General features: G+C 39.5%; 1 long non-coding RNA gene across 2 annotated transcripts; it reads right to left on the bottom strand.

Moving 5' to 3' along the window:
- Positions 1 to 48,001: 48,001 nt before the first annotated feature.
- LOC110779272 (uncharacterized) lies at positions 48,002 to 52,404 on the bottom strand. Of its 2 annotated transcripts, XR_008926306.1 has the most exons (5): positions 52,066 to 52,400; positions 50,595 to 50,765; positions 49,085 to 49,395; positions 48,688 to 48,766; positions 48,002 to 48,366 (listed from the first exon to the last, which is right to left on the bottom strand). It is a non-coding gene; the product is annotated as an uncharacterized lncRNA (long non-coding RNA). The 2 variants fall into 2 exon arrangements; XR_008926316.1 differs by having other exon boundaries at positions 49,085 to 50,765; positions 52,066 to 52,404.
- Positions 52,405 to 72,089: the final 19,685 nt, after the last annotated feature.

Below are 72,089 nucleotides of genomic sequence, written 5' to 3'. Positions count from 1 at the left end.
TGAGCGGGGAGCTTCCCCTTTTGTACATGTTGATCCCACCAGGTATTCGTTTGGAGGTGCAGGCAGTTCACGACCCTTTGTTTCTTCCCCTGGGGTGCAGATTCCTGGGCTTACTATGCAGAGATGGAGAGGATGCGCCAGGCTCAGATGTTTGGGTCGTACCAGTATATGCCGATGCCGCCGCCGTATCAGTATTCCTCTCCTCAGCAAGGAGTTTATCCCTCCACTGGCACACTTCGTATCTCGGAGCAGGATCCTAGTACCCCTGGGACGGAGCTGGATCCGGAGCTGGAGCAACTCAGGAGGCGGAACAGGGACAAGGCACATGTGGTTGGTATCACTGCTGGTGACGACTCGGACTGACCCTACATGGTAGCGAGTTCCAGCTTGCCTTGGTTGATTTTGTATAGGCTGTATTGTATTTGTATGGATTGAAACTTGAATTTTTGTATGGTTGTATGGTTTTTGAACTTTGAATTGGTTTGCAAAATTTGAAGATTGGTTTCTTGTATACTTGAATGTTTGGAATTGTATGCATTGTGTGTGCCTTGAAATTTGTGGCTAAATGCATGCATGAGAATTTTGCCGAAAAATTTTGAAAAAAATTTGTCCCATTTTTTCGGGTGTATATATCCACTATAAGCCCGCACTGTGACTGAGGTTTTTTGGTTAGGAAAAGCGCAAGTCAAAGTATATTCAACTCTTGCTATGCATATGCAGACTCGACTTAGGACGCCGATCTAGGACTAGGATGCTTGAATTTTGAAATGACCCGAAATCTGCCCGAAGCGTTGATCCGGACTGCTTGAAGTTGCGTGGTTTGTGGCTTTGAAATCTTGAATAATGGAGGTTGTACTCTGCTCTCCGAAACAATAAAGAGTGTGTACTCGGAGTCATAAGAGAGGACGGTGGCCTCGTCCTTAGATAGAAAGGCTTATGGAGAGGCTCATGTTGGTGGCATCACCGGAGAACATGGCGAGCTATAATAGAAAGGGATTCACTGTGCGACCCACGTTGTATGGCCGGCTTTCATTGGATGAGTGGCGGTGCGCACTCTTTGGGATTGAATCTTGTATAAGGTGGGTGGTTCCTTGGTGGGGAATTGCTGCTATGAGACATGCCCCTAGTTCTACTGCTTTGAGGGTGCCAAGCCTCACAATGCTGGTCTTCTACTCGCCTGCTCGAGTGATGAGATAATATGGCTTGAAACAGGAGATCTCGGACTGTACTGAAGAGAACCCGAAACCTGTTGTGCTGAATGCGAGTCAACTTGAAGTTTGGAGGCGGTATTGGGTTGCCAAACCATTCTTGAGTATCCAGTTCCCACCTGAGTCAGTTACTCCGTCTGCGGGGTATATTGTATGGATGAGAGGCCTAAGTCAGAGGGACATTTCTTTCTCCGGACCAGCTAGAGTCCGGGGTTTTAGAGCTAGACGTCCTGCATCAACTGACTATAAGGAAGGTGACGGGAGTGTGGCCCATCCGGTGCTTGACCGTTCGGAATCCAAAGGAGGTTCGTCGTCCTCCCATCTTGGAAGGCTTGCAAGTTCCTTCACCTGCCGCTTGGGCAAGGGGAAGATTGATGATTGATTGCGGGAGGAGTCAGGGGATAGTACTCAAGGTGCCAAGACTCGAGAGCATAGTCGCCCGACCCTAGATCTTTGTAGGCTAAATGTGTTTGAAATGAATTGTCTTTGGAATGTGTTTGGAAGATGTATTTAGGAAGTGTAAAGGCTTTTGAACTTTGCTTCACTTGATCCTGACTTTGTATTTGAATTAGCTTTGAAGGCCTTAAGGCCAAATAAAGAGTTATTGTGTTAAATTCCGCTTGAACATGCTTTGCTTTGAATTGGCACATCTGGAACAACAACAATTTGAACTTTGAATTTTGATTTGATTTGATTTTTAGGATGCCCTTAATTGAGGAAATTTTGAATTTTTTTGTATTAAAGTGGCTGGGCCTCGAAATGAGGTTGCCTATGTGTCCCATTAGGGAATCCGGCCGGACGTAGTTCTGACTACCTTACAGGACTTGAATTTGGATTCTTGAATTTGAACATGGAACTTAGACATAGAACTTCTTGAGTTGATCGAGGTTGGTCAGAGATCTGAATTCTGTTCCGTCGATGTCTGTTAGTTCGACTACTCCCCCGGATAGGATTTTCTTGACAATGTATGGGCCTGCCCAGTTGGGTTTGAATTTTCCCCTTGGGTCCATGGTGCTTTCGTGAAGGGCTTTCAGGACAAGCTCGCCTTCCTTGATGTTTCGGGTTCTGACCCTTTTGTTGAAATGTCTGGCCACTCGGTGCTGATAGACTTGTACATGGTGAGCGGCTTGAAGCCGTCGCTCATCGAGCATGACTAGTTCGTCATATCTGGCTTGTACCCATGCAGCTTCTGGGATTTTGCTTTCGAGGACTATCCTTAGAGAAGGTATCTCTAGCTCGATAGGTTGTACGGCTTCCATTCCATAGACCAATGAGAACGGAGTTGCACCAGTTGAAGTGCGAATTGAAGTTCGATATCCCCACAATGCGAGCTTTTGGGGCCAGTCCTTGTAATTGGTAGTCATTTTCATGATGATGGTCTTGACATTCTTGTTGGCTGCTTCGACTGCCCCATTGGTTTGTGGGCGATAAGGTGAAGAGCGGTGATGTTGAATCTTGTACTCGGTGAATAGATCTTCACACTCTCCTTGAAAATGGGTTCCCTGATCACTGATGAACTCGTGAGGAACACCGTATCTGCATATGATGTTTTCTTGTATGAACTGGGCCACTTGTTTGGAACCCAATACTTTGAATGACCTGGCCTCGACCCATTTGGTGAAATAGTCGATGGCAACCAGTATGAACTCATGACCCCCGGTGCTTGTTGGAGTGACTTTGCCGATGACGTCGATACCCCAGGCTGAGAACGGCCACGGTGATGATTGAGAGTATAGTAGTGATGGAGGAATGTGCTTTAGATTCGCACACTTTTGACATGTAGGACATTTCTTGACAAAGAAGTAGCAGTCCCGTTCGAGGGTAGTCCAGTAGTATCGTGCCCTGGCGATCTTGAGGGCTAGCATTTTCCCATTCATGTGGGTGCCACAGACTCCAGTATGTATGTCGTCCATGACTCTCTGAGCTTCGTGCTTGTCAACACATCGGAGGTTAGGACCGCCAAGGGACCTTTTGTATAGAATGCCGCCTTCTATGACGAAGTTGGCTGATTGTAATCGTAGAGCCCTTTGATTTTTGCTTGAAAAGTGTGGGGGATACTCTGAATTTTGTAGATACCTTTGAATGTCTGTAAACTAAGGTTCATCCCCGTCTTGCTCGACTTTGTCAATAGCATAGACATATGCTGCTTCTTGACGTGTTTCAATTGTAAGTGGCATTTCAGCCATGCCATTTGGGATGTTGATCATTGAGGCCAGCTTTGCCAGTGCATCGGCGAATTGATTCTCCTCTCTCGGGAGGTATGTATAGCGAAGCCCTTCTATTTGTTCAGACAGCTGTTCGAGATAGGACTGGTATGGAGCTAAGTTCTCGCTTCTTACTTTCCATTTGCCGGAAATTTGATTGATGATTAGGGAGGAATCCCCGTACACTCGAAGTTTCTGGACGCCCAGTGCTGAGGCGGCTTCCAGGCCCATGATGCATGCTTCATATTCTGCCGCATTATTTGTGACGTTGAATTGTAGTTTTGTTGATATCGGAATGTGCGCGCCGTCTGGAGCTACTAGGATTACTCCAACACCACATCCGTTCTGGTTGGAAGCACCGTCAAAATGCATTGACCAACTGTCATCACTGGTCATTAAGATTTGCTCGTCGGGTAAGTCGTAATCTTCCTCTTCTGCCTCGACAGGACAGTCGGCTAGGAAATCTGAGATTGCTGAACCCTTGATAGACTTCTGTGGAATGTATTTGAGGTCGAATTCTGCTAGCATGACCAACCATCTGGACAACCGCCCGTTGAGTGCTGGTTTTGCAAATAGATACTTGAGAGGATCCGCTTTGCTGATCACATGTATTGTATGGGAGAGCATGTAGTGCCTAGTTTCTTTGTGGCCCAAACCAAGGCGATGCTGAGCTTCTCGAGCTGAGTGTATTTGGTCTCGTACTCGATCAGCTTTTTGCTTATGTTGTATACGGCGTTCTCCTTGCCTTCAATTTCCTGGGCAAGCATAGCCCCTACTGCTGAATCGATTGTTATGTGGTAGAGCCTGAGGGGAATCCCTGGCATGACTGGCTTTAGTACTGGTGGGTTGGAAAGGTAGCTCTTGATTGTTTCGAATGCATGCTGACAATCGTCATCCCACACTCTGGGCTCGCTTTTTCAGAGCTTTCGAAATACTGGTTCACAGATAATTGTGAGTCTTGAAATAAACCTGGTGATATATTGTAGTCTGCCGAGAAAACCTCGAATTTCCTTTTCATTCGTTGGTGGTTGCATCTCGAGAATTGCTTTGATTTTTGAAGGATCAACCTCTATGCCTCGAGAGCTGATAACATATCCGAGTAACTTGCCTGACGTTACCCCGGATGCGCACTTTTGAGGATTGAGCCTCATGTTGTATTGTCTGAGCCTGTTGAAAAACTTTCGAAGTACGAGGTATGCTCGTACCGTTCTTTGGATTTGAAAATCATGTCGTCGACATATACCTCAATTTCCCTGTGAATCATGTCGCTCATGATGGTTGTGGCTGTTCTATGATAAGTTGCTCCTGCGTTCTTTAGCCCGAACGGCATAAATGTATATTAATATGTACCCCACTGAGTGATGAAGGTTGTCTTCTCCATGTCTTCCTCTGCCATGGGAATCTGATTGTAGCCTGCATACCCGTCCATAAAAGTCGACCAAGATGTCGATGTGAGGCAATGGAAAACCGTCTTTAGGGCTGGCCCTGTTAAGATCCCTATAGTCCACACACATTCATACTTTGCCATCTTTCTTTGGAAATGGGACGACATTTGCGATCCATTCCGGATATTTTGCTTCTCGGATAAACCCGGCCTCTAGCTGCTTGGAGACCTCTTCTTGAATTTTGAGGGAAACATCCGGTTTCATGCGACGGAGTTTCTGCTTGATGGGTTTTGAACCTGGAATAAGGGGAATTGTATGTTTGTCGATGCTTGGATCAACCCCTGGCATATCATGATAAGACCATGCGAAGACGTCTACATACTCTGAAAATAGCTTGATAAGATCGTCCCGCTCTGCTTGAGAAAGAGTTAAACCAATCTGAACTAGTTTTGAGTCACCCTTGTTAGAAAGGTTGATTTTTTTCTGTTTCCTCAATTTTGGGCGTCCTGTTTTCATGATTTTCGATAGCTTTTAGAAATTCAAAGTCAGTTTCTTGTAAAGCAAAGTTGTTTGGATTAGGATTGTGTTTTGAATTAGGACTCGAAGGGTAAGTAGAAATTGAAGTGTTATTGAAATCAGCAATCATTACATCGACTGTTTTGACTTGAAGCTCGGCCTTTAGAGGCTCTTGATTGATGGAAGACTCTAGTTCTAGACACTTAGGCTCATTGCTAGACTCGGAAATTGAAAGACAGACTCTGGACCTGGACAAAGACATTAATCGTAAAGATAGTTCTCAGGGTATTCCCAGACATCTGCGCCATAATCGTCATAATCATCGAAGATGTGGCTGCATGCACAAACTTTCAGGACTTGGTCCCAGACTTGATTCCATGTGCTGTAAGGAAATGCGGCGAAGCTACCCTTGCATGAAGTGTTGAGCCCTAAGAGGAACATTCTCATCATTTTGCCCTCTGGCAGCTCGGGCTGAATTGTACGAGCGGAGATTGCCCATCTGTACGTGGTAGTATTCTTGAATGCACTCATCCTTTTCCTGGCGTACAACCGACTTTTGCTTGATGAGAGTGTCTCGGAAGCTTGAACCTTTGAGGGTGAGGCAGGCAGGGCCATCTAGTATTTCCTCGAACAAAGGCTCTCCGAATAGTAGGTCGAAGTTAGTAGGCACATCGTTTACCAGGAACTCAGCACTATCCTAATAGGTGTCAAAGGAGAAAACCAGCTCAAGGACTCCCAAGACTTTGTATGTGACACCTCGGAGTTTGACAGTTTGTTGGGCACTCAGCATGAGATCGTACTCGGAGAACCCTAAAGCCTTCAAGGTGGCGAGTGGACAAATGCTCTCTTGGATGTCAGTGGTTACCCTAGGTTCGGGGATCACCCAATTTTGAGCACTCGGAAGTAGATGCCAACAGCTTGGAACCATCAGCTCGTAGCCTGGCTTGTATATTGTGGAGATCAGATTGCATGGAAACTCCTCTTCTTCATCTTTGCAGTCATAGGAGATGGCTTGTACAGAGGGGGTTTGCTTAGCCCCGGGTGGTAAGGGTAAAGTCTTGTTGTCGACCATGTTCTGGATCAAGTGCTTGAGCTTGTAGCAGTCCTCGATGTCATGACCCTTCCCTTGATGGTATTTGCAATGAGATGCCGGATCCCAACTCTTAGATCTTTTGTCGACTGGAGGATCGGGTGTGGGACCGATTGGTGCTATGACTTGTTTTTCGACCAGCCGATCGAATGCCTCACTGTAAGACATCCCGAGGTTTGTAAAGACTCTTTGTGGCCTGCCTTGATAGTTGCGCTGATTAGCAGTTCTTTTGAAGTTTTTTGACTTTGGACCTTGAGGATCCTCTAGGACGTTAACCTCATGAACTTTGTGTGTTGTCTCAGGTCTCTTTCCCTTCCACTTGTCAGTTTGTGGAGCTGGGGCTGCGGGTGCTTTCATCAGGTCATCCTCTATGTCGACCCCGATGTCGTAGGTTCTCTTGAAGCTTTCCACGCCTAGGTACTTCATGTGAGCATTGTACTTTGGAAGAAGACCGGCAATGAAAATCTTGACTAATTCTCTCTCGGAGGGCCGGGTCACCATTTGGGATGCCATTTCTCTCCACCGGTTGAGGTAAGTAGTGAAGCCTTCCTGAGTGTTGTCCCTATGTTTTGGTTGATGACACACACATATTGCAAACTTCCTGATTATGGTTGCCAATGACTTTGGACAGGTAAATGCCCAAGTTTCTATTAGGATAGGAACTTGAATCAAATGGTGAAGTTCCTGGTATACACTTGGGACAGTCACTAGAGTTCCAGAGCTGGAAGTTGTACCTGTTCCAGTTTGAAGTCACAAGAGGAGCAACACAGTTTCATATCAAGAGTTCCTAATACTCACAAGAACTATTGCAGACTCATGGCCACGAGTTCCTATTTAAACATTAGAGAAACTCATTAATGTTCCTGTGCTGGAACAAGTGAAGCTTCAGAGTTGAATGCCTCACCAAAGGAAAGACATATACGTCTAGGTAGTTTATCTTGCTTAGTTTATATGTAATATATTAATATGTTAAGTGGTATATAAGGAACTAGAGGAACTTGGATTACTCGTGTGTTTTTGTCAAAATATCAAGCAACACAGTTTTAAGGAAAATACTTTAAATATAATATCTTTTCATATTTAATAAAAATTAGATTTTTATCACAATTAAATAAAAACAGTTTTTATCTTCCTAAAACTTCTCCTAAATATTTTGACAAAATAAAGAAACATTCTTTTCAAAACAAACAGTGACTGACATAGTCTTAGACACGTCCAGCAGTTGAGGAAGTTGTGTGGGAAGTGGTCTCCCCTTGTTCCTCAAGTCTAGGGACGTGACAATCAAAGTGTCAGTTGTTGGCAGTTGAGTTTTCGAAGGAAACAAACCCTAAGGACAAAATTCTATATAAGGCAAAGAAGTTTTCTGAAACAAAACACACAAACTTTCTAAGAGTTCTTGCTTTCTTAAAAACGCATTGTCAAAGATTTTCTAAAAAACAGTTTGTGTCCTAGTTAATCCTAAGTTCCTAAGTGCCATATATACACCAAAGCATCATTAATATCTAGAGTTATCCAAATACGAATTGTATTTTGTATTAGTAAGGATAGAGTTATCTTGTTGAGACTTAGAGTTTAAGTCTGAGAGAGAGAAGTGAAAGAGCTGTAATCAGAGTAGATTACTGCGAGGAACACAAGTTTGAGAGGAACTTGTGTTGGAGAGATTATTGTAATCGAGGCATTACTATAATAAAAGGAATTCTCTTCTTGATTAGTGTCAAGAAGTTTTCACAATTATTGTTATTGTCTTCTCTATTCTCTGTTCCTTGATTGTTTCTTAGTTCCGAAAGAAACTTTACCAAAGTTCCAATTACAATTCACCCCCCCCCCCCTCTTGTGCGTGTTCCTACTGGAATAACAGTTGGTATCAGAGCCAGTACTCATTAAAACACAGGAAACCCTGTTTGAGTCAAGTTCCTGAAAGTATGAACTCACAAGAGAAACTGGAAGAAGGTTACTCGACACAAAGGCCACCTATGTTCAATGGCAAGTTCTACTCATACTGGAAGAATAGAATGGAGATATTCATCAAAGCTGAAAATTACCAAGTTTGGCGTGTAATTGAAGTTGGAGACTTCGAGGTAACAAAGACCAATGCTGAAAACGAGGTAGTTCCTAAACCAATGTTTGAATTTTCTAAAGAAGACTTTGATAAATATGAGATGAATGCCATGGCTGTCAAAATCTTGCATTGTGGGCTTGGACCTCATGAACACAACAGAGTCATGGGGTGCAAGAACGCAAAACAGATTTGGGAACTACTTCAAGTAACCCACGAAGGAACTAATGAAGTTAAGCGTTCCAAAATTGACCTTTTGATGTCTAAATATGAAAGATTTGAAATTCTTCCAAAAGAAACTATTCAAGAAATGTTCACTAGATTTACTAACATAACCAATGAATTAGTTTCTCTTGGTAGAATCATTCCCACAGATGAACAGGTAAGAAAAATACTAAGAAGCATGCCACAAGATGATCGTTGGAGAACAAAGGTCACTGCACTGTTTGAGACCAAGGACTTTACCAAGTTCAACATTGAACAACTTGCTGGTTCCTTGATGACACACGAATTGCATCTTGGAGCTGCTGTTCCTGAGAGCTCTAGAAATCGAGGACTTGCTCTAAAGGCTGAGGAACTCGATGAATCTGAACCAGATGAAGAAGAGGCTGCCATGCTGGTTAGAAGAATGAGAAAGCTCTATAGGAACTTCAAACCAGGAAACCAGAAAGGAAGGAACTTTGCTAAGAAAATCACTAGTTCCAAAACTGAGCAAGGTTGCTTCAAATGTGGAGAAACTGATCATCAAATTCGTGAATGCCCTCTGTGGGAGAACGACAAGACCAGAGGAAAAGGGAAGGAACAGGTCAAAGATCGCTTTAACAAGTCTACCTTCAACAGGCCAAACTTCAAGAAGGCCATGATAGCTGCATGGGGCGAAGCAACAGACTCAAAAGACGATGAGGAACAACCAAATGAAGAAACTGCAAATCTCTGCCTTATGGCTAGAACAGAAGGAACTGATCAAGTTCCATCAGAAGAAGTAAGTTCCTCCACTCTTCAGTGTCTCTCAAAGTCAAAACTAATTGAACTGTTGCTAGAAACTCTAGATGATTACAAAAAGCTAAGTATATTAAAAGCACAAAGTGATAGAGCCTTGGAACTCAGTAAAGACCATATAAATTATCTGAACAATATTAGATCTGATGTTCAAGGCAGGTTCTTTGAATTACTAGATAGAAATACCTCTATTAATGAGTCATTCGAAAAAATTAGAAATGAAAACATCCTTCTACAAGTACAACTCAGTCAATATAAGATGTTTAATCTAAGTTTAGATCCTACAAAATCCTTGGAGATCAACATGGGAGTTTTTAACATCGACTTAGAAAATTTAAACAAAGATCTGATCACCACAAAGGAACAAAAAGAGAAACTAGAAAGGGAACTATCCATGGCCAGGGCACAGAGACAACCACCTAAAGTTCCTCCCAAATGGATTGAGAATGCTCAATCTAAGAAAACAGAAGGATTGGGCTTTAACCATAAAACTAGTCATAAGAAAAAGTATGTGGATCTTCCTAGTGTAAAAGTCTGTTTCTCATGTGGAAGTGGAAGTCATATAAGTACTGAGTGTTCCAAGATGAAGGAACAGGATCAAAGAAACATAAATTATGTAAAGCAAAAATGGGTCAAGAAGTCTGAAGTTATAGTTGAAAAGGAACTCGAGGAAACCCGAGTTCCTGTAACTAACCTTTGATCTCTTTACAGATTCTAGTGAAGGGGAACAGCTCGTGGTATCTCGATAGCGGGTGTTCCAAACACATGACAGGAGACAAATCTAAATTCCTCTCACTAGAAGCCTACAATGGAGGAACTGTGACCTTTGGAGACAACATGAAAGGAGAAATTGTTGGAATTGGAAAAGTTGGAAGGTCAAGTTCCTATGCCATTGAAAATGTATTTTTAGTCGAGGGTTTGATGCACAGTCTACTAAGCATCTCTCAATTCTGTGACAAAGGAAACTCTGTAAGTTTTACTTCTGAAAATTGTCAAATCATAAACAATAACACTGGGAAGGTTATTTTGGAAGGAACTCGTAAAGGGAACACATATTCTGTGGATCTCAATACAGTTCCCAGGAACAATCTAACCTGCCTCAGTGCCTTTGAAGAAAATTCCCTACTATGGCACAGGAGGTTTGGACATGCTAGTTTCTCTCTGCTTGACAAACTAAGATCAAAGGAACTGGTTCGAGGACTCCCCACAATCAAGTTCCTAACTGATAAAGTGTGTGATGCATGTGCAAAAGGCAAGCATGTCCGAAGTTCCTTTAAATCTAAGAAATTGGTAAGCACCACAAAACCATTGGAACTCATCCATATGGACTTATGTGGCCCAATGAGAATTCAAAGCAGAAGTGGGAAAAAATATGTATTAGTTATTGTTGATGATTACTCTCGCTTTACTTGGGTCATATTTCTAACAAGCAAGGATGAAAAATTTGATGAGTTTGTTACATTTTCAAAGAAAATTCAGAAAACCACAGGTCATCAACTGATCCATCTAAGATCAGATCATGGAACAGAATTTGAAAATTACAAATTCGATGAATACTGCAAGGAACAAGGTATGGACCACAATTTCTCAGCTCCCAGAACTCCACAACAAAATGGAGTTGTTGAGAGGAAAAATAGAACCTTAGAGGACATGGCAAGAACCATGTTAATAGCCAGTTCCCTGCCTAGGAACTTCTGGGCTGAAGCAGTCAATACTGCTTGTTATATTATAAATAGAGTTATGATTCGAGCAATCCTAAACAAAACCCCCTATGAGCTACTAAAAGGTATAAAACCCAACATCTCTTACTTTAGAGCCTTTGGTAGCAAATGTTTTGTCCACAACAATGGAAAAAGGAACTTGGGGAAGTTTGATGAAAGAAGCGATGAGGCAGTGTTCCTAGGATATGCCTTAAATAGCAAGGCTTACAGAGTTTATAACAAAAGATCTATGTGTGTTGAGGAAAGTGTACATATAATATTTGATGAATCTAACAAAACTGATATAGTACAGGAACAAGAATTTTTCGAGATTGGTTTATCTCGTGCTGCAGAAAATGATGAGGAGTTCCAACCAAGCAAACACACAGCCAGAGGAACTGCTCAACAAAATCAAGAAGTTCCCGTACTAGAGGAACAAGCAGAAGATCCAGAAACAACACCAGAGGAACCCCACAATGACCAACAGGGAACTCAGGTCATAGAAGGAACTGACGAAAATGCCACAACACCAGTAGCTCAATTTCAACCTAAACCTTGGAAGCATCAAAAGTCCCACCCAATGGAACTCATTGTGAGTGACATCAGAAAAGGAACTCAGACAAGGTCACAACTAAGGAACTTTTGCGCATTCCACGCGTTCCTCTCCATATTTGAGCCAAGAAATCACACTGAGGCTCTGGAGGACGCTGACTGGATCATAGCCATGCAAGAAGAATTAAATGAATTCAAAAGAAACAAAGTATGGCACTTGGAACCTAAACCAAAGCACCAGAAGGTGATAGGGCTGAAATGGGTGTTCCGGAACAAGAAAGATGAACATGCAACAATCATAAGGAACAAAGCAAGGTTAGTGGTCAAAGGTTATAACCAACAGGAAGGTATTGACTTTGAAGAAACATTTGCACCTGTTGCTAGATTAGAAGCCATTAGAATCTTAATTGCTTTTGCTGCTTTCATGGGTTTTAAACTTTATCAAATGGATGTTAAATGTACTTTCTTAAACGGTTTCTTAGAGGAAGATGTTTATGTGGAACAGCCCCCTGGATTTGAAAATCCCGAATTTCCAAATCATATTTACAAATTAGATAAGGCTCTCTATGGACTAAAACAAGCCCCTAGATCTTGGTACGAGAGATTATCAAAGTTCCTCCTTCAAAATGATTTTAAAAGAGGTAGAATGGACAAAACCTTATTCTTAAAATCTAGAGGAACTGACTTGTTAGTAGTTCAAATTTATGTTGATGATATATTATTTGGAGCAACTAATGAAAATTTGTGCAAGGATTTTGCAAGCTTGATGAGCAGTGAATTTGAAATGAGCATGATGGGGGAACTCAATTTCTTCCTTGGTTTACAAATCAAGCAAACCGAGGAAGGAATCATGATACACCAACAAAAGTATGTGAAGGAACTCCTAAAGAAATATGAGCTAGAATCAGCCAAAGTAAATCACACTCCCATGGGAACTGCTACCAGATTAGACACTGATCCAAATGGGAAAAGTGTGAATCAAACGAAATACAGAGGTATGATTGGATCACTATTATATTTAACAGCCAGTAGACCCGACATTTCTTTTAGTGTAGGACTATGTGCAAGATTTCAATCAAATCCAAAGGAGTCCCATCTAACTGCGGTGAAAAGAATACTAAGATATCTCAAAGGAACTGATGACCTATGCCTATACTATCCAAGAAGTGGATCTTTCGAGCTAAGAGGATATGCGGATGCTGATTATGCAGGTGACTTAGTGAATAGAAAAAGCACATCAGGTATGGTACAGTTCCTAGGTCCATGCATGGTTTCTTGGGGTTCCAAGAAACAGAACACTGTTGCTCTATCCACAGCTGAAGCTGAGTATGTAGCTGCTGCAGCTTGTTGCTCACAAATTCTATGGATAAAACAACAGCTAAGAGATTTTGGTATTATCTATGATTGTGTTCCTATCTATTGTGATAACACTAGTGCTATTTGTATTTCAAAAGATCCGGTTCATCATTCCCGGGTCAAACACATCCACATTAGACATCATTTCCTTAAAGATAATGTTGAGAAAGGTTTGATGAAATTAGACTTTTGCCAAACTGATCACCAAATTGCTGATATTTTAACTAAGCCCTTGAACAGAGAGAAACATGAGAAAATGAGGATGGAACTCGGAATGATCAAGCTAAGGTAATTGCTAAATTGAAGTTCCTCTAAGGCAAAAGCAAAAATCTTGGTACATATAGACTATTACAAACACAAAATCTTGTGTGCAAACATAGTTGAAGCTTACCATCGTGGCAAATACACTCACGCTCCAAATGAGCAAGGTAAGCAGTTCCCTTCAAACTAGTTAAGTCAGAGATACGAAATTGAGCAAGTCAAAGTCAAACACAGTTTAAATTTAATTTATTTCTACATTCTCCTTTTGTTTTTATTTATTTATTTATTTTTAAACCGAATACCCATATTCAAAGAATGTTTAGAACGGTTCAATTGGCAATAAATAGGAGAAACTCTTCCCTTTCCACATTCAATCCATGCAACCCCCTTTCTCTCTCTCCCACACGCCTTCTCCACTGACACCACCTCTCCTTTCACCTATAAAAACCTTCACCATGGTTCTCACAAGCAACAACACTGATCTCACTTCCCTCAAACGAAAGAGAAATCCTTCATCTCCAGTTCCCATGGATACCTCACCCATTCAATCGCCAATTCCTCTTCGATCCCACAATCCAATACTCGCAATCACTCAGGGGGAACCAACCGACACTGACATCGAAATGAAATCCCCAATTTCAAACCCTAGATCCTCCACAAGAAAATCCAAAAAACGACGAGTGGAAGCTTCTAGTGAAAACATCGAGGAAACAGAGGAGAATGCTCAAACTCAGGGGGAAGCAAAAGGGTCCAAGAAACTCACTGCAAAGGAAAACAACCTGGTCGAGGGGTTTGCAATCAACTCAACATGGTGTGAAGCCACGAAATTTAAAGAGTTGATGGAAATCCTTGAACAACAAAAATGGGTAAGTCTGTTGAGTACCTATGCCAAATCACCCTTAATTCCTGAAGCTATGAAAGAATTCTGCAAGAACTTTGCATGTGTTGATAATGTATGTTCAAGTAAAGTGAATGGAACTCGCATCGAATTTGATGCCTCTTATCTGGAACAGCTGTTTGGTACACCCAATAGGGGTTTTGATATGTGGCTCAAAGGTCAAATCACAGTGACCATCGATAATGTAGATGAGAAAGATATAGTTGGTTCCATTGGAGGAGATTATAAAGTATCCACCTCCACCTCACACAACTGCTTTTCACCTCTTCAAAAATTACTGTTTAATATTGCGTGGAGAGGTGTAGTTCCTCGAACTCAGAAAAGGAACATAGCAAGTCTGTTTGATGCATGTCTCATGTATTGTCTTGAAAGGAAAATTCCCATAAACTTTCCTGCAATCATGATCAAACACTTATCCACCTGTATCCCCAAATTCAAAATTCCATACTCCTCCCTTCTCACAGAAATCTTCAAAAGCTTCTCAGTTGACCTTAGCCCATACTTTGTGATTCCCTTAAAATCAACCCAAATCCTTCAACTTGAAATGCTCCATCTATTAAATCTTAAAGTGGTTCAGGGTAAAGTCATTAGGGCTGGAAAGGAAGAGAAACAAGATGAGGAAGATCAGGAGGGAACTGTAGTTAAAGAAGAAGTGGAGGAGGAGGAGGAACTCGAACAAATAGAGGTCCCTTTATCTCGAGGGAACAGGAAGAGTGTAGGATCCCAAGGAAAAAGAAAGAGCTTGAGGGTGGCAATGAAGGAGAACAAGAAAAGAGGGCCTGTCTTCATGGAAATAAATGAGGAAGGGGATGTCAAGGAGATGCCCATAGAGGAGGATGCTGTTCCACTGAATCAAGAGGAACTGCCTGAAACTGTTGGGCCAAGGAAAAGGACACCCAGATCCTCCAAAAAGTCCAAAGCTCGTCGTGTTCCATCTGAACAGGAACATGTTCAAGATCATGGGGGTGCCTGGAACACAAAGGATGATCAGATATTGGAGCTGAAGGCAACAGTTGCTCGTCTGGTGGAACTGCAGGAGGGAACATATCACAGGATCAGCTTAATGCAGGCCCACATAGGTGCATTGGTTACCAGTTTCAAGACTCTCCAAACCACTCTTCACCACTACTCAGAACAAGCCAATGCAACTCGTACCACAATCCTCACCAAGATCAACAATCTGGAATCTTTTGAGGAGACTGTGATAGAAGAAACTGCTGGTTCTGGTTCCCCATCCCAAGCCTAATCACCCTATCCCATGTTTCTTTTATCTTTTGCCATGGAACAATCTTTTTAATTTGCTTTTGGTCTGTATAATTTTCAAACTTGGGTATTTGTTCCATCTTATTTTGACTTGCTTGGTTACACCTATCTGTGCTTTCTAGTTTTGATCATTACTGCTTACTTTCAATTTATTGTGTGAGTTGGTTTAATACTTTGAGGCTAGCTTAACTTGCCAAACGTTGATCGTGGGGCACTGTGTTTGGAATGGCTATATTTCGTGCTATGCTTTTTGTTGATGTCAACAGGGGGAAGTCAAGGGTGCAAACTTCCAAGGTACACTCAATCCCAGTTCCTGCATCAATCTCTCTGTATCTCTCTGTAAGTTTATTTTTTTTCTTGTTTCTTTCTCTTTTGTTTTTCAATTTTTGTGTTCTGTTTTACAGTAGTCGGCATAAGTTCCTGTTTGTGCTTCCTCTCATTTGTAAAAAGTTTGCAAGTGTTGTCATCACCAAAAAGGGGGAATATTGTTGTCCCTATGTTTTGGTTGATGACACACACATATTGCAAACTTCCTGATTATGGTTGCCAATGACTTTGGACAGGTAAATGCCCAAGTTTCTATTAGGATAGGAACTTGAATCAAATGGTGAAGTTCCTGGTATACACTTGGGACAGTCACTAGAGTTCCAGAGCTGGAAGTTGTACCTGTTCCAGTTTGAAGTCACAAGAGGAGCAACACAGTTGCATATCAAGAGTTCCTAATACTCACAAGAACTATTGCAGACTCATGGCCACGAGTTCCTATTTAAACATTAGAGAAACTCATTAATGTTCCTGTGCTGGAACAAGTGAAGCTTCAGAGTTGAATGCCTCACCAAAGGAAAGACATATACGTCTAGGTAGTTTATCTTGCTTAGTTTATATGTAATATATTAATATGTTAAGTGGTATATAAGGAACTAGAGGAACTTGGATTACTCGTGTGTTTTTGTCAAAATATCAAGCAACACAGTTTTAAGGAAAATACTTTAAATATAATATCTTTTCATATTTAATAAAAATTAGATTTTTATCACAATTAAATAAAAACAGTTTTTATCTTCCTAAAACTTCTCCTAAATATTTTGACAAAATAAAGAAACATTCTTTTCAAAACAAACAGTGACTGACATAGTCTTAGACACGTCCAGCAGTTGAGGAAGTTGTGTGGGAAGTGGTCTCCCCTTGTTCCTCAAGTCTAGGGACGTGACAATCAAAGTGTCAGTTGTTGGCAGTTGAGTTTTCGAAGGAAACAAACCCTAAGGACAAAATTCTATATAAGGCAAAGAAGTTTTCTGAAACAAAACACACAAACTTTCTAAGAGTTCTTGCTTTCCTAAAAACGCATTGTCAAAGATTTTCTAAAAAACAGTTTGTGTCCTAGTTAATCCTAAGTTCCTAAGTGCCATATATACACCAAAGCATCATTAATATCTAGAGTTATCCAAATACGAATTGTATTTTGTATTAGTAAGGATAGAGTTATCTTGTTGAGACTTGGAGTTTAAGTCTGAGAGAGAGAAGTGAAAGAGCTGTAATCAGAGTAGATTACTGCGAGGAACACAAGTTTGAGAGGAACTTGTGTTGGAGAGATTATTGTAATCGAGGCATTACTATAATAAAAGGAATTCTCTTCTTGATTAGTGTCAAGAAGTTTTCACAATTATTGTTATTGTCTTCTCTATTCTCTGTTCCTTGATTGTTTCTTAGTTCCGAAAGAAACTTTACCAAAGTTCCAATTACAATTCACCCCCCCCCCCTCTTGTGCGTGTTCCTACTGGAATAACAGTTGGTATCAGAGCCAGTACTCATTAAAACACAGGAAACCCTGTTTGAGTCAAGTTCCTGAAAGTATGAACTCACAAGAGAAACTGGAAGAAGGTTACTCGACACAAAGGCCACCTATGTTCAATGGCAAGTTCTACTCATACTGGAAGAATAGAATGGAGATATTCATCAAAGCTGAAAATTACCAAGTTTGGCGTGTAATTGAAGTTGGAGACTTCGAGGTAACAAAGACCAATGCTGAAAACGAGGTAGTTCCTAAACCAATGTCTGAATTTTCTAAAGAAGACTTTGATAAATATGAGATGAATGCCATGGCTGTCAAAATCTTGCATTGTGGGCTTGGACCTCATGAACACAACAGAGTCATGGGGTGCAAGAACGCAAAACAGATTTGGGAACTACTTCAAGTAACCCACGAAGGAACTAATGAAGTTAAGCGTTCCAAAATTGACCTTTTGATGTCTAAATATGAAAGATTTGAAATGCTTCCAAAAGAAACTATTCAAGAAATGTTCACTAGATTTACTAACATAACCAATGAATTAGTTTCTCTTGGTAGAATCATTCCCACAGATGAACAGGTAAGAAAAATACTAAGAAGCATGCCACAAGATGATCGTTGGAGAACAAAGGTCACTGCACTGTTTGAGACCAAGGACTTTACCAAGTTCAACATTGAACAACTTTCTGGTTCCTTGATGACACACGAATTGCATCTTGGAGCTGCTGTTCCTGAGAGCTCTAGAAATCGAGGACTTGCTCTAAAGGCTGAGGAACTCGATGAATCTGAACCAGATGAAGAAGAGGCTGCCATGCTGGTTAGAAGAATGAGAAAGCTCTATAGGAACTTCAAACCAGGAAACCAGAAAGGAAGGAACTTTGCTAAGAAAATCACTAGTTCCAAAACTGAGCAAGGTTGCTTCAAATGTGGAGAAACTGATCATCAAATTCGTGAATGCCCTCTGTGGGAGAACGACAAGACCAGAGGAAAAGGGAAGGAACAGGTCAAAGATCGCTTTAACAAGTCTACCTTCAACAGGCCAAACTTCAAGAAGGCCATGATAGCTGCATGGGGCGAAGCAACAGACTCAAAAGACGATGAGGAACAACCAAATGAAGAAACTGCAAATCTCTGCCTTATGGCTAGAACAGAAGGAACTGATCAAGTTCCATCAGAAGAAGTAAGTTCCTCCACTCTTCAGTGTCTCTCAAAGTCAAAACTAATTGAACTGTTGCTAGAAACTCTAGATGATTACAAAAAGCTAAGTATATTAAAAGCACAAAGTGATAGAGCCTTGGAACTCAGTAAAGACCATATAAATTATCTGAACAATATTAGATCTGATGTTCAAGGCAGGTTCTTTGAATTACTAGATAGAAATACCTCTATTAATGAGTCATTCGAAAAAATTAGAAATGAAAACATCCTTCTACAAGTACAACTCAGTCAATATAAGATGTTTAATCTAAGTTTAGATCCTACAAAATCCTTGGAGATCAACATGGGAGTTTTTAACATCGACTTAGAAAATTTAAACAAAGATCTGATCACCACAAAGGAACAAAAAGAGAAACTAGAAAGGGAACTATCCATGGCCAGGGCACAGAGACAACCACCTAAAGTTCCTCCCAAATGGATTGAGAATGCTCAATCTAAGAAAACAGAAGGATTGGGCTTTAACCATAAAACTAGTCATAAGAAAAAGTATGTGGATCTTCCTAGTGTAAAAGTCTGTTTCTCATGTGGAAGTGGAAGTCATATAAGTACTGAGTGTTCCAAGATGAAGGAACAGGATCAAAGAAACATAAATTATGTAAAGCAAAAATGGGTCAAGAAGTCTGAAGTTATAGTTGAAAAGGAACTCGAGGAAACCCGAGTTCCTGTAACTAACCTTTGATCTCTTTACAGATTCTAGTGTCAGTTGTTGGCAGTTGAGTTTTCGAAGGAAACAAACCCTAAGGACAAAATTCTATATAAGGCAAAGAAGTTTTCTGAAACAAAACACACAAACTTTCTAAGAGTTCTTGCTTTCCTAAAAACGCATTGTCAAAGATTTTCTAAAAAACAGTTTGTGTCCTAGTTAATCCTAAGTTCCTAAGTGCCATATATACACCAAAGCATCATTAATATCTAGAGTTATCCAAATACGAATTGTATTTTGTATTAGTAAGGATAATGTTGAGAAAGGTTTGATCAAATTAGACTTTTGCCAAACTGATCACCAAATTGCTGATATTTTAACTAAGCCCTTGAACAGAGAGAAACATGAGAAAATGAGGATGGAACTCGGAATGATCAAGCTAAGGTAATTGCTAAATTGAAGTTCCTCTAAGGCAAAAGCAAAAATCTTGGTACATATAGACTATTACAAACACAAAATCTTGTGTGCAAACATAGTTGAAGCTTACCATCGTGGCAAATACACTCACGCTCCAAATGACCAAGGTAAGCAGTTCCCTTCAAACTAGTTAAGTCAGAGATACGAAATTGAGCAAGTCAAAGTCAAACACAGTTTAAATTTAATTTATTTCTACATTCTCCTTTTGTTTTTATTTATTTATTTATTTTTAAACCGAATACCCATATTCAAAGAATGTTTAGAACGGTTCAATTGGCAATAAATAGGAGAAACTCTTCCCTTTCCACATTCAATCCATGCAACCCCCTTTCTCTCTCTCCCACACGCCTTCTCCACTGACACCACCTCTCCTTTCACCTATAAAAACCTTCACCATGGTTCTCACAAGCAACAACACTGATCTCACTTCCCTCAAACGAAAGAGAAATCCTTCATCTCCAGTTCCCATGGATACCTCACCCATTCAATCGCCAATTCCTCTTCGATCCCACAATCCAATACTCGCAATCACTCAGGGGGAACCAACCGACACTGACATCGAAATGAAATCCCCAATTTCAAACCCTAGATCCTCCACAAGAAAATCCAAAAAACGACGAGTGGAAGCTTCTAGTGAAAACATCGAGGAAACAGAGGAGAATGCTCAAACTCAGGGGGAAGCAAAAGGGTCCAAGAAACTCACTGCAAAGGAAAACAACCTGGTCGAGGGGTTTGCAATCAACTCAACATGGTGTGAAGCCACGAAATTTAAAGAGTTGATGGAAATCCTTGAACAACAAAAATGGGTAAGTCTGTTGAGTACCTATGCCAAATCACCCTTAATTCCTGAAGCTATGAAAGAATTCTGCAAGAACTTTGCATGTGTTGATAATGTATGTTCAAGTAAAGTGAATGGAACTCGCATCGAATTTGATGCCTCTTATCTGGAACAGCTGTTTGGTACACCCAATAGGGGTTTTGATATGTGGCTCAAAGGTCAAATCACAGTGACCATCGATAATGTAGATGAGAAAGATATAGTTGGTTCCATTGGAGGAGATTATAAAGTATCCACCTCCACCTCACACAACTGCTTTTCACCTCTTCAAAAATTACTGTTTAATATTGCGTGGAGAGGTGTAGTTCCTCGAACTCAGAAAAGGAACATAGCAAGTCTGTTTGATGCATGTCTCATGTATTGTCTTGAAAGGAAAATTCCCATAAACTTTCCTGCAATCATGATCAAACACTTATCCACCTGTATCCCCAAATTCAAAATTCCATACTCCTCCCTTCTCACAGAAATCTTCAAAAGCTTCTCAGTTGACCTTAGCCCATACTTTGTGATTCCCTTAAAATCAACCCAAATCCTTCAACTTGAAATGCTCCATCTATTAAATCTTAAAGTGGTTCAGGGTAAAGTCATTAGGGCTGGAAAGGAAGAGAAACAAGATGAGGAAGATCAGGAGGGAACTGTAGTTAAAGAAGAAGTGGAGGAGGAGGAGGAACTCGAACAAATAGAGGTCCCTTTATCTCGAGGGAACAGGAAGAGTGTAGGATCCCAAGGAAAAAGAAAGAGCTTGAGGGTGGCAATGAAGGAGAACAAGAAAAGAGGGCCTGTCTTCATGGAAATAAATGAGGAAGGGGATGTCAAGGAGATGCCCATAGAGGAGGATGCTGTTCCACTGAATCAAGAGGAACTGCCTGAAACTGTTGGGCCAAGGAAAAGGACACCCAGATCCTCCAAAAAGTCCAAAGCTCGTCGTGTTCCATCTGAACAGGAACATGTTCAAGATCATGGGGGTGCCTGGAACACAAAGGATGATCAGATATTGGAGCTGAAGGCAACAGTTGCTCGTCTGGTGGAACTGCAGGAGGGAACATATCACAGGATCAGCTTAATGCAGGCCCACATAGGTGCATTGGTTACCAGTTTCAAGACTCTCCAAACCACTCTTCACCACTACTCAGAACAAGCCAATGCAACTCGTACCACAATCCTCACCAAGATCAACAATCTGGAATCTTTTGAGGAGACTGTGATAGAAGAAACTGCTGGTTCTGGTTCCCCATCCCAAGCCTAATCACCCTATCCCATGTTTCTTTTATCTTTTGCCATGGAACAATCTTTTTAATTTGCTTTTGGTCTGTATAATTTTCAAACTTGGGTATTTGTTCCATCTTATTTTGACTTGCTTGGTTACACCTATCTGTGCTTTCTAGTTTTGATCATTACTGCTTACTTTCAATTTATTGTGTGAGTTGGTTTAATACTTTGAGGCTAGCTTAACTTGCCAAACGTTGATCGTGGGGCACTGTGTTTGGAATGGCTATATTTCGTGCTATGCTTTTTGTTGATGTCAACAGGGGGAAGTCAAGGGTGCAAACTTCCAAGGTACACTCAATCCCAGTTCCTGCATCAATCTCTCTGTATCTCTCTGTAAGTTTATTTTTTTTCTTGTTTCTTTCTCTTTTGTTTTTCAATTTTTGTGTTCTGTTTTACAGTAGTCGGCATAAGTTCCTGTTTGTGCTTCCTCTCATTTGTAAAAAGTTTGCAAGTGTTGTCATCACCAAAAAGGGGGAATATTGTTGTCCCTATGTTTTGGTTGATGACACACACATATTGCAAACTTCCTGATTATGGTTGCCAATGACTTTGGACAGGTAAATGCCCAAGTTTCTATTAGGATAGGAACTTGAATCAAATGGTGAAGTTCCTGGTATACACTTGGGACAGTCACTAGAGTTCCAGAGCTGGAAGTTGTACCTGTTCCAGTTTGAAGTCACAAGAGGAGCAACACAGTTGCATATCAAGAGTTCCTAATACTCACAAGAACTATTGCAGACTCATGGCCACGAGTTCCTATTTAAACATTAGAGAAACTCATTAATGTTCCTGTGCTGGAACAAGTGAAGCTTCAGAGTTGAATGCCTCACCAAAGGAAAGACATATACGTCTAGGTAGTTTATCTTGCTTAGTTTATATGTAATATATTAATATGTTAAGTGGTATATAAGGAACTAGAGGAACTTGGATTACTCGTGTGTTTTTGTCAAAATATCAAGCAACACAGTTTTAAGGAAAATACTTTAAATATAATATCTTTTCATATTTAATAAAAATTAGATTTTTATCACAATTAAATAAAAACAGTTTTTATCTTCCTAAAACTTCTCCTAAATATTTTGACAAAATAAAGAAACATTCTTTTCAAAACAAACAGTGACTGACATAGTCTTAGACACGTCCAGCAGTTGAGGAAGTTGTGTGGGAAGTGGTCTCCCCTTGTTCCTCAAGTCTAGGGACGTGACAATCAAAGTGTCAGTTGTTGGCAGTTGAGTTTTCGAAGGAAACAAACCCTAAGGACAAAATTCTATATAAGGCAAAGAAGTTTTCTGAAACAAAACACACAAACTTTCTAAGAGTTCTTGCTTTCCTAAAAACGCATTGTCAAAGATTTTCTAAAAAACAGTTTGTGTCCTAGTTAATCCTAAGTTCCTAAGTGCCATATATACACCAAAGCATCATTAATATCTAGAGTTATCCAAATACGAATTGTATTTTGTATTAGTAAGGATAGAGTTATCTTGTTGAGACTTAGAGTTTAAGTCTGAGAGAGAGAAGTGAAAGAGCTGTAATCAGAGTAGATTACTGCGAGGAACACAAGTTTGAGAGGAACTTGTGTTGGAGAGATTATTGTAATCGAGGCATTACTATAATAAAAGGAATTCTCTTCTTGATTAGTGTCAAGAAGTTTTCACAATTATTGTTATTGTCTTCTCTATTCTCTGTTCCTTGATTGTTTCTTAGTTCCGAAAGAAACTTTACCAAAGTTCCAATTACAATTCACCCCCCCCCTCTTGTGCGTGTTCCTACTGGAATAACAGTTGGTATCAGAGCCAGTACTCATTAAAACACAGGAAACCCTGTTTGAGTCAAGTTCCTGAAAGTATGAACTCACAAGAGAAACTGGAAGAAGGTTACTCGACACAAAGGCCACCTATGTTCAATGGCAAGTTCTACTCATACTGGAAGAATAGAATGGAGATATTCATCAAAGCTGAAAATTACCAAGTTTGGCGTGTAATTGAAGTTGGAGACTTCGAGGTAACAAAGACCAATGCTGAAAACGAGGTAGTTCCTAAACCAATGTCTGAATTTTCTAAAGAAGACTTTGATAAATATGAGATGAATGCCATGGCTGTCAAAATCTTGCATTGTGGGCTTGGACCTCATGAACACAACAGAGTCATGGGGTGCAAGAACGCAAAACAGATTTGGGAACTACTTCAAGTAACCCACGAAGGAACTAATGAAGTTAAGCGTTCCAAAATTGACCTTTTGATGTCTAAATATGAAAGATTTGAAATGCTTCCAAAAGAAACTATTCAAGAAATGTTCACTAGATTTACTAACATAACCAATGAATTAGTTTCTCTTGGTAGAATCATTCCCACAGATGAACAGGTAAGAAAAATACTAAGAAGCATGCCACAAGATGATCGTTGGAGAACAAAGGTCACTGCACTGTTTGAGACCAAGGACTTTACCAAGTTCAACATTGAACAACTTTCTGGTTCCTTGATGACACACGAATTGCATCTTGGAGCTGCTGTTCCTGAGAGCTCTAGAAATCGAGGACTTGCTCTAAAGGCTGAGGAACTCGATGAATCTGAACCAGATGAAGAAGAGGCTGCCATGCTGGTTAGAAGAATGAGAAAGCTCTATAGGAACTTCAAACCAGGAAACCAGAAAGGAAGGAACTTTGCTAAGAAAATCACTAGTTCCAAAACTGAGCAAGGTTGCTTCAAATGTGGAGAAACTGATCATCAAATTCGTGAATGCCCTCTGTGGGAGAACGACAAGACCAGAGGAAAAGGGAAGGAACAGGTCAAAGATCGCTTTAACAAGTCTACCTTCAACAGGCCAAACTTCAAGAAGGCCATGATAGCTGCATGGGGCGAAGCAACAGACTCAAAAGACGATGAGGAACAACCAAATGAAGAAACTGCAAATCTCTGCCTTATGGCTAGAACAGAAGGAACTGATCAAGTTCCATCAGAAGAAGTAAGTTCCTCCACTCTTCAGTGTCTCTCAAAGTCAAAACTAATTGAACTGTTGCTAGAAACTCTAGATGATTACAAAAAGCTAAGTATATTAAAAGCACAAAGTGATAGAGCCTTGGAACTCAGTAAAGACCATATAAATTATCTGAACAATATTAGATCTGATGTTCAAGGCAGGTTCTTTGAATTACTAGATAGAAATACCTCTATTAATGAGTCATTCGAAAAAATTAGAAATGAAAACATCCTTCTACAAGTACAACTCAGTCAATATAAGATGTTTAATCTAAGTTTAGATCCTACAAAATCCTTGGAGATCAACATGGGAGTTTTTAACATCGACTTAGAAAATTTAAACAAAGATCTGATCACCACAAAGGAACAAAAAGAGAAACTAGAAAGGGAACTATCCATGGCCAGGGCACAGAGACAACCACCTAAAGTTCCTCCCAAATGGATTGAGAATGCTCAATCTAAGAAAACAGAAGGATTGGGCTTTAACCATAAAACTAGTCATAAGAAAAAGTATGTGGATCTTCCTAGTGTAAAAGTCTGTTTCTCATGTGGAAGTGGAAGTCATATAAGTACTGAGTGTTCCAAGATGAAGGAACAGGATCAAAGAAACATAAATTATGTAAAGCAAAAATGGGTCAAGAAGTCTGAAGTTATAGTTGAAAAGGAACTCGAGGAAACCCGAGTTCCTGTAACTAACCTTTGATCTCTTTACAGATTCTAGTGTCAGTTGTTGGCAGTTGAGTTTTCGAAGGAAACAAACCCTAAGGACAAAATTCTATATAAGGCAAAGAAGTTTTCTGAAACAAAACACACAAACTTTCTAAGAGTTCTTGCTTTCCTAAAAACGCATTGTCAAAGATTTTCTAAAAAACAGTTTGTGTCCTAGTTAATCCTAAGTTCCTAAGTGCCATATATACACCAAAGCATCATTAATATCTAGAGTTATCCAAATACGAATTGTATTTTGTATTAGTAAGGATAATGTTGAGAAAGGTTTGATGAAATTAGACTTTTGCCAAACTGATCACCAAATTGCTGATATTTTAACTAAGCCCTTGAACAGAGAGAAACATGAGAAAATGAGGATGGAACTCGGAATGATCAAGCTAAGGTAATTGCTAAATTGAAGTTCCTCTAAGGCAAAAGCAAAAATCTTGGTACATATAGACTATTACAAACACAAAATCTTGTGTGCAAACATAGTTGAAGCTTACCATCGTGGCAAATACACTCACGCTCCAAATGAGCAAGGTAAGCAGTTCCCTTCAAACTAGTTAAGTCAGAGATACGAAATTGAGCAAGTCAAAGTCAAACACAGTTTAAATTTAATTTATTTCTACATTCTCCTTTTGTTTTTATTTATTTATTTATTTTTAAACCGAATACCCATATTCAAAGAATGTTTAGAACGGTTCAATTGGCAATAAATAGGAGAAACTCTTCCCTTTCCACATTCAATCCATGCAACCCCCTTTCTCTCTCTCCCACACGCCTTCTCCACTGACACCACCTCTCCTTTCACCTATAAAAACCTTCACCATGGTTCTCACAAGCAACAACACTGATCTCACTTCCCTCAAACGAAAGAGAAATCCTTCATCTCCAGTTCCCATGGATACCTCACCCATTCAATCGCCAATTCCTCTTCGATCCCACAATCCAATACTCGCAATCACTCAGGGGGAACCAACCGACACTGACATCGAAATGAAATCCCCAATTTCAAACCCTAGATCCTCCACAAGAAAATCCAAAAAACGACGAGTGGAAGCTTCTAGTGAAAACATCGAGGAAACAGAGGAGAATGCTCAAACTCAGGGGGAAGCAAAAGGGTCCAAGAAACTCACTGCAAAGGAAAACAACCTGGTCGAGGGGTTTGCAATCAACTCAACATGGTGTGAAGCCACGAAATTTAAAGAGTTGATGGAAATCCTTGAACAACAAAAATGGGTAAGTCTGTTGAGTACCTATGCCAAATCACCCTTAATTCCTGAAGCTATGAAAGAATTCTGCAAGAACTTTGCATGTGTTGATAATGTATGTTCAAGTAAAGTGAATGGAACTCGCATCGAATTTGATGCCTCTTATCTGGAACAGCTGTTTGGTACACCCAATAGGGGTTTTGATATGTGGCTCAAAGGTCAAATCACAGTGACCATCGATAATGTAGATGAGAAAGATATAGTTGGTTCCATTGGAGGAGATTATAAAGTATCCACCTCCACCTCACACAACTGCTTTTCACCTCTTCAAAAATTACTGTTTAATATTGCGTGGAGAGGTGTAGTTCCTCGAACTCAGAAAAGGAACATAGCAAGTCTGTTTGATGCATGTCTCATGTATTGTCTTGAAAGGAAAATTCCCATAAACTTTCCTGCAATCATGATCAAACACTTATCCACCTGTATCCCCAAATTCAAAATTCCATACTCCTCCCTTCTCACAGAAATCTTCAAAAGCTTCTCAGTTGACCTTAGCCCATACTTTGTGATTCCCTTAAAATCAACCCAAATCCTTCAACTTGAAATGCTCCATCTATTAAATCTTAAAGTGGTTCAGGGTAAAGTCATTAGGGCTGGAAAGGAAGAGAAACAAGATGAGGAAGATCAGGAGGGAACTGTAGTTAAAGAAGAAGTGGAGGAGGAGGAGGAACTCGAACAAATAGAGGTCCCTTTATCTCGAGGGAACAGGAAGAGTGTAGGATCCCAAGGAAAAAGAAAGAGCTTGAGGGTGGCAATGAAGGAGAACAAGAAAAGAGGGCCTGTCTTCATGGAAATAAATGAGGAAGGGGATGTCAAGGAGATGCCCATAGAGGAGGATGCTGTTCCACTGAATCAAGAGGAACTGCCTGAAACTGTTGGGCCAAGGAAAAGGACACCCAGATCCTCCAAAAAGTCCAAAGCTCGTCGTGTTCCATCTGAACAGGAACATGTTCAAGATCATGGGGGTGCCTGGAACACAAAGGATGATCAGATATTGGAGCTGAAGGCAACAGTTGCTCGTCTGGTGGAACTGCAGGAGGGAACATATCACAGGATCAGCTTAATGCAGGCCCACATAGGTGCATTGGTTACCAGTTTCAAGACTCTCCAAACCACTCTTCACCACTACTCAGAACAAGCCAATGCAACTCGTACCACAATCCTCACCAAGATCAACAATCTGGAATCTTTTGAGGAGACTGTGATAGAAGAAACTGCTGGTTCTGGTTCCCCATCCCAAGCCTAATCACCCTATCCCATGTTTCTTTTATCTTTTGCCATGGAACAATCTTTTTAATTTGCTTTTGGTCTGTATAATTTTCAAACTTGGGTATTTGTTCCATCTTATTTTGACTTGCTTGGTTACACCTATCTGTGCTTTCTAGTTTTGATCATTACTGCTTACTTTCAATTTATTGTGTGAGTTGGTTTAATACTTTGAGGCTAGCTTAACTTGCCAAACGTTGATCGTGGGGCACTGTGTTTGGAATGGCTATATTTCGTGCTATGCTTTTTGTTGATGTCAACAGGGGGAAGTCAAGGGTGCAAACTTCCAAGGTACACTCAATCCCAGTTCCTGCATCAATCTCTCTGTATCTCTCTGTAAGTTTATTTTTTTTCTTGTTTCTTTCTCTTTTGTTTTTCAATTTTTGTGTTCTGTTTTACAGTAGTCGGCATAAGTTCCTGTTTGTGCTTCCTCTCATTTGTAAAAAGTTTGCAAGTGTTGTCATCACCAAAAAGGGGGAATATTGTTGTCCCTATGTTTTGGTTGATGACACACACATATTGCAAACTTCCTGATTATGGTTGCCAATGACTTTGGACAGGTAAATGCCCAAGTTTCTATTAGGATAGGAACTTGAATCAAATGGTGAAGTTCCTGGTATACACTTGGGACAGTCACTAGAGTTCCAGAGCTGGAAGTTGTACCTGTTCCAGTTTGAAGTCACAAGAGGAGCAACACAGTTGCATATCAAGAGTTCCTAATACTCACAAGAACTATTGCAGACTCATGGCCACGAGTTCCTATTTAAACATTAGAGAAACTCATTAATGTTCCTGTGCTGGAACAAGTGAAGCTTCAGAGTTGAATGCCTCACCAAAGGAAAGACATATACGTCTAGGTAGTTTATCTTGCTTAGTTTATATGTAATATATTAATATGTTAAGTGGTATATAAGGAACTAGAGGAACTTGGATTACTCGTGTGTTTTTGTCAAAATATCAAGCAACACAGTTTTAAGGAAAATACTTTAAATATAATATCTTTTCATATTTAATAAAAATTAGATTTTTATCACAATTAAATAAAAACAGTTTTTATCTTCCTAAAACTTCTCCTAAATATTTTGACAAAATAAAGAAACATTCTTTTCAAAACAAACAGTGACTGACATAGTCTTAGACACGTCCAGCAGTTGAGGAAGTTGTGTGGGAAGTGGTCTCCCCTTGTTCCTCAAGTCTAGGGACGTGACAATCAAAGTGTCAGTTGTTGGCAGTTGAGTTTTCGAAGGAAACAAACCCTAAGGACAAAATTCTATATAAGGCAAAGAAGTTTTCTGAAACAAAACACACAAACTTTCTAAGAGTTCTTGCTTTCCTAAAAACGCATTGTCAAAGATTTTCTAAAAAACAGTTTGTGTCCTAGTTAATCCTAAGTTCCTAAGTGCCATATATACACCAAAGCATCATTAATATCTAGAGTTATCCAAATACGAATTGTATTTTGTATTAGTAAGGATAGAGTTATCTTGTTGAGACTTAGAGTTTAAGTCTGAGAGAGAGAAGTGAAAGAGCTGTAATCAGAGTAGATTACTGCGAGGAACACAAGTTTGAGAGGAACTTGTGTTGGAGAGATTATTGTAATCGAGGCATTACTATAATAAAAGGAATTCTCTTCTTGATTAGTGTCAAGAAGTTTTCACAATTATTGTTATTGTCTTCTCTATTCTCTGTTCCTTGATTGTTTCTTAGTTCCGAAAGAAACTTTACCAAAGTTCCAATTACAATTCACCCCCCCCCTCTTGTGCGTGTTCCTACTGGAATAACAGTTGGTATCAGAGCCAGTACTCATTAAAACACAGGAAACCCTGTTTGAGTCAAGTTCCTGAAAGTATGAACTCACAAGAGAAACTGGAAGAAGGTTACTCGACACAAAGGCCACCTATGTTCAATGGCAAGTTCTACTCATACTGGAAGAATAGAATGGAGATATTCATCAAAGCTGAAAATTACCAAGTTTGGCGTGTAATTGAAGTTGGAGACTTCGAGGTAACAAAGACCAATGCTGAAAACGAGGTAGTTCCTAAACCAATGTCTGAATTTTCTAAAGAAGACTTTGATAAATATGAGATGAATGCCATGGCTGTCAAAATCTTGCATTGTGGGCTTGGACCTCATGAACACAACAGAGTCATGGGGTGCAAGAACGCAAAACAGATTTGGGAACTACTTCAAGTAACCCACGAAGGAACTAATGAAGTTAAGCGTTCCAAAATTGACCTTTTGATGTCTAAATATGAAAGATTTGAAATGCTTCCAAAAGAAACTATTCAAGAAATGTTCACTAGATTTACTAACATAACCAATGAATTAGTTTCTCTTGGTAGAATCATTCCCACAGATGAACAGGTAAGAAAAATACTAAGAAGCATGCCACAAGATGATCGTTGGAGAACAAAGGTCACTGCACTGTTTGAGACCAAGGACTTTACCAAGTTCAACATTGAACAACTTTCTGGTTCCTTGATGACACACGAATTGCATCTTGGAGCTGCTGTTCCTGAGAGCTCTAGAAATCGAGGACTTGCTCTAAAGGCTGAGGAACTCGATGAATCTGAACCAGATGAAGAAGAGGCTGCCATGCTGGTTAGAAGAATGAGAAAGCTCTATAGGAACTTCAAACCAGGAAACCAGAAAGGAAGGAACTTTGCTAAGAAAATCACTAGTTCCAAAACTGAGCAAGGTTGCTTCAAATGTGGAGAAACTGATCATCAAATTCGTGAATGCCCTCTGTGGGAGAACGACAAGACCAGAGGAAAAGGGAAGGAACAGGTCAAAGATCGCTTTAACAAGTCTACCTTCAACAGGCCAAACTTCAAGAAGGCCATGATAGCTGCATGGGGCGAAGCAACAGACTCAAAAGACGATGAGGAACAACCAAATGAAGAAACTGCAAATCTCTGCCTTATGGCTAGAACAGAAGGAACTGATCAAGTTCCATCAGAAGAAGTAAGTTCCTCCACTCTTCAGTGTCTCTCAAAGTCAAAACTAATTGAACTGTTGCTAGAAACTCTAGATGATTACAAAAAGCTAAGTATATTAAAAGCACAAAGTGATAGAGCCTTGGAACTCAGTAAAGACCATATAAATTATCTGAACAATATTAGATCTGATGTTCAAGGCAGGTTCTTTGAATTACTAGATAGAAATACCTCTATTAATGAGTCATTCGAAAAAATTAGAAATGAAAACATCCTTCTACAAGTACAACTCAGTCAATATAAGATGTTTAATCTAAGTTTAGATCCTACAAAATCCTTGGAGATCAACATGGGAGTTTTTAACATCGACTTAGAAAATTTAAACAAAGATCTGATCACCACAAAGGAACAAAAAGAGAAACTAGAAAGGGAACTATCCATGGCCAGGGCACAGAGACAACCACCTAAAGTTCCTCCCAAATGGATTGAGAATGCTCAATCTAAGAAAACAGAAGGATTGGGCTTTAACCATAAAACTAGTCATAAGAAAAAGTATGTGGATCTTCCTAGTGTAAAAGTCTGTTTCTCATGTGGAAGTGGAAGTCATATAAGTACTGAGTGTTCCAAGATGAAGGAACAGGATCAAAGAAACATAAATTATGTAAAGCAAAAATGGGTCAAGAAGTCTGAAGTTATAGTTGAAAAGGAACTCGAGGAAACCCGAGTTCCTGTAACTAACCTTTGATCTCTTTACAGATTCTAGTGTCAGTTGTTGGCAGTTGAGTTTTCGAAGGAAACAAACCCTAAGGACAAAATTCTATATAAGGCAAAGAAGTTTTCTGAAACAAAACACACAAACTTTCTAAGAGTTCTTGCTTTCCTAAAAACGCATTGTCAAAGATTTTCTAAAAAACAGTTTGTGTCCTAGTTAATCCTAAGTTCCTAAGTGCCATATATACACCAAAGCATCATTAATATCTAGAGTTATCCAAATACGAATTGTATTTTGTATTAGTAAGGATAGAGTTATCTTGTTGAGACTTAGAGTTTAAGTCTGAGAGAGAGAAGTGAAAGAGCTGTAATCAGAGTAGATTACTGCGAGGAACACAAGTTTGAGAGGAACTTGTGTTGGAGAGATTATTGTAATCGAGGCATTACTATAATAAAAGGAATTCTCTTCTTGATTAGTGTCAAGAAGTTTTCACAATTATTGTTATTGTCTTCTCTATTCTCTGTTCCTTGATTGTTTCTTAGTTCCGAAAGAAACTTTACCAAAGTTCCAATTACAATTCACCCCCCCCCCTCTTGTGCGTGTTCCTACTGGAATAACACTGAGGCCCTTGCCTGAGAACTTCCAGTTCCCTTAGAGTGGTTTGAAGTTGAATGTTGGGTTGATATTGCTTCATGAATGCTCGAGAAACCGCCTCCCATATATTTGTTTGATGTTCCTTGAGTGAATATATAGTACCACTTCTGGCAGACAGGTTCAAGAGACATAGGGAATACCACTGGGTATAGCTCGAGTTCGACCCCCTTGATGGACATTGTAGCTCTGAAATTCTTGAGATGGTACTTGGGATTGTCAGTTGATTTGAACTTTGGAATGTCATTGGCGGAGAATTTGTCTGGCAGATTCGCCCTCCCCTTGAGGTTGTCCTCCATTGCGGTGTCAAAGTAGTTCTCTTGATTGGTCACCTTACTGACAAGACTCTCGATCTTCTTGGTTAAGTCATCAGTGGGCGCGCCCTGTTCCACGGCACCCAATCGGTTGCTTATGCTCTCCACATTGGCACTGAGGCTGGCGAAAGCCGTTAGGAGCTGAGCGGGTTGATCAGAGGCAGACATTTGGATTGTTTCTTGAATGGGACTGGGAGTTTGATTTGTAGGAGATGAACTGGCTGCTCGTTCGATACCGGCTATGAGGGAAGCTAGGGCTGATGGATTTCTTTTCAACCTCTCTCCTCTTCGGCGAACCCACAGGATCTTTGGACTCCTAGTTAGAACGTACCAGACGATTTTAGAACTTGGACTTCCCGACACATGATATGATATTCATGCAATGAATGAGACCTAGACTTGACCCTAAGTGCCACTCCGAAGATTCGGGATATTGGGTTTTGTACTTGTATTCGGGATTTGCAACCCGTTGGAAATGTTTGAGAGGAGCGTTCAATCTTTTGTGAAAGTTGACTCTTTGTACTAGAACTTGGAATGTCGAAAAAGAATATTTCGACCTATTGGAAATTGGACTTATTTGAAGGGAATTTCAACCCGCTCAAGAATTTGGAAATTGGACTGTACTAGAAAATTGAATTTTGTATTATTTCAAGGGAATTGCAACCCGTCAATATTTTAGGGGGATTTCAACCCATTGGACTTGGAGTTATTTGAAGGGAGTTTCAACCCGATTGAAAAAGGGAATTGACTTTGTATTATTTCAAGGGAATTTCAACCCGTGAATATTTTAGGGGAGTTTCAACCCATTGGATCTGGAGTATTTGAAGGGAATTTCAACCCGCGGGAGAATTGGAATTTGTATTATTTCAGGGGATTTTCAACTCGTTGGAAGATTGGACTTGTATTATTTTAGGGGAGTTTCAACCCGTTGGAAAATTGGACTTGTATTATTTTAGGGGAGTTTCAACCCGTGGATGAAATCTTGAACTTTTATTATTTCTGGGGAGTTTCAATCCGTTGGAAATGTTTTGAATTTTGTATTGGGGAGCAATGGAAAGCAAGATTTCTTTGTAGCTTGAAGATGAATTTGGAATTTGAATTTGGCTTGAAGTTTGAACTTTGAAATGGAAAGGACGCACTTTTGTATGTAGAACATGAGGCTTTGTATTTGGAAAATCCGGCATTATGCCACCGTGGATTTGAAACATTGAATTTAGGAACTTGAAAGTCCGGCATTATGCCGCTGTGGACTTGGAATCTTGAAGTGTAGGACTTGAGGTTTGAAATATAGAATAGAAAAGTCGGCATTACGACGACATGAATTTGGAATTTGATCCTTGAAGCTTGAAATTTGGAAGGTCGAGTTGGAATGTTGGCATTATGTCGGTATGGGCTCGGATATTTGAACTTGAGACTTTGAGATTGGAGTTGGAAACTTGAGTTTGAGGTTTGAAGACTTGAATGTTTGAAATAGGAGATCCGGCATGACGCCGTTGGATTTGGGTTTTGAACTTGCAACTTCAAACTCGAAATTTGAACTAGAAAACCCGGCATTATGGCGCCGTTGGATTTGAGGTTTGACTTTGGAAATGGAAATTTTGACTAGAAGATCCGGCATTATGGTGCCGTTGGATTGAGTCTTGACTTGAAACTTGAAACTCGAAATTTGAATTAGAAAGTCCGGCATTATGGCGTCGTTGGATTTGGATTTGAAAATTGAGGTTTTGGACTAGAAAATTCCGATTTGAATTTGAAACTCGAAATTTGGACTAGAAATTCCGGCATTATGACGCCGTTGGATTTGAACTTTGACTTGGAAACTTGAGGTTTGGACTTGAAAATTTGGATTGAATTTGAAACTCGAAATTTGGACTAGAAAATCCGGCATTATGACGTCGTTGGATTTGAATTTTGAATTTGGAAACTTGAGGTTTGGACTTGAAAATCCGGCATTATGACGCCGTTGGATTTGAACTTTGAACTTGGAACTTGGAATTTGGACTTGAAAATCCAGCATTATGACGCCGTTGGATTGAATTTTGAATTTGGCATTTGGAATTTGGACTTGAAAAATCCGGCATTATGACGTCGTTGGATTGAATTTTGAATTTGGAACTTGGAATCCGGACTCGAAAATCCGGCATTATGACGCCGTTGGATTGAATTTTGAATTTGGCATTTGGAATTTGGACTTGAAAATTCGGCATTATGACGTCGTTGGATTGAGTTTTGAATTTGGCATTTGTGCGTGAGGCGTGTTTAAGGGTTTTGAATCAAAAGGAGTGACACTCCTAAAGACCTTAAAATCGGCGATTTAGATGCATGAGGTTTGAATGATGCTCCTAGGGGTTTGGTTTCCTAGTTGGAGGCTAATTGGTTTTGGCAAGCTAGAACTCGAGGTTAGCCATTCACGCGTGCAAAGACGCCCACACAATGCACAAGTAGCACGTTGTCACACTAGTCATGAACATGAATGCGACATGCAAAGTTCTCAACCTAAGGTCGGTCTAAGTTTTGTATGATGCAAGTGGTCGACTTTGGGTGTCAAAAGGTACTCGGCTAAGAGACGGATCCGGCGACAAGCTTTCACATTCGCCTAAGGGAAGTGTTTGTCGGCATACGGCCTCCATACTTGACATCGGGAATTTCAAGTAAATGCCAAGTTTCGGTAGGCGTGGAAATCGTCACACACTTTGGTCGGGAACCGTATGGAGAGTGACCATTTCGTTGCCCCCGGGGCTAGCCTGAATGTAGAACACATCCGTTTGGGCAAAGGTAGAAATTCATTTTGCACAATATGGTTTTCGAAAAATGCATGAAATGCCTAGAAATTGAAATTGAAATCGTACTTGAATTTGTATGTGTAAAGCTCGTTTTTCGGCACTTATTCACGAGGTTTGGGAGCGTCCTTCCAGATTCAAAAATAGACTAACTCCCAACACGAAAAGTTGAGCAAAAGTGGGAGACGAGCCACTGTGAGCCACTGTCCTGGACGCAGGCAGTGGCGTTGGGTGTGAGGGGGTCGAAAAAGCACGAGGCTAATGCGTGACCTCGTCCCTCGTGGGTGTGACGCTTCTTTTTGTCAAATCAAGTGTAATTGGATTTCCTGTGAGTTTACACCCAATTGACTAGTAATATAGGAGTCGCCATTCAGTTTTTAACGACAATGAGAAAAACTGACAAAACCAGGTTATCGTGACATAAAGGGAGTGCAATTATGTTTGACCACGACGACCGTAGGTTCCCTTGTGATCCCTGGTGGTGGGGATCGCTCAACGTACACCCGCAGGGTAGAGATTGAGGGTTCGGGGGACTGTAACTACCGAGAGGATTACTCGCTCTTCGATAACTCCAGAGGCAGGATATCCTTACTAGCTCAGCATAAATAATTGAAGGGACATGCGTTAACTATTAAATTAATCTGAGTTGATTTTAATAATATGCAACATATAGTACTAGATCGAGCGCGATTATCTGATTTAGATTGTTTTAAGGGACCTAGCATGATAATCCAATTTCCCAAAAATATCATATTTATTAAGCGTGATCGAACAATCAGATTTTAGTTAGTTTAACAGTTCATAAAAGGGCGAGGAAAGCAATTAAACCATGGAAAAGGGACACATTACGACGCACCCTTGAGAGGTGCGTCACGGTTCTCAGAAAACTAACCACTTTGACTTTGCTATTTCTCCTTTTATTTAACGAATCTCAAATTATGGGACGGGATACGTTCTGTTCGATTTATGGATCGATTGCGACAGAACGCGTGATCAGTTTTGCAGCGTGAGGCTTAGGCTTAGGGGTTTAGAGTCAATACTCAGAATATAATTGTGTGTTGTTGTGTTCTTTTCACGTCGAACTTAAGGGTCTATTTATAGGAAAGAGTTCGTGGAAAGATAGAATTGCAGAACTCTAATCCACGAGGAATTAGGAAAAAACACGTACCAGGTATTTTCAGCGCCCAGGCCTGGGCGCCGATGATTTCGGCGCCCAGAGCCAGGCGTTGAAAATAGGGTCTGGGCTGTTTTTCTTAGTCAGATTCGGATTCCTAGAATCCGGAGTATTTGAGATTTAATTGATTTCTTTAGTGCGTATTAACCTTGTGACGTGATGCGTCTGGGCCCGTTATGAACTCTAGGCTCGTTAGGATTTTGATTAATACGTGACTCTTATTTTCGAATCATATTAGGAATAGGATTCTCTCGCAATTTCTATCTCATTTAGGATTTATGTTGGAGTGCAACACGTAATTCTGACAGGTTTCTATCTTTTATGACTTGCCAATTTTAACAACTACCTATTGCGGCAGTTACTATTTTTAGCAGGTTTCCATAAATAGCAGGTTTCTATAAATAGCAGGTTTCTATAAATAGAAGGTTTCGGGTGAAATGAAAAGGGGATTTGAGATTCATTATTTTATAGGAGATGCGTTGTCAAGTGGACATTTACGTTTTCATCATCGAACCTTTCCCTTTCGGGAATGGGGACAAAAGTAGGTGTCTACAGTTAGCCCCCACTTTGACTGAGTCTCGGGATGAGACGATGGTCAAAGTACTGGATGGAGTGCACCACACAAGCCATGGTGTATGTGACATGTTTTGCGAGGGTCTCACGAGCCCCCGAGTGATAACATTTGACTTAAGGGTCATCACTTGGAGTGTCGACATATCCCTCACGTGTCATTGGGATTCGTCAACGAATAGTACATAATACTCCCTCACTTTGTCATTGGAAGTATCTAAAGAGGCGTAAAAACTCCCTCACTTTGTCATTGGGAGTAGGTACAGATGTTTTCGAAATCAAAGCTATAAAGTGTAATTGGGCCTGGCCAAGCCCAACCACGAGGTAAAAAAATTTTTTTAAAGATTCTCATTTTCAAGGCTAGTTAAACGAGAAAACCCCCTTGTTTTTATGGGACGTAAAACGAAGGAAAATCCAGCACATCGTTCTTTTTTGGAAAAACGGAAAACCAATCCTTTAATTTTTGGAAAAAAGGGAAAACCAATTTCATCGTTCTTTTTTGGGAAAACGGAAAACCAATCCTTTAATTTTTGGAAAAAGCGAAAACCTATCCTTTAATTTTTGGAAAAAGGGAAAACCGATAAAGGTTATCGCTGCAGCGACTAAGGACCTGCGCGGTTAGTGACGCAGACCCCGCCGGCTAAAGATGGCGACCCTGTCCGCTAAGGGTAGACACCCCGTCCGATAGAAGTGGATGAATCTGTTTTTGAAATTTGAAGATAAGGACCTACGCGGTTTGTGACGTAGACCCCGCCGGCTAAAGATGGCGAGCCTATTTTGAATTTGAAGACTTTATTTTTCGAAAACTGAGGACCTGCGCGGCTTAGTGACGCAGACCCCGCCCGTTGAAGGTGGGCGAGCCCATTTTGAATTTCTTTCTTTCTTTTCATTTTTCATATGTAGAAGGGCTTTTGTGATTACAAGCGGTTGGTGGGTCTCAACATTTCCTGATTTAGGTGTGTCCTATAAGTGGGCCCACACTGAGTATATTTCTGTTAGCGATATTTTTAAAATACCGTTTTTGGGAAAGAAATATCAAGATAACGGATATTTTACACAAATAGGGGATTGTGCGTGCCCGACAGCGAATATTCGCTGTCTGGAAAGCACTTTCAGCGCCCAGCTCTGGGCGCGAGAATTTCTAATGCCCAGTGGTGGGTGTTGAAAATGCGAAGGGGAGGACGGTCTTTAAAAGACGCGACCGTCTTCTTTTTCTTCTCATTTCCGCCATTTTTGTTCTTACTCTTCATTTCATTCTACTTATTTTTGCTCGTTTTCTTCACTTTCCTTCACGAATTCTACTCCAAATCACTTCCTAATCTTCCCAATGTAAGTAATTTTCTGTAATTTTGAGCTTTTTTGTCAATTTCAGTATTTTTGTCAAGTATTTTTATGCATGAAATTGATTTGGGGGTTTTTGATTTTGTGCCCCTTTCCTTCAACTAGATAGTTGGAAATGTTCTACATAACATGTTAATTTGTTTGTGCATGTTAATTTTCGCAAGTATGTTGATTCTTGTTGAATTTGGGCATTTTTATACTAGCCCCCAAGTATACCTACGACTCTAGTGTTTTCTTACAATGTAGGTGTTTTTGGTATATTGCTTGCGTTCCTCATAATTCATGAATGACAAATTATGGAAGAATTTTCATTTTGTTGGAGTTAAAAAAAAAAATTTCACTTAGGGAATTTTTTGCTCAATATGAACTTAGTATCATGTCTTAGGGAACAAAAATTGTATGACTCCATTTTATGAGTGGAATGCACTCCTTTAGTGATTGGTGTGAGTGCCAATTTTGTTAAAGGTATAATGCCTTATTGTATTATTGATCAGCATGCCTGACGAGTCGTCACCTCCTTCTGGTGGCCACGAGGAGCGTGGCATGACGCGTCAGTCTACCGACCGGAGCGTGGCATGACCACGTGACTTCCCGCCTTCACGCGAGGAGGGAGACTACGGTTCGCGGCTACGGTGCAGCGACGAGTGAGACTGTTTTTGGTTTCCTGAGCTCGGACGCCAAGGCTTTGGTGAGGGCGAGCTCACTGTTTTCGGTGGTTGAGACCTTCTGGGAGATACTGCGGCTTAACCTCTCCCTGTCCTTTCTGCGGTCATTCATGAGGTGGTGGTGGGATACCACCAACACTTTCCACTTTCCTTGGGGTGAGATGACGATTACTCCCGAGGACTACACAGCTTTGACGGGCTTGACCTTTACAGGGAACCCCGTTCGTCTGAGGTCGGATGGCCCACCGCCGACTGTTGCTGAGGGTACCAGGCTCCTGGGCTCGTGGATGGGCATGAGATTGCCTTCGTACCAGCCCCGTGGGATACCTTTCGCTGACCTGATGTGGGCCTTGGAGCATGGGGTAGAGGAGTCGTCTTCGAGACAGGCTCGGCTGTTCTACCTCCATTTCATTACTTCCACTTTTCTATCGGGTCCGACTGACACTTTTGACCCGAGGTGGATAGGCATGATGGAGGACGTGTCTACACTGGTTGACTATTGCTAGGGTGATTTGGGCTACGCGACGCTCGTCGGCCAGATGAGCTTGGCGGTGCGCGACTCGAACCCGAGTAGACGTCACTTTGTCATTACATTGGCGGGAGTGCCGCGTTTGATCGAGGCATGTGCCTAGATTTTCTTTTGTTTTCTCGCTTTTACCGGGCCTCTTTTTTTTTGACGTTTTATTGTCTTTTCTTTTTGCAGCTGTGGGCCTTTGAGCACTTACCTTGGCTGGCTCCCCGAAAGGGGCAGAGGCCTTTGGAGTACCCTGCCGGTCGTCGTTGGGGTTGGAAGAAGAAGCTGACTGTGCGTCCACCGCCTGCTACCGTGTGGGATCTCATTCGGGACGGGAACCCTGAGCATGTGCAGAATCTTATCCTCTATCTCGTATTTCGCCATTCTTTTTATTTCCTATGTGCGAGATCTGACAGTGTTTGTACAAAACAGGTGGTTTGGACCCCGTGGCTCTCTTTTAGGGGTACTTATGCTTCGGTCAGGGATAGTTATGCCCTGAGCCAGATGCGGGTCTTGTTCGTTGGCCGCAGGGACCCTGTCTTGTACCTGGGAGAGCGGGTACGTATGCAGACGGTCGGGGCTTTTTCGGTGCCTAGGCCTCCGCCTGCGACTATGCTGTCTACTCGTTCGATAGGCGAGTCGTGGAGGGTCCACTCGAGGACTGGCGTGCCGGCGACGGAGCTGGTGATAGCGGGAGCTAGCTATTATCAGTTTATCCAGGACTCTCTTCGTCTCCCGGAGCCTGGCGCTGTGAGTTGCACTCTCTTTTTGTATTGATTTTAGTGTTTTCATGCTCGTGCCCATGTGTTTATGTTTACTGTGTTATGTGCAGGAGTATCCTGACCCTTCGTTAGGGGGATGGGTGCTTCCCGATGCTCGGATCTCGTATACCGGAGAGAGTGGATCCGAGATTGTGGAGACTTTCCCGGAAGACCGGGTCTTCCATGCTCCGCTCCCTGAGGGAGTACAGGCGGTATGCACCTTTTATTTGTGCACTCTTCTTATATCTTTTTTTTTTCTTTTTTTTCTCTTTTGTTACCAACATTCCTATTTCAGGTTCCGGCCCGCACGGCCAACGCGATGGTGGGGGTGATCAACCGGTTGAAGTCCGCGTTGATTCGGGCCCGATCTGCACTTTCTTGCAGGAGCCCCCACTCCACTCGGGTAATGGGCCCTCTTTTTCTTTTGATCGGTACCTTCTGTTTGGTTTTCCGTTACTCACCCTCTTTTATTTTTGTAGACGGGGGCTGGACGAGCCGGGGACGACGACGCGGGTCCCTCGGGGGGGGGGGGGGGGGGGGGGGACGCGGTCGTGCGGAGAGAGAGAGAGGGCACGGCACTCACCCCTACGGCATCGCCGTTTCGATGTGGGGGTGAGTTCTTCCGGGAAGAGGTCCGAGCCGGAGCGTAGGCGACGTTCTGTGTCGGTGGCTCGAGAGCCTAGCCTCGAGTTGCAGTCACAGCCTCATTTTTGGGGTGATTCTGGCTGGGGGTCCTCATACCACGGGGAGTAGAGTGGATGGACCGGCGAGGCTTGGAGACATGAAGCCGATGACGAGTCTTAGGCTTACCTCCTGTTTTGTATATATTCATTCTTGTATTCCGCATGTATATATATTTTTTTTATTTTTTGCGAATTTTTTGGTGCAAGAATGTTTTGAGCCTTCCGTGGGCTTTGCCTCAACATTTTATAGCAGTACTAGCTTTTTAAACCAACGACGAATTTCGAAAAGAGAAAGAATTCCATATATAAAAAAAAAGGAGTTCATACAAGAGTGCACACATATTTTTAGACTAGCCGACTATTTGGGGTATTACATATGCATGTTCACTATTTTTCGTTCTTTGCCGACTCGTGCCATACTCCTTTGTCGGGCTTGTTCCTGAAAATTCTTGTGTCTTTGTTTTCATTCTTATTTGGTCTTGCCCGTGCATGGGTTGGGGTATAGTGCCCTTTGTAATATTCTTTCTTCTTGACGTGTTGCATGACTTTATTATTTTTTAATATTTATTGGACCGAATCCTTGATAAGGATTGTCTACGTATCTTGTCAGAATCAAGTCGCGCGTAGTTCTAGCTTTGACTTTTTGAATTTTTTTTTTTGAAAGGGGTGTTCATTACACATCTGCTTCCCCCCCCCCCCCCCAAGTGTTCGTGGTTCTTTGATGATCCGGAAAAGGAGTACGAACACTTGTAGAAGCGGGAGGATAGGTGGCAAGAGAGAATGACGCCCATTCAAGGGCGAAGGAAATATGGGCGCCCAGGCCTGGGCGTGAAAAATAACAGCGCCCAGTCCTGGGCGTTGAAGTTTTGTCCTTCTCTTTTTCTATTTTATCGAGCTTTATGCCGTTTGCTTAGAGTAATGCGCAGAATGTTTGCTTATGAGTCTTAATGTGTTTTATTAGATGCCTTAACTCCGGACTGAATTTTATTAAATATAGTACTTTTTCAATTGGTCTAAGTTCGTGAGGTTGGCGAATTCCGCTCCATCTATGTCGGCTAGTTGGACTGCTCCGCCAGGTAGGATGGTCTTTACAAAATATGGTCCTGTCCACTTAGGCCGGAATTTTCCTCGAGGGTCCGTAATAGGTGCGCGGACTTCTTTTAATATAAAATCGCCTTCTTTGATATTTCGAGGTTTGACTCTTTTGTTGAATTGCCTTGCGATGCGCTTTTGATACACTTGCACGTGATGTAAAGCTCTCAACCTCCGTTGGTCTAAAAGGATGAGCTCGTCGTACCTAGCTTGAACCCAATCAGCCTCGGGCAGCTTGCTTTCTAGGACGATCCGGAGGGAGGGAATTTCCAATTCGATCGGTTGAACTGTTTCCATTCCGTATACCAAGGAGTAGGGTGTTACTCCAATGGAGGTGCGGATTGAGGTTCGATAGCCCCATAATGCGAAGTGTAATTTGTTGGGCCAATCCTTATAATTTTCGGCCATTTTTTCGATTATGAATTTAATATTTTTTTTGGCCGCCTCTACCGCGCCGTTCATTTGCGGCCTGTAGGGAGAGGATTTATGGTGTTTGACATGATATTTTTCGAGCAGGTCTTGGACTTCGGCCCTAAAGTGGGAACCTTGGTCACTTATGATTTCATGTGGAACCCCGTAGCGACAGAATATGTTCTTTGCTAGGAATCGAGCGACATGTTTGGCCGTTAATTTTGCATAGGAGACTGCCTCTACCCATTTAGTGAAGTAATCAATTGCGACTAAAACGTACTCGTGTCCCCCTACGCCTGTTGGTGTTACCTTGCCGATTATATCTATACCCCAGGTGGAAAAGGGCCATGGAGAAGTGAAGGTGTATAGTTCTGAGGTAGCCAAGTGGTTAAGGTTACTGAAGATTTGGCATTTTGGGCAAGTTTTTACAAAGTGATGGCAATCGGTTTCCATAGTGGTCCAATAGTATCCTGGGCGGGATATTTTTCGGGATAGCATTTTTCCGTTCATATGGGGTCCGCACACGCCGTTATGGTATTCTTCCATTAGTCTTTGGGCTTGGTTTTGGTGGACACAGAGTAACTTGGTTTTTTTCGGCGTGTATTTGTACAGTTCCCCCAGAATTATGCTATATTGTGAAGCGAGGAGGCGTAGGGCCTTTTGTGCTCGCGGGGAGGTGTTTAGGGGGAATTCCCCACTTGATTTGTAACGAAGGATGTCCGTATACCATGGTTCTTCTTCGGTGTTTTCGGGTTCGGAGTCTATGGCACAGCAATAAGCCGGCTCTTTCCTTCGCTCGACCCGAAGGGTCATTCCGTCCCATTCATTCGGGATGTTGAGCATTGAAGCTAGCTTCGCTAGTGCATCCGCGAATTGGTTATCTTCTCTTGGTAAGTACGTATACTCGATTTTTTCAAATTGCTCGACTATTTGGTCTAAGTGAGCTTGATATTTTGAGAGACTAGTGCTTCGGACCTTCCATCTTTTGGATATATGGTTGATTATTAGGGAAGAATCCCCGAAGACTTGTAGATGTTTGACCCCGAGGCTAACTGCGGCCTCTAGCCCAACTATGCAGGCTTCATATTCGGCGGCGTTGTTTGTGGCCTCGAAGTCAAGTTTGACAGAAATTGGTATATGGTCCCCTTCGGGACTGACTAGGAGAACTCCGACGCCGCATCCTTTCTGGTTGGACGCGCCATCGAAGTATAGTGTCCAATAGTCTTCTCGTATCATCAGAAGTTCCTCGTCAGGGAGGAGGTAAGCTTCCGTGGTTTCCTCATTCGTGGCATGCTCGGCCAGGAATTCGGCTACCGCTCTTCCTTTGATTGTTTTTTCTGGCATGAATTTTAGGTCGAATTCTGAGAGCATGACTAGCCACCTGGACAGGCGACCATTTAGGGCGGGCTTTTCGCACATGTATTTTAAGGGGTCTAGTTGTGACACTATATGAACAGTGTGGGCCAATAGGTAATGTCTGAGTTTTTTGGATGCCCAGACGAGGGCGAGGCAGGTTTTCTCAAGTTCTGTGTATCTCGTCTCGTACTGTATGAACTTCTTGCTCAAGTAGTAAATGGCTCGCTCGGATCCATGTACACACTGTGAGAGCATAGCTCCTGCTGCAGTATCCGTGACGGTTAGGTATAGGCGTAAAGGGATTCCGGGCAAAGGCGGGGAAATGACGGGTGGTTTGCTTAGATATTCTTTGATTTTGTCGAAGGCAATTTGGCATTGTTCATCCCATTCGGCCTTTTCTTCTTTTCTTAATTTTTTGAATATTGGCTCGCAAGTCATAGTAAGCTTGGAAATGAGCCTACTAATGTATTGCAGCTTTCCTAGGAAGCCCCTTATCTGTTTTCAGTTTTCGGTGGGGGCATTTCGGTAATGGCTTTGATCTTGGATGGGTCAATCTCGATTCCTCGCATACTAACAACATACCCTAGCAACTTTCCAGAGGTTGCCCCGAACACACATTTTTGTGGATTTAGTCTCATGTTATATTTCAAGATTCGGGTGAAGAACTTTCTAAGTGCCGGGAGGTGACCGTGCCGGTCTTTAGATTTGACGATCATGTCGTCTACATAGACCTCGATTTCTTTGTGTATCATGTCATGGAGTAACGTGGTGGCTGTTCTTTGATAGGTGGCCCCCGCGTTTTTCAAACCAAAAGGCATTACAGTGTAACAATATGTACCCCAAGGGGTAATGAAAGTTGTTTTTTTCCATGTCTTCTTCTGCCATAAGTATTTGGTTATATCCGGCGTACCCGTCCATAAAGGAGAGGAGTGCGAGTTCTGCGGTGTTGTCCATTAGTATGTCAATGTGAGGTAGAGGGAAATCATCTTTGGGACTGGCTTTGTTTAGGTCTCGGAAGTCTACGCACATTCGCACTCGTCCATCTTTTTTAGCTACGGGGACAATATTGGCCACCCATTCTGGGTAGTTGGAGACTTTTATAAAGCCGACGTCTAGTTGTTTAGTGACTTCTTCTTTTATTTTCAAGGCTATCTCTGGTTTGAGCCGCCGTAGCTTTTGTTTTACTGGCGTCATTTTGGGATCTAGCGGAATTTTATGCTCAGCGATTTCTTGATCTATTCCTGGCATGTCTTTGTAGGACCAAGCAAAGACACCCTCGAATTCCCGCAAAGTGGAGATTAGATCGGCCTTTTCAGTGGGAGTTAAGGTGAGGCCAATTTTAATGATTTTAGGATTTTCTTCCGTTCCAATATTTACCGATTCTGTGTCCTCAATTATAGGAGTTTTGAGTTCTTGTTCATTTACAGCTTTTATTAGTTCGGTATATTCCTCTTCTGGCTCTTTTTCGCGCTCATTAGTGGCGAGACATTCTGCATTATTACTCGGATTTTTAAGCGGCATATACTCAAAAGTTTTGTTTATCTTATTAAAGTCATGAAGCATTACATCAAAAAGATCTCCCGGAGTAGATATTTCCGGGTCTAAACTATTTTTGGGAGGGGTTACAATTTTGCTAGGTTCGGACTCAGAGTCAGACTCGGATTCAGACTCTAATTCTTCGTACATCGGACCCTCTCCTGCGGATATCTTGAACTTTATCCCACGAGCATTAGTCCATTTGAAAGTCTTGCGCCACCCTCGTTGGATTTGGTCATCTTTTGAGGGTGATGGAGCGATCAATTTAGTAGGATCGAACAATTCATCTTGAAGAGCTAATTCCATAATTTCTGGTTCATTCTTCGCTCTTTTCTTTTCTAACCCAAACAATAGCCCGAAAGCATGTGAGTTGGGGAGCGTTTTTGGCATAGCACGATTCTTTGAGGCGAGTGGCCTTTGAGAACGTAAAGGGTCGTGTTCTAGAGCATGCATCTCTTGGGTTTGTGCGACCTCTAGGTATAGATGTTCGGGATATGCTTCTTCCATCGCGCTCCTTGATGGCTATCACGGGTAGGTACTCAGGGGCCCTGCATTATCGTTGTGGAGTAGGAGACACATTAGTTTGTTTCGTGAGTCGGTTTTTTTTTTAGACATTCTATGACTACCCTTAAGTCGGACTAGTATATTTGGACTGCTATGTGTGCACTTTGAACTCTTTATATTTTCGAAAATCTTCGCCCGTGTGACATTCATAATTATTAGCATGTTCGGTTTTTAGTGCCGAGCATTGTCGTCGTAGGAGGCCTAACAACGACACAAAGAGTTATTAATTTTTTACGAGTCGCTTTTGAAATCGAGTGTTTTTCTTACGCCCTCGTAGCAATTCTTTTTACGAACGTTTTTTTGTGCTACGTATTTTCCTTTTGCGCGGGCACCGAGGCTGCTGCGCCTGACCAGAAGGCCAAGCAGCAACTTCAGCGCCCAGCGTAGGGCGTGAGAAATTCTGGCGCCCAGCCAGGGGCGTTGAAAATGCGTCCCTGGCTGGTTCTCGTTTTCTGTTTGCGTCTACTTTTGTTTATGCGACTTCGATTTTGCGTGCTTGCCTAATAACGTCCTTTACGCGTTGTGCAGCGTTTGTGGGATTCGTTACAGGCCATCCCGAGCGTCGCTTATTTTTGTGGCGATCGTTCGGGTTTGCGGAACACATGTTTCGGTATAACTCTTTGGCAAATTGGTTTATGAATGTTTGGGCGATTTTTAAGGTCGTTGGTTTTTCTAGGATAGTTTGTCACACACAATCATATATTTCGCTACACATAACTAACATTCCATCATGAGGCAATAATAATATGTCATGTAGTTTATGATAGGCTTCTATGGGTAGTTATTTGCGCCTGGCGTGGTACCGCTTCTATCGTAGATCCAACATATGCCCCGGTCGAGGTAGTGTCTTCAGCAGACGAATTTCGCTCAAGAGGCCAACCCGCAAGTGCAAGCCAAGGGGGCATGCAGGCGAGAGGGACCTAATGGGCGAGCGATTGGGTTTGGGACGGGTGTACTACTAGCGAAAGTGCCGAGTGGACAACATTCGAAGCGTATGCACCCCCCGGTTGGCGATGGGTATCCTTAGTCCCAACTCCCAAGATGAAACACCAAGGGAGCCAAGATTCGTTATGCGGTTCTGTCCGTTCACATTAATATGCTGATTTTCAGGTCGTCCCAACTTGATTGGGAAATAAACGTGGGGTAGGATCGTTTCACCCTTCGGCTATTTTGATTACCTACAAGCACGAGTATTTCCTTCACTATCCCCAGTGGAGTCGCCACTGTGAGGGGGTCGAAAAAGCACAAGGCTAATGCGTGACCTCGTTTGACCACGAGGCTAAAGGGAGTGCAATTATGTTTGACCACGACGGCCGTAGGTTCCCTTGTGATCCCTGGTGGTGGGGGTCGCTCAACGTACACCCGCAGGGTAGAGATTGAGGGTTCGGGGGACTGTAACTACCGAGAGGAGTACTCGCTCTTCGATAACTCCAGAGGCAGGATATCCTTACTAGCTCAGCATAAATAATTGAAGGGACATGCGTTAACTATTAAACTAATCACTAGTACATAATTAACTTTAGGTAACACCGAAAAATTGTTACATAAAGGGGGTAAAGTGTTCCCATAGATAATAGGTAACACTTTATGGGTGATACATTTGCTCGTGCTACCTATTCTATTAGGAAACACTTTTACTAGTGTTACCAAAATTAATTTTATGTAACACTTTTCCATTTCTATTGTAGCACTTTAAAAGTGTTACTCGTAATATCTTAGGTAACACTTTTTAACCATTAGTATCACTTTTTTATATCATCTTTTTATTTACAGTAACACTTTATTGAATCATAGGTATCACTTTTTACCATATAACGTAACACCTTGTTCATTGTTTAGGAACACTTTTCTATTCTTAGGTAACATTACATATTTAACACTTTTTAATATCTATTGTAACACTTGCAAAGTAATGCTTTTCATTAAATATAATAATTTAACAAATATTACAAAATTGGTTCATAAATAACAATAACAATAATAATAATAATAATAATAATAATAATAATAATAATATTTATAATAAATAATAAATTTATAATATTTTTTGGTAAAATAGCAATTTTATTACCAAAAGATAGTACGTACACAAAATAAGTTCCAAACAAGGAAACAACTAAAGGAAGGGAGCACACCCGCTCCCTAACAAATTAAAATATTAGTATTTGATGTACGATCTATGAAAATTACATTATTATGTTCAAAATAAAATCAAATGATCATACCCAAAACTAAAATATATAATCCAAAACTAAATGTCTCCTATCTTTTCATCTTCAACTGATTTCCCTTACGTCTGCATGATTCTCAATGTCAACTTTAATCTTCATTTGCTATCCGATCCAATCCATCATCTTGATCCTATAAGAAGTATAAAATTAGTAAGGTCCAACATCCATAAACATGTAAAGCACAACCAAGACATTGCATTACAAGAACTAAAGTTAACATCCATAATCTGTTGCTTATAATTCAAAATTAGAATATGCAAAATCCACTCATACTTTCAGATGGTAGACACAAGACTGCATATAAGGGTCTACCATATATTTTAAAATATGGGCATTTTAGCTACAAAAGTAGGACACCTTAGTAAAATATATAGCTCTGTGTATGCTCTCCTAAACTTTGTCAACAATACATGCATAATGTAAAATACGAGAAGAGAGTTACGGCTCATACCATTTCTAGCTCATAGTCTTACTTGTGCGAAGGTCTAAAGTAAGGGGGTGGAGAATTAGGAGTTGGAGGTCCCTGCCCCCTGGGAAAAGAAACAAAATTATTAGTTCAATATAATAAAAATAAAATGTAAGACATCCATAGTCACAGAGATGGGTCAGAGAGGAAGAACTAAATAAATGCAGCTAGCTAACGACAACTGCAAGTAAGTAGCTTGTATCCAGATAAGCATATCAGCATGAAACATATGAGCAAAATGAAACCAATTTAAGTACCACATTTGACAGACATACTAGGAAATACTCTATATCACTGCAATAACATATATTGCTCAGAGCAAATAGAGAATCAATAAACGAAGGGGGGAACGAGAAGGAAAAAGAAACAACTAAAATCAGACCTTGGTCTCACTATATCAGTTCCAAAGATGACAACAGAAGATGCATGCCCATGGTATTCAATAGGAAGGTAGTACCTGCGAAATAATTATTAAACCAAAATAATTTCTAGACTACTGAATAGTTAAAAGGTCAAGAGAACACCAAAAAGCACAAAGCACAAAACAGTCTTAAAACAAAAGGATACATGTTCCGAAAGCTTTTCATGGCTCAAAATGACTCCCGTTCCCTTACCATCTATATCTTGACAACCACTTCTACTTGTTTCGGTAGCCTCTTCCTTCTCTTTTAGATCAACATCATTGGGCACAGCCTTCACATTAACATAGGTAAATCTAAGCCATGAAGTGGCAGGACTAGTGTATTGAGGATAACAATATTATTTAGGAAATTATAATACCTAGATACGTGTAGATCCTACAAGAAAAATACCAGAATACACCAAGATACTTGTATATTCGTAATACATGATTTTTGTTAGCAATAAATACACCACTGAAGTACTGAACTATGTAACTAATAATTAGAAAAACTATTTAATCAAATTGTAGAGAATATAGTGATAACAGCTAGTTCACATTGTTCATTCTATAACAAAAACCTCCAAAATTTTACTAAACCAAAACCTTAATTCTTAAAACTATCATACATTACCCACATATTCAGCACCTTAATAGAAGGAGACCTACATAAAACCAATACTAACAAGTCAACCTTTGACATGTCTACTAAAAATAAGTCAAACTTTCGATTATATCTGAATAAGTCTACCTTTTAAACCCATGTATTATTAACAAGTTGCAATAAATTTTGACCGGTTACAATGGGTAACAAGTATGACGTGGCAGTTTTGGTTAATTTTTTATTTTGTTTTACTTTTTAATTCTTTCATTTATAATTACTTAGTTCTACCTTTTCATTCTCTCTAATAAACGTGTCTGCTTCCCTTTTCTTCATCAATCATCCACTAAACACCCCCACAATATCAGAGAAACAAGGAAAGGAAGCTGGCAATCAAACAAAAGCACAACGATCGCCTTCTTGAAATAAAGATTGATACTTCAAATACACAGAATTCTGATAGGAACTCTGGCAAACTCTAAAATCAGTTTTCTAATTATATTAAGAGGTGAGCTTACACTAATGTTCAACTAAGCTAATTGATCTGAGAATGGACAAAGTTCAACCATTAATTAAAAGAGATAGGATGGAATGAGGCTATAAATAACGTCACAAATTACAAGCACCATTGCCATTTAGCTAAAACCCACTCAAATCAAGTTTCTGACCTTTAACCTTAATCGTATAATACCCCTTAATTGTAGTACATCTTTCTACCCATCAGACCAATCAAGCCACCATCTTTTTTAGGTAACCTGACCAGTGTCTTGTATAGGTACATATCCAAGTATTTGACCAACTGTGGTTTGAAATTCTGAACACAGGGACTTTATCCTGAAATCAGACATAAATATATGGCTTTCCTGAAACAAATTCTAATAGTTCGTGTACCTGACAACACGGCTCATGCACCAGACATCTCTCTTTGACAGTGGCTTCTATTTGGATGACCTTAAGGATTTTGTTTGTCGTATATATGATTCTGCTGACAGTGTGAAGGATGAGTTGTAGACGGCCTAAGAACCACTTGATTGATTATATCATGATCCAACTAGGATTTCACTAAAACAGGGAAACACAAAATCCAATCAGATAATGCCTTGGACTCTCAAATCCTGAATAAGAGTGTAGGTACTCATGATAAAAAGATTAAAAAAAAAAACTAAAAACTTCAAATACAAAAAATATGGTCAGCATTACTAATTGTGTACTCCCTCCGTCCTGGAATACTCGACCCGGTTTGACCGGCACAGAGTTTAAGGGACTTGAATTGACTTATTTAATTTAATAGGTAGTAGTTGATAGTGGGGTATTATTTTAATGTAGTTAGTGGGAGGTGGGGTTGGGGGAGAGTAGAGGTTGAATTTTTAATTATTTTTTGTATGGAGTAGGGGGTAGGTGGGTTAGTAGGGGTGGAGTGAGAAATAATATAATATTGTTAGAATATTTCCATTTTTAGAAACAGGTCAAGTATTAAGGGACGACCCGATAAGGAAAACTGGTCAAGTATTCCGGGACAGAGGGAGTATTAAAAGTCTGATATAATACATCCAAATATTTAATTAATGGATACTATTATAACAATGATGAAAATATCCAAAGCTTAATCACTTATTGTGTTAGTGAGAGGTAAAAGACTATAAATGCAGGTAACAACAGTTGGTAGCAGACAATAATGTTCTTGAATGAAATTTGCACTACTCCTAGTTGGCAGCCATACTTCTGAGAAATCCTCAATGCTGGATCATATTCTAATCAAATGACATATAGTGATCATTAAGAAATTAAATTATCTGTATAATAACGACTTCGAATTTTAGCGCATACCACTTCATAACATATACTCTTAAGGTCATATTCTAATCACCGCAGAAATGACACAAGATGAAATGTCTACGGTGGACGTACAGAATCATAAAATATATGGGTAACAGTAAAACAAATGCATTCATTATAGTCCATGGAAGCAAAAGAAATTCCTCGAATTGAATTAACCTCGTAAACATTGCTCATAATTCAAAAATGGGGTTAAATTATAATTTCGAACAAAAAATAAATCGAGGCAATAATATTAAAGGGAAAATTATAATCTGCAGAATTAGGTTTTTCCAACATCATCCTGCCTAATTTTTAAGGTAAGAAATTAGCAATGGAAATCAATAATTTGGACAATGAAACAATCTAAATCATTCAAATTAAAGAACTATCTAGTTAACATGGACTTTAAACTAAACTACTCGGTATATATTCTATTGCAGAAAAATCAATTGAAACAAATAAACTCAAATAAGAAGAAAGTATGAGAAAATTGAAGAAAATGGCGAAACTCCATTAATGAATATTTTGGACATATATGAATTACCTAACTGGGCACAACTAATCATCAGAAAATTCCAGTGACAAACAGCCAAGCAATTTCCCATTACACTTCTTTCTCTTTCCTAGTCTCCTTCCTTCATCATACCTCTCCTCGTCATCGCCACCGCCCACCAGCAGACTGCACAATCGCAAAGCATCGCCGAAATCCGCCAACCCACCAGCCTGAAGATTCTCGCCGGAGTATGTACTAGTGCGCTATCAGAGTTATAGGAGTGACTGAAGATGAGACCATGAATTTTTCTTTGATCTGTAACTGAACTATGGAAACGGCGGATGGTTAAGGGGTTGGCAAAAAAGAAAACCTGGGAAGGGAAAGAAAAAAAATATAAAAAAAAAAAAAAAATGTTAAGATTGAAATTTTAAAGTTTTAGGAATAAAATATTACAAACAAGTATTCACTTATACCAAAGTGTTACAAATTAGTGTTACCTAATATCAACTGTTACAAACAAGTGTTACCTAATACTAAAGTGTTACTAAAGTCTTACGTCTATATCGAATAATTTTGCATCTTTAAAAGTGTTACCATTTGGTGTTACCTAATGTCACTTTTGTACTAGTATAATCTGAGTTGATTTTAATAATATGCAACATATAGTACTAGATCGAGCGCGATTATCTGATTTAGATTGTTTTAAGGGACCTAGCATGATAATCCAATTTCCCAAAAATATCATATTTATTAAGCGTGATCGAACAATCAGATTTTAGTTAGTTTAACAGTTCATAAAAGGGCGAGGAAAGCAATTAAACCATGGAAAAGGGACACATTACGACGCACCCTTGAGAGGTGCGTCACGGTTCTCAGAAAACTAACCACTTTGACTTTGCTATTTCTCCTTTTATTTAACGAATCTCAAATTATGGGACGGAATACGTTCTGTTCGATTTATGGATCGATTGCGACAGAACGCGTGATCAGTTTTGCAGCGTGAGGCTTAGGCTTAGGGGTTTAGAGTCAATACTCAGAATATAATTGTGTGTTGTTGTGTTCTTTTCACGTCGAACTTAAGGGTCTATTTATAGGAAAGAGTTCGTGGAAAGATAGAATTGCAGAACTCTAATCCACGAGGAATTAGGAAAAAACACGTACCAGGTATTTTCAGCGCCCAGGCCTGGGCGCCGATGATTTCGACGCCCAGAGCCAGGCGTTGAAAATAGGGTCTGGGCTGTTTTTCTTAGTCAGATTCGGATTCCTAGAATCCGGAGTATTTGAGATTTAATTGAGTTCTTTAGTGTGTATTAACCTTGTGAAGGGATCCGTCTGGGCCCGTTACGAACTCTAGGCTCGTTAGGATTTTGATTAATACGTGACTCTTATTTTCGAATCATATTAGGAATAGGATTCTCTCGCAATTTCTATCTCATTTAGGATTTATGTTGGAGTGCAACACCTAATTCTGACAGGTTTCTATCTTTTACGACTTGCCACTTTTAACAACTACCTATTTACGGCAGTTACTATTTTTAGCAGGTTTCCATAAATAGCAGGTTTCTATAAATAGCAGGTTTTGGGTCAAATGAAAAGGGGATTTGAGATTCATTATTTTATAGGAGATGCGTTGTCAATTGGAGATTTACGTTTTCATCATCGAACCTTTCCCTTTCGGGAATGGGGACAAAAGTAGGTGTCTACATTGGGCGAAGGGGCTGCGCCTGGCGCCGGTGCTAGCATCCAGTGTTAGGTTATGATACATATGACAATTCATAAATCATGCGGAAAAACCATAAAGCCAGGAAAGCATATTATTTACACATAATCATTTAGCATAGAATAGATGCATACATGTTGTAGCGTGCCTTCCCTAGCTGCGCCCGAACCGAACAAGAAAAAGTCTTTAGGACTCCAAATGTCGTCCCTCCGTAGATAGTCCACAGTACGTCCGGATCCGCCTCAAGTTAGACCAACTAGAATCGCCCTTAAGGTGCTTAGGATTTTCGGCTCTTATTGCAAGTGTATGGCTGATTTATATTTCAAAAACTTACCCTTTGAATACTTCAATCGTTCCTGCAAATAATGACCCTAGGCCCTTATTTATAGAGGTATGGAAAAGGAACTGGAATCTTATTAGGATATTAATTAGTTAAACTAGAATCCTAGTAGGACTCTAATTAATTAATTTTATCCTTTTAGGATTAGGAATTTAATCATCAAACAAATCCTACACAATTTAGGTTTCGTATGTGAACACAAACTCTACACGAGCATGACCCACGAGCGTGCAGGCCATGCCCGCGCACAGCCCACACGGCCGCTCGGCCCACGCGAGCCGCAAGCCCACGCGAGCAGCAGCACAGCTTGCAGCCCATCGCTGCGCGCGCTGCTCGCGCTGCCATGGCCTGCTGGGCGTGGCCTTGCGCTGGGCCTGGCGTGGCCTTGGTTGTTCGTGTGGCGCGCTTGGCTTGCTGGGCAATGGCCTGGCTTCGTGTTGGGCCCTCGTCCGATGCTTATTCGTACGATACGCTTCCGATTAAATTCCCGGTTCCGGAATTCATTTCCGATACGAACAATATTTAATATTTCCGATTCCGGAATCAATTTCCGTTTCGAACAAATATTTAATATTTCCGTTTCCGAAATTATTTTCCGATTCCGATAATATTTCCGATTCTGACAATATTTCCGTTTCCGGCAATATTTCCGATTCCGGCAATATTTCCATTTCCGATAATATTTTCCGATACGTACCATGTTTCCGTTTCCGGCAATATCTACGACTTGGATAATATTTATATTTCCGATATGATCCATATTTCCGTTTTCGGCAATATCATCGTTTCCGGAGTATTCATTTCTTGCTTGTGACGATCTCAGCTCCCACTGAAACCAAGATCCGTCGATTCTGAATATCCATAGATAGAGTATTTAATGCCATTAAATACTTGATCCGTTTACGTACTATTTGTGTGACCCTACGGGTTCAGTCAAGAGTAAGCTGTGGATTAATATCATTAATTCCACTTGAACTGAAGCGGCCTCTAGCTAGGCATTCAGCTCACTTGATCTCACTGAATTATTAACTTGTTAATTAATACTGAACCGCACTTATTAGACTTAACATAGAATGCATACTTGGACCAAGGGCATTATTTCCTTCAGTCTCCCACTTGTCCTTAGGGACAAGTGTGCATTTCCTAATTCCTTTGTCGCTCGATGCTTGCTCTTGAACATAAGGTAAGAGTTGTCATCCTTATTATGTCCAGAGGTGTTTCTCGGTTTCAGAGTTCAACTGATCAAATAAACAGATAATCATAGCCTATGATTCATCCGAGCACGGCCATGCATTTCACAGTTTCTAGCTCTCCGAGTGGCCTTGTACAACTTCTAAGCATCTCATCCCGATTTATGGGAGGACAATCCCAATCTTGCGATCTTGAGATTAGACTTCGTTTGATAGGTGATTACCTGAGCGTTGCCTTTATAGCCTCCTTTTACGGTGCGACGGTTGGTCAACGTCAAAGCAACCAATTCTCAAACAAGTAATCTCAAATCACTCAGGTATTGAGGATTTAGTGTCTAATAATTTTAATGAAATTTACTTATGACAGATTTTCATCTCTTACAGTAAAGTTTCATAGGTCTTGTCCGATACTAGTCTTCCCAAAGTAAGTATCTATGCAAATGATTATGACATTGCCATGTCCACATAGTTCAAGAAACAGAACTACTAGTCATCTTGCATTCTAATCGTCTAACGTTTTCTATGCGTCCAATTTTATAGAAAACTCCGACTAGGGACCATTTTCAACCTTTGACATTCAAGTTCACTTGATAGACATTTCTTAGTCACAGGACTGGTCCTGACAGTCTATCTTGAATATATCGTCAAATTGAAGGGACTCATCATTTAATACTAAACCAAGATTAAATGGAATATGAAAATACATTTCATATATGATAAATGTTCAATCCCATTGCTTTACAACCATGGGCCTCAAACCCATCTTTAAAACAGTTCATGGAATTCAAAGCTATGCTTGATTTCCAGTGCTACAATGTAAGTGTTGCTTCTCACTTGTTGCATAGGTTTAGTTATCATGCTTTGCCAATCTTAATATCCTTTTCATCGAATGTTCTTCGAGATATGATGATAAGATCTTTTGAGTATGTTTATTTTGTGATCTAGTCTTTCTTGCTACATTAGTGGTACTACGCATTTTGCAATGAAGAACCATTAAGTCAACAGACATGTGATCTTCCCAAGTTCAATGAAGAACTCATTAATATAAACAACTCTGTTTTATTGCTTCTTAGGCAATAAGTACTTTTACTTCAACTGTATAGGTTGCTAGTGATGCTTTGTTTGGATCTACTTATCCAAGCAGTTCACAGATATGTGGAAGACTCTCCAACTATATCTTAGAACATAGAAATTATTATTTTAATTTCCCACGCAACAACTCATGGTCTTCAATCCATGTTGCCATTTCAAAACACGATGCTCTTTAGCTCGTCCTTGTCAATGGTTAACTCCAAAGGGTCTTGCTTGATCCTTTGCCAGTGTTTTTGCGTGTAGCATCAATATTTAGCATATCTTTATTTCCTTGAATCAAGAACTATTCCTATGTACCTTTTCAAGTACCATAAGTGTTCTTGATCTCAATCTAGTTGATCTTCACTTAGATCAATAGAGATTGGTATATGTTCGTCATGCCTAAAGTCATACGATACGTTTTTGGCGATCCTCATATTATATACATGATAAATTCTTTTGCAGAATAATTCCCAATTGAATTCTATTCATGTAACTTTAGCTCATTCAGTTACAGTAGATACTGAATCCAACTAAATTCTTTGACATATAATATAGGTGAAGAATCTCATTAGATTCTTTGATGTTTAACTTAGTAAATGCTTATACATAGTTCAAACATTCATTACTTATATTTCTTCATATGGATCGAATATCTCCAATGGAGTCTTTCGTGTTTGATTTAGTAAATGCCATTACTAAACAATATCATAAGATATTTGTAAATAGATCTTAATACCCAGTATGTACTAAGTTTCGCCTTGGTCCATCATTGATGAATTATTTTAAATCTAAGTCATTAGCATTTGAATGTTATTTCACAATAGAGAGATATGTGTGATACACATAGGACCAAATAAGTTTTACGTACTCCCACTAAACTTCTTATAAATCTATAAGAATCATGTACATTTTATGAAACTAAAATACTTATTAGCTTCACTAAAATACAATTCCAATTCCCAATTGCTTGCTTAAATCTGTACTTAGATTTTATAAGCTAGCTTTCCTTTTCAAGCATTTATTTGGATCCACAAATCCTATGACATACCATGTACATAGTTTATTCCAACATTTGATTGAGGAATACGTTTTGTCATCCAATTGCTATATGTACCAATATGCAATCATTGCTTGAATTATAGACTTGAGCATTACGATTATGCATGAGGTTTCAACACAATCCACACCGTGAATTTGCTTGTAACCTTTTAGCAACTAATCTAGCTTTGTGTTGTGAACACAATTTCATGTTTGATGGTTTTTATCCTTAAAACAAACTTGCAACCAATAGGTGTGAAACTATTCTTGCAAATCAACAAAATTTCAATTTTGTCATCAAAACATTGAGTATGTTTTATGGCCTCTAACCATTTAAAACATTTGAGTCTATATATGGCCTCTAACCATTTTAGGGAATCTGGGTTTCATCATAGCTTTCTTACAGGTCACAAACTCATTAATCTACATGATAATAGTTTGACTGTAAGTTGTAGGTTTCTTCACTATCTAATAGAAGAATTGCATAGTTTCAGTGACCTGAACTCCATGTTTCTTCACTATCTAATAGAAGAATCTTATAGTTTCAGTGATTTGAATTCTATGCCTACTTGGGTATAGAACATCAAACAATAGAATATCAATAGCCACTTGAAAGTCCTTTGAATATTCTGTTCTCCTTGAAGCACTTGTAAAGTCTTCTAAGAGATGTCTATTCTTTAAAGCCACTTCTAAAGTCCTTAAAGAATAAGTTCGGATTTTCTGAAGCACTTCGAAAAGCCTCCGGAATGTCCGTTTATGTTTGTTGTTCGCCTCGAAAACTTTTGAGGTCTATTTTCTCCCACTTGTCATTTTGGAAACGAATCTCCAAAAGGACATTATTTCGAGCAAACAAACATTATGTTCTAAAAAATTCGTGGTAGAAACAATACCCTTGTGTCTCATTTGAATAAATCACTATGAAACATATATCTATACTTGGGCCTTAGTTTGTCAAATGACAAACATTAAGCTCCCACTGAGTTTTGCAACTCTCTAGATATATTTTATGAAAAGTTATCCTGAAATTACTTTTCAATAGCTTTGACGAATTTGGTTTAGTTTGGTGGTAGTTGAGCATTTTGTTTTAGAAATTATAGGAAAAGTCTTTATGATCCATCATTGATTGAATCAAGTACTAATTGACTTCAATCATTCCAACTTAGATATGTCATATCTTATGGAGCTAGATCGTGAAATTGCAACACACAATCATTGATGATCATTTTTGGTCTCAAGTAATCATCAACATGATCGAACCTAGATCTTTATGATTTCTTGCCAAGCGGATTTTATACTTATGAATCTTTGAACTAGCCAAACAGATTTAAACTTATATCACATTGAGTAAATAAACCTATGTTCACTCAAGTCCATTTGAAATAATAAAGTCATAAAATCTTTCTTTAGCTGTGAACTCTATTGTCTAGGTGTTCTAACAATAGTTCATATTTTTTGTTACTTTCAACAAGTAAGACTAGCTTGTCTTAAGTTGATCTAGAAATCAACCAACTTTCAAAAGTCCATTAAAATAGAGCTTGTGAATGTTAACTTGTTGACTTGGTCTAAGCAACAATGCCAAAGATTAGTGGAACTCAAATCAAGGGTTTGATTTGAACCTAGTAAAGTTTTTATTGTTAAAGAGTTGTTTGTTTTAATCAAGCAAATTGACTCAACCCGTAAATGACCATTTCATTCAAATAAACAAACAAACAAGAATTGTTTTTGTTCTTCTGAATGTGAGTCTTTCTGTGTTTGAAGCAGAAATTTAGGCATGTTGATTATGGAACAAAATAGCCATTTAGTTCCAGCCTTGAAAGGACTTAAAACAACCTAGATGACCCTACAGCTAATGTAGCATTGCCATTCTTCATTTCCCACTTGTAGGCCATTAGTGTAGCCTAGCTTCCATTATTTGAGTTATTATCGAAGTAAGAACCTCAAGCGGTATATGATACCAAGGAAGTTTGATTCCTAGGTCACTTCTCTTTAAACATAAACTTATAGGTAGAAACGGAATTGTAAATTCCTGTCATCTGTTCCTTTGTTTTCCTATTTCTTGTACCCTTTCTTATAGTCTTAAGAATTGAATTCTTTAGTGTTGACTTTTATACTTTGTTAGACATGTCCAATGTCACCAACAAGGTTCTTTACCATTTTAATTTATGTTGAATATTTTGTTTCAACTAGATGATCTTACTAGAAGCTTCTAAAGTTCTCTAAGCATCGATCTATTCGAATGTCTAGAGACTAGACTCATTCGAGAATTAAATGGACAAAGATTTTAGGTTGTTAACCATTGGTAAAGCTGAGCGTTTAAACTCAATGCTTTATGATCTCAAAACTACATTGTATTTTGAATCCACAAGCACCAATCGGTTCGCCATTCGATTTTGATACTCGAAAACAACCATAAAAGTCGATCACTAAAAGAAACGTACATTTAAATTGCTCATTTTCTCTCATTTCCGTGAATCGTTCTTGGATTCATTACCAATCGAGGAAATTTACTGTTACCTTTCTAAAAGGATTTACCGCAGTGCAAGATATTTAATTATAAACAATAATTAAAACATACATTGAAGCATGCAAAGTCTAAACATTTATCATGAATAATAACTTGAAAATTAAAGCAATCATGCAATTCAAACAAGTTATTACATTTTATTCGAATTTATTGTTCCGGCAGGTGTGAATAAAATGATTCCAAGATCCTAAAACCATCGAAGAATTAAGCACAGTTTGTCGACTCAATTCTAAAACATTTTAGGTAAGCAAAAGCCTTTTGCTAATAGTCTAGAAACTATTCTTGGTTGATAGGCACGTCTAAGAACTTATTAGGAAAACCTATCGATTTTGCCACGACATAAAAGGACTCCTTACTTATATCGTTGAGTTTCACCAAAACTAACATGTACTCACAATTATTTGTGTACCTTGCCCCTTTAGGACCAATAAGTAACACCTCGCTGAGCGAAAACTATTACTAGATTGATGTAAAGGATATCGAAGCAAGTGTATATTTTGGCATGGCACCTTTTAACTCAATTTTTAAGTTTGGAACTTAAGGCTCTTACTATGTTGGTTAGATTTTAAGTGAACTAAAATCCTTAATCATGCAACATAATCAAGCTTTGATCTCATGCATATTTAAGACATATTTAAAAGCAATAAATAACTTAAAACATGTATAAGATAAATGTGATTAGTATGGCCCGACTTCATCTTGAAGCTTCAACTTCAAAGTCCGTCTTGAAAATCTCCGTGGGAGGCACCATTTTCTTCAAATAGGAAAAGCTATAATTAAAACTAATTATAATTATTTGATGGTACGCAGACCATATTTGAATTGAAAAACAACTTTGGTACTTTAGACCAATTACATTCAAATTAATGGTACGCAGACCATATTTTCTATCCTATTTGGGCCATACTAGTCACTTCATAACCTGCAAAACAGTACATATACAATATATACCATTCACCCATTCATTAACATGAATGGCCCACATAGCTGGTTAGTAAAACACATTATGCATCACATAAACATTTGAAGCAATTAATCAAGGGCACCAATAATCTACAAATTATTCAGTCCTTATTAATTCTAATCAAGTTGTTTTAACCTTAAGGATTTGTAGACCTAATCAAGAGTATATGACTAAAAGGGCTCCCACTTAAACCAATAAATTCATATGCTTTACTAATTTTAAACATAAAAATGTATTTCTAGTCTAACCGGAAACATACAAATTTAATTAAAATTTAAAGCTCATATAAATTTATAATTGAATGCATAAATTTAATTTAATTTCAGTCGTATTTAAATTAATTCATGATTTTAATTTTAGTAAAATAATTAGAATAAATAAAATTTATTATAATTACAATATTCAAAATTAAAATCCAAGAAAATAATTTAAATTATTAATTTTAAAATTAATTAAAATTACGTAAACTGAAAATCTCAAATTAAAATTTCAAAACGATCTAATCGCAACGCAACAACCCCACGCAACGCACGCCCATGGGCCACACGCACACAGCCATCGCTGGCCATGTGCGCGCAGCCCATGCGCTGCGTCGCATCGCTGCTGCTCCCCATCGCAAGGCATCAATCGAACACGTGAGCCAGTGCTCGCTGCGTGCGCCAGCGCTCGACGCAACAAGCATGCTCCCGCAGCCCATCGCTGGGCGCAACGCTCCTCGCACGTCGCAACAGGCAAGCTGCTCGCCATCGCTGGGCGCAGCGCTCGTCGCACGTCGCAACAAGCACGCTGCACGCCATCGCTGGGCGCAGCGCTCGTCGCACGCACAGTAGCGCTCGCTGCGCGCGAGGCTCCGCATGCTTGTGCGAGGCAGTGCGCGCTGTGGCGTAGCACGCTTGCTGCCCACACGCGACTGCTCGTGCCTTGCTCTCGCCCTTGCCCATGCGCCCATTGCTCACAGCCCACGACACAAGGCAGGGCTGCTGCCTTGTGCTCGTGCACCATGCCCTTGCTCGCTGCATTCGTACCGCATCGGCGACGAGCTCCCTTGCTCATCGTCACATGCCCGCACTATACAACACCCCTTAAGGGTAACACGTAGCGTCCATTGCTTTGTGCGTGCAAGTTATATGAGCGAATCGCATAAAAAATTAAAATTTATATTCAAAATTAATGACAAATTAATAAATAATATTAATTTCATAATTTTAGGGCGAAAAATCGAAATTTTTTTATTTAATTGATTTCCGATTAACATGGATTCAAGTCTAGGTCATAAAAATTTAAAATTTAACATAAATTTACAATTTTTATGGTGGTTTTTAATCATAGGTATCTAATTAAATTATAACTAATTATGAAAATCAAATTAATTCTAAATTATTCCAATTTTCAACAAATTAATCATAATTACAAATTAGATTGCATAATTAACAAGGCTAGGCATTCAAACTTGTTAAACATATACAGTAGGTCAATGAAAAATTCAAGATTTATCAACAAGAATCGCAAATATTTAATTTAACATCTTAAATTTACGAAATTTTGCATTCGAAAACTAAAACCTCCGAAAAGTCATAGTTAGGCTTCGAATTTGAGAATTCTGGGTTCGGCAGAAAAATATTATTTTTGTCAAAATTTTAGAATTCCTTTTACATGCGGAATTGACACAAAAATCACTCGATTTGGATGAGTAACGAAGAAACTGCCGAAAAACTGCGTACGTATAATTAAATAAACGCAATTTGCAATTAATTAACAATTACGAAAATTAATCACCCCTTTTAATTCTTGCAAATTTGTAATATTTAACCATGTTCATGCAATTTAGATTATGAAAATAATAAGAGGCTCGTGATACCACTGTTAGGTTATGATACATATGACAATTCATAAATCATGCGGAAAAACCATAAAGCCAGGAAAGCATATTATTTACACATAATCATTTAGCATAGAATAGATGCATACATGTTGTAGCGTGCCTTCCCTAGCTGCGCCCGAACCGAACAAGAACAAGTCTTTAGGACTCCAAATGTCGTCCCTCCGTAGATAGTCCACAGTACGTCCGGATCCGCCTCAAGTTAGACCAACTAGAATCGCCCTTAAGGTGCTTAGGATTTTCAGCTCTTATTGCAAGTGTATGGCTGATTTATATTTCAAAAACTTACCCTTTGAATACTTCAATCGTTCCTGCAAATAATGACCCTAGGTCCTTATTTATAGAGGTATGGAAAAGGAACTGGAATCTTATTAGGATATTAATTAGTTAAACTAGAATCCTAGTAGGACTCTAATTAATTAATTTTATCCTTTTAGGATTAGGAATTTAATCATCAAACAAATCCTACACAATTTAGGTTTCGTATGTGAACACAAACTCTACACGAGCATGACCCACGAGCGTGCAGGCCATGCCCGCGCACAGCCCACACGGCCGCTCGGCCCACGCGAGCTGCAAGCCCACGCGAGCAGCAGCATAGCTTGCAGCCCATCGCTGCGCGCGCTGCTCGCGCTGCCATGGCCTGCTGGGCGTGGCCTTGCGCTGGGCCTGGCGTGGCCTTGGCTGTTCGTGTGGCGCGCTTGGCTTGCTGGGTGATGGCCTGGCTTCGTGCTGGGCCCTCGTCCGATGCTTATTCGTACGATACGCTTCCGATTAAATTCCCGGTTCCGGAATTCATTTTCGATACGAACAATATTTAATATTTCCGATTCCGGAATCAATTTCCGTTTCGAACAAATATTTAATATTTCCGTTTCCGGAATTATTTTCCGATTCCGATAATATTTCCGATTCTGACAATATTTCCGTTTCCGGCAATATTTCCGATTCCGGCAATATTTCCATTTCCGATAATATTTTCCGATACGTACCATGTTTCCGTTTCCGGCAACATCTACGACTTGGATAATATTTATATTTCCGATACGATCCATATTTCCGTTTCCGGCAATATCATCGTTTCCGGAGTATTCATTTCTTGCTTGTGACGATCTCAGCTCCCACTGAAACCAAGATCCGTCGATTCCGAATATCCATAGATAGAGTATTTAATGCCATTAAATACTTGATCCGTTTACGTACTATTTGTGTGACCCTACGGGTTCAGTCAAGAGTAAGCTGTGGATTAATATCATTAATTCCACTTGAACTGAAGCGGCCTCTAGCTAGGCATTCAGCTCACTTGATCTCACTGAATTATTAACTTGTTAATTAATACTGAACCGCACTTACTAGACTTAACATAGAATGCATACTTGGACCAAGGGCATTATTTCCTTCATCCAGTACTTAAGCAGATCAGTGGCTTGTTGCTCGAAATCTGCCCGCATTTTCGAATTGAAATTAGTAAAGTCCCCAGCGGAGTCGCCAGAATTGTAGGGGTTTTTTTGTGCAAAACTTGTTTCCCGTTCTACAAGAGGGGCGGTTCTTTAGAAAACCATAGAATTTTTGTACCTCGAAGGAGTCGCCACCAAACATTATTTAAAGTCTCGTTTGGAAAGACCGCAAGTGACTCTATTTTGGATAAGGCTTTGAATCCTCGAAACGGATGGGTGAGATCCAGGCACGGGAACAAAAATGCTTATTCCGTAAGCTTTAGCAATATTCAAGTACGTTGGCACAACATTTTCTCGAAAATATACCCTAGATTAGATTAAGTGGGTTTGAATTTAGAGCAAATAGAATCTCTAATTGTATGGTTGTCACTTTGCTTTAAAGATTGATTTAAGGAACCTAAGGCCGGTTTGTCCAAAAAAATATCTTTGTTAAGCGTGATGTAACCTTTGTACTTTGTTATATTTAGCATGTGCGGTGATGAAAGAAATAAAGCAAATAAAGCAACATCACAATACTAAATAAAGTGCGGAATTACTAAATACAAGACCCCCTAGAAAAGGACTAGGGAGTAGGTCCACATTGCCTAGAAATGGACTAGGCAAGTAAAGATGCGGAATTGAAAGTGCGGAATTGAAATTGCGGTATTGAAAGGTGCGATATTGAAAGTGCGATATTGAAATTGCGGTATTGAAAGGTGCGATATTGAAATTGCAATGTTGAAAGGTGCATAATTGAAATTTGTACTTGGGCATATGAGATTCGAACGCCAAGCGGCTCCTTAAAAATAAATGCGCCCGACACGAATTCAAAGCCAAAAATCTCAACTTGGGAGAGGTTGCTCAACCCAAATATCCTAGATTTTGCATGTTAAACTTGAACTTGAAAGCTTGAATATTAAAGTTTTGAACTTCAAATAATTTGAAATTTGAACTTGAAAGGATCCTAGTTTAGGGAAGTAACCCTGAACAACCCTAAACATGGTGGGATCTTGAAAATTGAAAATTTGAACTTGTAGATTGAAAAAATGGGGTTTTGAATCTCAAAAGACTAAACCTTTAAGTGTTAAAAGGTGTTATCTTTGATTACCCCATGTTTGAAGGTGATTCTAGTCCAAGAGGTAATTGTAAACAACTTGGACATCCTTGAATCTTGAAAGTTTGCATTTTGTATTTTGAAAAAGTTTGTATTTTTGGAATACATGGATGATTGTTGCAAGTGGTGTTTTTAATGATTAAAAAAACACCAACTTGCTAATCATTTAGAAATCAAAGCAACATAGTTGATTAGATTGGGATTCGGATTTACCTAGTTAGGTTTAGGCAAGAGCTCCCAATTGCTTTTGAATTTAGGAATTTTGTATGTGTTTTTGAGGAGATTTTGAGTTGTATCACTACTAGAAAAAGGACATTTAACGACGAACAATTTCGTCGTTAAAAGCCTCAATTTTTGTCGTTAAAACCTTTAACGACGGTCATGATGTTCGTTGTAACAGGTTCCGTCGTTATTGGCTTTAACGACGAACTATTGTTTCATCGTTAAAAGTTAACCACGAATTATTATTTCGTCGTTAGAAAATAACGACAACATGATATTTCATCGTTAAATACTTATTCAAGATGAACAATTAAGCAATAACGACCAAAAAAATCATCGTAAAATGTCATTCCAATGGTAAAAAGAAATTAAATTTTTGGCAATAACGACGAACTATTCTGTAGTTAATATTGCAATCATAATAACATTATTTATATTCTTCAAAACACCTACATTTTCTCTATGAAACAATATACAAAATAATAAATCAATCAATTAAAACAATGAGAATTTCATTACTCAAAAAACATTTGACAATAGAACTTCAAGTTATGTGAACACAACAATCACATCTCGTTGTCTTTAAATTCTAAAAAACTAAGAAATAAATAACTTATGTTCAATCTAATAGAACAAAATAAAATCTAAATAGTTGAAATGTCCTCTCTTGGAGCCTTAAGCCGTTGTAGTGTTGTAGTAACATCTCTTTAAACGATTTAAGTTCATCTTCAACTGAACTCATGTGGCTCTTAAGCGCATTGTTTTCTTCTTGTATTGTATCCACGCGATTGGTTCTTCTGCCATTATTTTCTGAATTTCCTCCTACACACATATAACCATGGCATTTAGTAGGAGAAAAACAAAAAATAGAGAGTAAAGTGCAGCATGACAAAAATAGAATCAGGTTGTGGATGAAATATGTCAGTTTGTGAAGCAGTATTATAAATATGTCACTCATAACCTCCCCACTCACCAAATATGTAACATAATTTTTTTTCTCCCCAATCTGCTCCCATTGTATACAGTAGGAGAGCCAAGAAGAAAGCAGTAAAAGACCAAGTTTGACAGCATCAGACAGAACACCAAGACAAGCAGAGGCTAGTAGAGATAACCATTGGCACCTAGCTGAAGGACAAGCAGCAAAAGGAGATGTACTTGGCAGAACTCTTGGCAAATGTAGGAGAATCAAGAACCAAGAATGATAAAAGCGTTGAAATAAGTATGCAAGGTTTTGTTGAAACAGTTTGTGTAGCAGTAAAATCTGTCACTCATACCCTCCCCACTCCCCAAATATGTAAGAGAAGCTAACATAGGTGAGAAAGGTCATACGCATTTTTGTGTCGCTTCTGCATTTGAAGAGAACACCTTTGAACTTATTTCAGTTTCTGCATTTTCAGTTTATGAACTTATTTCAGTTTCTGCATTTTCAGTTTATGAACTTATTTCTCGTTTTTCTTCCCCCAATATGTTTATTAAATATATTTTTTCCAGTGAATTTCTTATGCATATCTTTTTCTATGATTATTTGTATCATGTCACTTGCACATTGCCAAGCCTCAACGAATTGGCTGAGTAAAAAACATTGCTAAGCCTCAACGAATTGGCTATATAAGTTCCACCAGAGAAAAAGAAACAAAGAGATAACAGTTCAATAAAACAACTATAAGAGATAAAAGCAATGATTGCAAATCGCAGATAAGGTATATACCTGTATCGAGTACATGAAGTGAGCAGTGACCGGAAATCTTCAAATCTTGTATGATAGCCTAGGCTATTCATATTTTTCAGATCCCGTCCTTTTGCTGCTTGTTTTTGTTTTGACCAATGTCTCCTTTTTTGCATTGCAGGTTAGTGAACTGTAGAAAATAATTGATTACACATGATAGAATGTTGATTCTTAACTGTTGTACATTATAATGAAGCTTTACTTAGTCAGTTTTTCGACCTAATTGACTATTAATCACTAAGCCTAACAGCATTATGCAACTACAATCACTAGTGGAAAAAATACCTGTTGAGGGGGGCATTTTGGGCTTATTGAGGCGAACATGACCCGCTTCGACAGACGTGGCTTCAACAGCTCACTTAGCTGTTGAGGCGGGCTTTGTTCGCCTCAACAGGTGATCTGTTGTGGGGGGCTTTCAAAAGCCCGCCTCAACAGCCCAAAACCAAAGGTAAAAATGAGGACCTGTTGTGGGGGGCATTACCAAAGCCCGCCTCAACAGCCACCTCTGTTGAGGCTCACTTCTTAAATGCCCCCCACAACAGACCTATATTTTTGCGCCAATATCTGTACATTTGCGCCATAAAATCATATGTTATTGAGGCGTACATTAAAATCCCCCTTCAACAACATTAATTTTTTTTTTCAAATTCTTTTAAAATATAAAATACGTGGAAATAATCAAATCTATATATAAACACCATTGAGTATTGAAACATGTACACCAATCAACACCAGAATAGCAATGGTATGAATCTGCTTATTTTTGATAAATAAATCATTAAATTAACTTCATTTATATTAACCCAATAGAGAAAAGCGTATAGTACGTACGTTTACAATTTTTAAACACCTAGCTAGCTAGTCTAACAAATTAAAACTAATATTAACAAATAAAGACAAAAGGCTAGAGAGCTAGTCTAACAAATTTCTCTAATCCGGCCACTAAGCTCCCTTTAGATCATGCATTACAAACCATAATTAAGGCCGTGTTGACTTTCTTCCAATCAACACGATCCCTGCAAGATGGAAGGAAAATATATGAGCTATAGAGTACCAAAGTTTACACTCACGATATTATATTTACATTCCATTGAAGCATAAAAAGGTATAGTTGCACCTGAAAACCCTTGTATTTGATGAGCTCTTTCATCATGTCAACCACATAAAGCTGCCCTTCATCATCGAAGTACGCAAGATCTCCTGTATGCACCCAGCCTTGATTATCAATAGTCGACTTGGTGGCTTGTGGATTATTAAAGTAATCACACATCGTTGTTTTACTTATAGGAAAAATGACATGTATTATTGAACCAATAATTAAAGAAACTCACCTCTTTATTCCAGTTTGTTTGGTAAACTATGTAAACAAGGATAAATGTCTGAAGACTAGTTCCGATTATCATTCCTATCCAAATACCATGCATATTGCAGCACAACACCCTATCAATCAGTGTTCCATAAAAATGAACTGATAAAGTTTATCACTTAATAAAATCAAATGTATTATTAGTTTAAAACAATTTCGATGACAGAGTTGTACAGAAAATAATGTATTTTGATTGAGAATATATATAGGTAATAATTACCTCCACACCTAAGGGAGTCTTATAGCCGAGGAAAAATCCCAGAGGAAGTCCAATAACATAGTAGGAAAACAGGTTTACGTAAGCAACTAAGGCCTGCCACCCTCCTCCAACCGCGACACCTATAATCAACAAAATTATACTTGAACCTGTTAAACCATGATCAGTTATATTTAATGTTGAATATTGATCAAAATAATACCTGATATGACTGGCTGGACACTGTTAAGCACCATGGTAATGCCCAGAAGATAGGCTAAATGAGCAACAGCGTTTTGCATATCTTTACTTTCTGTAAATATCACAGCAAAATGGTTCCTGGTGAGCATGAAAGCTCACATTAGAAGAAGACCTATGTAGAGGGACTGAGAAACAATGACTATCACGGAATACTTGGTCGCTCTTGCATTTCCTGATCCAAGCTCGTTGGATACTCGAACTCTGAAATGTTTAAAGACAGTTTTAGAATGTTTAATGCTACTTAGTACTAGTAGTTAGTATGTAGTACAATCACAAGGATGCTTCGTAGTTGTAGAGTACAGTTAACTGGTTTAAGGAATATACAGAGAAGCATTACCCTATAGCAGCATTGATTCCTATGAATAGCATGCCTTCCCATCCATTTAAATTCATACTGCATAAGAAAAAACGAAAGCAGGATCAACTCATTGAATCAATGTATCAACTGTCAAGGGTTTTTACATAGTGAAAACTTCTACCATACATCTGTCAAGATTTATTGAAAGTGTTCTTGTTTTTACCAAAAAGTATATGAAATTGCTAAACCAAGTTCTAGAAGTTTTGAGGATCATAACAAAACTGCTAGAAACTACAAATGCATCTAAGCAGTTGTTTTGAAAGATAACACTGTAAGAATGCCAATCTGCAAGATGACTCAGATTTGACAAAGTCAGTAGGAATCAGAATTAAGAGCAGATGTTGAGCAGCGCATGTGTTCAGATCAGTTAAAGGGTTCTAGTGGTCAGAATATGCTAAAGCAAATTTTGAAGCTACATGTATACAGTCTAAGTAATCTAGCTTTATACAATATAGATTCAGGATCATTTTTTCAGCTTTGCGAATTTTGAACCTACATGTGTACAGTCTAAGTTAACTTGGTTTCTGCTTTAATATTTCACGACCACACCGATGAACTGAACTGCTTTATACAATATAGATTCACGATCATTTGTTCAGTTGCTGCTTCTTTTCTTGCTGAGTAACTTCAAGACCAAATCATTAATTGGTGAACAACTCAGGAAAGCAAACTATATGGAGGTGATGTGTGACTAGTTCCTACAAATGTTCCTCATACGACATACTTAATTAAGACTGACATTAAAAATATGAAATACTTGTGCAAACCAGAAGCACAGACTATCTGTTAAAGGGAAGAGGCTCAAATCCTACAGCATAGGTCGCAGAAAATGAGCATGAGCAATACTTGTGCAAACCAGAAGCACAGACTATCACACGCAATAAATTCTAGATGTTTCTAAATTCTACTCCGTAATGTTTTTGCCAGTTTCCACACAAAACAGGTTCAGAACTACAAAGGAAAGGAGCACCCATTCTTCCTAGCAAATTGGACCCGAATATTAGTGACTCCCTAAATTTCTACCAACTTCAAGTATAGAGCAAACATTGAAAGAACACTGTTAAACTCTGTCATACTCTATATTTCGCACAAATTTCTTGATCCACAGGTTCTGAATCTTGTGCATAAGTAAATGGAAAAACAAACTGCAAAAAGTTTTCTGCAGTGCCTCTAGAGAAGTAACAAAAAGTTGTAAACTGGCAATCTAACTTTTCCCTTTCAATGTTTCACATTAACCTCAGTTCCTTTTGCACTACACTAAGCACCAATACTACCAAAAGGGTGTCGAAAAGAAGAAAAGATATAAGATCCTCATAATTCAGAAGTCCTCAAGTTCGAGTTGAACAGAAAAGGGTACTCCTTCCATCTGACAAGTTTAACATGAAGAATGAAACTTATGTAATCATACGAGAATCTTTGCCCATGTGATCCGGAGAGACACAGAGAGACACCACTAAGGTACTTACCAAAAAGAAATGTTAAAACTTATTTCAAAAAGACCAAAGAAAAAAAAGTCTTAATAGTTATTGACATAGGGAGTAATTGCTAATTAAGTTAAGAATACACATAAAAGAAATAATCACAGTGAGTCTGTCATAACACCAAAATTGAATATGATGTTGATGTTCTTACCTTCAAAGAGCTGTTTGGCTCCTCCAAGGAACCCAACCACGATTTCTTATTTGCTGTAGACTCCACACCTATTATAGAAAGATGTAAAAAGATATTGCAATTAGCATTTCAATATATGATATGTACATATTACATATTAGTAATTTGATATCCATGGGGTTATCCAGAATCAGAACATCAACAGAAGATTATGTTATTTGACTTCTCTACGAGTGCCAACACAGTAGAAAACTAGCTATTTGCCATTTTTCGAAGACTTTGCATGTTTTTGCCAAGAAAAGGTCAAATTATCACAAGTATAGCGGCAAAATTAGTTTGCAAAAACTAAGGTACTTCTGCTAAACTAACAACATTTTATAGTTTTGTATAATCCCCTATCGTTCACATTCTAAATTCACCACAGAGGTGTCAACCACAAATTGGAAAAAAGTCCCAATTGAACATATTACTAACAATTGAACTAAAAAACCACAAATATCAAACCCTAATTTGTAAATTCATCCAATAACTGTAACATTAGCCTAAATTTTCTGCAGAATCAACTCATTATGCTCAACTAATTAAGTGAAACTAAATTTCAAGATCAAACAAAACAGGAATCAAAAAAGTTATAAACTAACCTTAAAAAAGAAGAGAGACAGAGGTGAGCGAGATATGGAGGACCGCAGTCGGGGGCGAGTATTATGGAAGACACGAATAAAGTGGTAGTGGTAGTGGTGGCGACAGTGAGAAGCGGGAACTGGCCGGGAATTCAGGAACCTACACCGCGCGGTGAGGAGCGGTGCGAATCGCCTTCAGATGCGTTGCAATAGATCGAGATTTGAAGTATACGTAGATCTCATCTGTTTGGCGGTGAGGAGGTTTAATTGTTTTAAATGTTGTGAAGCCCTGTTGAAGCGAACATACATAAGCCCGCCCCTTTAGACTAGTGTCTATTGAGGCGGGCAATTAAAAGCCCCCTTCAACAGGTTCTATAGAAGCGAACACCATAAAAGCCCGCCCCAACTTGTTAGTAAAATATTTGACCCGCGTTGA

This window comes from Spinacia oleracea, chromosome 1 (genome assembly GCF_020520425.1).
Source record: "Spinacia oleracea cultivar Varoflay chromosome 1, BTI_SOV_V1, whole genome shotgun sequence".
NCBI lineage: Eukaryota > Viridiplantae > Streptophyta > Magnoliopsida > Caryophyllales > Amaranthaceae > Spinacia > Spinacia oleracea.
Note: the sequence above shows the minus strand (reverse complement) of the source record. Positions and strands in the feature narration are given on the sequence as shown.